This window comes from Cricetulus griseus, chromosome 6 (genome assembly GCF_003668045.3).
Source record: "Cricetulus griseus strain 17A/GY chromosome 6, alternate assembly CriGri-PICRH-1.0, whole genome shotgun sequence".
NCBI classification, from domain to species: domain Eukaryota; kingdom Metazoa; phylum Chordata; class Mammalia; order Rodentia; family Cricetidae; genus Cricetulus; species Cricetulus griseus.
Window position 1 is genome coordinate 23,841,665 of NC_048599.1, and position 69,341 is coordinate 23,911,005.

The 69,341-nt window shown below is 44.7% G+C and overlaps 2 protein-coding genes and 1 long non-coding RNA gene across 4 annotated transcripts; 2 read left to right on the forward strand and 1 right to left on the reverse strand.

Annotated features, from left to right (window-relative positions):
* Positions 1-16,222: 16,222 nt before the first annotated feature.
* Positions 16,223-20,677, reverse strand: Procr (protein C receptor). Of its 2 annotated transcripts, XM_027421368.2 has the most exons (5): positions 20,549-20,677; positions 20,293-20,424; positions 18,138-18,395; positions 17,125-17,415; positions 16,223-16,896 (listed from the first exon to the last, which is right to left on the reverse strand). In XM_027421368.2, exons 2-5 carry the CDS (start codon positions 20,366-20,368, stop codon positions 16,781-16,783), a joined length of 741 nt encoding a protein of 246 aa, XP_027277169.1. In that variant the 5' UTR covers positions 20,369-20,424; positions 20,549-20,677; the 3' UTR covers positions 16,223-16,780. The 2 variants fall into 2 exon arrangements, with proteins under 2 accessions (XP_027277169.1, XP_027277168.1); XM_027421367.2 differs by lacking the exon at positions 20,549-20,677 and having other exon boundaries at positions 20,293-20,542.
* LOC118239102 lies at positions 19,571-21,564 on the forward strand. The gene is made up of 2 exons (XR_004770620.1): positions 19,571-19,701; positions 20,078-21,564. It is a non-coding gene; the product is annotated as an uncharacterized LOC118239102 (long non-coding RNA).
* A 16,866-nt stretch (positions 21,565-38,430) lies between these two features.
* LOC100753801 (ER degradation-enhancing alpha-mannosidase-like protein 2) lies at positions 38,431-69,117 on the forward strand. The gene is made up of 11 exons (XM_027421369.2): positions 38,431-38,627; positions 38,856-38,966; positions 41,343-41,382; positions 45,562-45,667; positions 51,195-51,320; positions 53,751-53,962; positions 57,606-57,747; positions 59,740-59,864; positions 62,193-62,337; positions 65,210-65,331; positions 68,527-69,117. The coding sequence occupies exons 1-11, from the start codon at positions 38,521-38,523 to the stop codon at positions 69,025-69,027; spliced, it is 1,737 nt and encodes a 578-aa protein (XP_027277170.1). The 5' UTR covers positions 38,431-38,520; the 3' UTR covers positions 69,028-69,117.
* The last annotated feature ends 224 nt before the right edge of the window (positions 69,118-69,341 follow it).

Here is a 69,341-nt window from a genome sequence, read left to right on the forward strand (position 1 = left end):
ACACACATATTGTGACACATGCAAGCTCCCCCTAAAGATGTAATAAAAATAAAAAACAAACAAAAAACCTTCAGTTTTCATAGAACTTAGAATATGGGTGACAAACAACAACAAAAAAATCATTAAAGTAAGTATATAGCAGTAATTGTTGAGAAAAACAGGGGGTTAGGACCTGAAATTAGAGGGGTGTGTGCCGTGCCTTTTGTGGAATTGTGGTAGGGTGTCTAGAGGGACTTTTGTAAGAAACAATGAAGGTTTTGTGTGCGCATATGCACGTGCATGCGTGTGTGTGTGTGTGTGTGTGTGTGTGTGTGTGTGTGTGTGTGTGTGTGTGTAGTTCTGAAAGAACAAAGGATGAGACATGGAGAAATGATTCTGGAAGAGGGGACAGTAAGTGTAAATGTTCTAAGGTGAGAAACTGCCAGGCAAGTTTAAGGGACAATGTAGAGGCCAGAGGTAGGGGGGTGGAAGGGTGGGGCTCCTAGGACTGCTCTCCTGGGAGTTTCTGAGAACTGAAGAGACAACTTACTGCTTAGGTCTCAACAGAACCACTGGTTTTACTGGGCAGAGAATAGCTGGGAAGCCAGAAGCAGGAAGGCAGGGAGCTGGCTATCGCTGTAGGGCAGGCACAAGATGTCAAGGTCTTGGATCAGGATCCTTGTGGACACAGTGAGATGTAGCCGGGTTCTTTAAGGATTTTGAAAGTGGAGTTGACAAAGCTTTGGATAGGAAGTAGGAAAGAAGAGTCACATTACAGAGAACTGACCCAAGCAACTGGAATGCAGCTGCCATTATTTGATACAAAGAAGATTTCTTGAACAGCTTGAATGGAAATATCAAGAGCCCTGTCTGGGGTGTGTGGAGAGGGAGACAGCTATTACATTATCGAATGGATGTGGCAACAGCCTTCTACACAGGTATCAGTTCAGGGAGAAGTCGAGTGGAGTGTGGACTTGGAGCGTCCAAAATAAAAATATTTGAAGCCAAGGGGCTAGAAGAAATGTTTTAGGGAATAAGCACATTCAGAGAGGGGAAAGTTTCTAGTGAATGAGTTCTAAAACAACTGTTATTAAAAATTAAGAAAACAGAGAGGAGCCAGCTAAAGATATTAAGAAGGTGCAGCCAAAATGAGAAAACAGAGACGGACGAGGGAGGAGGGTGGAAGGAAGGGAAGTGGCAAGAGAAATAATTGAGGTATTTTATTGTAAAAGGTTTATTGATTTTATTTTATATGTATGAGTGTTTTGCCCACATGTATGTATATGCACCATGTACATTCCCAATGCCCATGGAGGCCAGAGGAGGTCATTAGTGTCTCTGGAACTGGAGTTGCAGATGGTTGTGAGCCACCTGATGTGGGTGCTGGGAACTGAACCCGGATCCTCTGCCAGAGCAGCCAGTGCTCCTAACTGCTGAGCCGTCTCTGCAGCCACAAAAGAGAAGTTCTTACTAGGAATCTGGAAGGAAACAGAGGTTAGTCGGACGCTAGTCTAGTTCTGGAGAGGGAGGGGGAAGAGGGGAGAGAGAGAGAGAGAGAGAGAGAGAGAGAGAGAGAGAGAGAGAGAGAGAGAGAGAGACTGAATGTGGTCACTGTGAAGAGGGGCATAGAGCCCTTGCAGCCACTCGAGTCTTCCCAAGGTAACTGTGTTGAACACTGTTCCAGTGCTACTTTTTTCTGCTTTCCACTATTAATTTGGCTTTTTAAATTGGCTTATTGAGGACAGGTAGCCAAATCTAGCTTGATGGGGCACAGGCTGTGACCCCTAAGGCAGGTACACTGGTGCTCATTGGAAGGAAGCAGGGCGAGTGGGACCATCTTCAGATGAAAGGGCTGAGAACAAGCACCCTTAAGACAGGACAAATAATCACAACTCAGGACATCGCCCTCCAGAACATCCGGGGCCGCTGACGTTATTCTGGCTGAGGAAATCTAGGAGTTTCAAAGAAACGTGCCAAAAGGAGGTGGCCTTTGAGATGAGGATGTACAAACATAATATCTTAAAAACAAATTGCCATGTAATACACATCGTCAATCATGACCATGTGTCTAAAAGTTTTGAGCAATGAATGACTGAAATTTTAATTGACAAACCATGGAGGACAAAGGCATGGGGGGGTCTAGAAGAGCCCCCTCGCCCCACTTCAGCCTGCCACCTCTGTTTGCAGATCTAGCCCCAACTGGTTTGGAGGTAATTCCTGCTGATGTTTTCCCCTGAAAACCACAAACAAGGCAGGGCACATGCAGTGGGCACTGTGCGCCCGTTTTTTTGTTTTGTTTTGTTGCTTTTTGTTTTGTTTTGGTTTTTTTTTGAGAAAGTTCTTTGTTAATTAGGAAATTATTTTTTTAATGTAGCATTAGTATTTTTTAAGCAAGGTCTTACTATGCAGCCTATTGGTCAGTTTTTGTCAACTGGACACAAGCTGAAGTTCTCTGGGAAATAGAAACCTAAGTTGAGGAAACATCTCCAGTCTACAATCGTACCACCTTGAACGGTTGTGTGATCTTAGAAGCTAAGCAAGACAGGACCTGGCTAACTCCTGGGTGAGAGAAAACATCTCCATCAGATTGGCCTGTAGGGCATTTTCATGACTGAAGTGGGAGGGCTGGGGGCAGTACCACCTCTGGGCTGGTGGGCCTGGGTGGTACAGTAAAGCAAGACTGAGCAAGCCGTGAGGGGCGAGCCAGTCAGCAGCACCTCTCCGTGACCTCCTTATCAGTTCCTGCCTCCAGGTTCCTGCCTTGAGTTCCTGCCCTGACCTCCCCTTCATGATTGATGGTAATCAGAATTGTAAGCCAAATAAACTCTTTCCTTCTTCCCAAGTTGCTTTAAGTCATGGTATTCTGTCACAGGAATAGAAAGCAAACTCTAACAGCTGCTCAGGGTGGACTAGAATGTTTTGTCCTCCTGCCTCGGCCTCCTGGGTGCAGGCAGTATAGCCACAACTGCTACTTATGGCTCCTGAAGTGTAATACTGAGTGGAAGAAAAGTCAAGTGCAGAATCCTAGGTGTAGCACACCTCAGTGTGCACCATTGGGAAGACACAGTAGTCTCTGTGCCTGTCAGTACAGAAAACATCGAAAGGTGCTCCTGGATGGAAAGGTGACTGCAATGGCTTCAGTCAGGGACCCATACAGCCAGAGGACAGGGTGGCAGGGAGAACTTTCACTGTCAACCTCGATTTGTTTTTATTTTATGTGCCTCCATTTTATGAATATGCACCACACGTGTGCAGTCCCTGAGGGGGCCAAAAGAAGGCATCAAATCCTCTGGAAGTAGGGTGAAAGATGGCTGTGAGCCACCAGGTAGGTACTGGGACTCGAAGTCTAGTCGTCTGGAAAAGCTGCCAGTGCTCTTAACCACTGAGCCGTCTCTCCAGCTCCACTGCCAACCGTTGTGTGTTTAGTTCATGAATTCCTTCCTCCCTCCCTTCCTTCTTTTTGAAATAGGGTCTCAATTATCCCAGGCTAGTCATTGGCTAGCTCACTTAGACATATATTCTCAATTAATGAAAAAAATACAAATAGAACATGTTTTGTTTTTGAGACAGAATCTCAAACTTGCAATTCTCCATTACAGACAAGTGCCATCATGCCTGGGTCTCTGCCTTGCATTTGCCTCTTTTCAGGGCCTACTTCATGATTTATTAGCCCCAATGCAAAAGGAGAACTCAGAGCCACTTGTTAAAACATACCCCTGACCAAGGCAGCACACACCTTTAATCCCAGCACTTGAGAGGCAGAGGCAGAGGCAGGTGGATCTCCGTGAGTTTGAGGGCAGCCTGGTCTACAAAGCAAACAATGCAAGTTTCAGGACAGCCATGGCGGTTACACAGAGAAACCCTGTCTTGAAAAAGCTAAAAACTAAAAAAGCAAAGCAAAACAAAGCATACCCCTGTGATGTAGTCCCAGCATCTGGGAGGGGGAGGCAGGAAGGTCAAAAGGGTGGTCATTGTTGGCTGCAAAATGAGTTCAAATGCTAAGAATTTCAAGATGATCGAAACAGACCATTTAAACAGCAGGGGGCCCAGGCGAGCGCAGGGCCCACAAGCTCATGATGCTGGCCAGACCCTTAAGTGCCACTTCAAAAGCATCATCTTTCTCCACAGGGCGTACTATATGCCTGTGAAGAAAGAACTCCATTGTGACTTGCTGCCCTCGAACTTCTTCACCCAAGTTGGCTCTTCTACACTTCAAAACATCTAATTATTTAATCATGCATGGGAACATACCATGGCATGAGTTGGAGATCAGAGGACACCCGTGGAAGTCAGTTCTCTCCTTCAACCACGTGGTTGAACCTCAGGTCCTCAGGTTTTGCAGCAAGCACCTTCAGCTGGTGAGCCATCCTGCCAGCCCCAACTGTTTTATTAAGCTGTTGACCCATGCTCCACCTTATCCCTCTGGGACCTCCCTTGGCTCTCCACCACTGGTTCTGTCTCTTCAATGTAAATGCAGAGGTTTCTTGGCCTGCTTTAGAAGCCCCCTTCCAAGATTTCCAGATTGTTTACAAGGATGACAGGAACTGACAATCCAGGCAATGATGGAGAGGATAACCTAAATGCCCTTCCCCTATAATGAGACTGATGACTACTTTTTATGCCATCCTAGAGCCCTCATCCAGTGGCTGATGGAAGCAGAGGCAGACACCCACAGATACACACTGAACTGAACTCTGGAACCTAGATGCAGAGTGGGAGAAATGAAGATTAAAGGGGTCGGTACCAGGCTGGTGAAACCCACAGAAACAGCTGGCCTGAACAAGGGAGAGCACATGGACCCCAGACTGCTGTCTGGGAGGATAGCACAGGACTGATCCAGACCCCTGAACATGGATGTCAATTAGGTGGCCTCCACACTCCAGGGGGCCCCTGGTAGTGGATTAGTATTTTTCCCTGGTGTAAGAAGGAACTTTAAGAGCCCATCCCACGTGAAGGGATGCACTCTTGGCCTGGACACATGGGGGAGGGCCTAGGCCTGGTCCAGGATCATGTGGTGGACTTTGGGGAGCCACCGTCAAGGGCCCTACCCTGCCTGGGGAGTGGACGGTGGATGAGGCTGGGGGGGAGGCAGGTGGGGGGTTGGAGGAGGGTTGGGGGAGGGGAGGAAGAGGGAGAAGGGATTGACATGTGAAGCAAGCTTGTTCCTAATTTGGACTAATAAAAAAAAGAAATAAAAAGAAGCCCCCTTCCTATTCTGTGCGTTCATCCACTGCCACAGTTTCAAATACTATCTGCATTCTCTCTGCACACCCAACAGCACCCAAGTTTTGTTCCCACTGGTTTGAGTGTAGACCTCAGTTCACAGCAGTGATCACTCAGCCCAGATTCTCATTCACTGCTATGCTTTCCTTTCCTCATTGGTATTTCCAAACTGCCACAAAACCAAACTACTGTTCTTTGTAAGTATCATCTCCTTTCCTCCCTCCCCCAACAAGACAGGGTTTCTTGTGTGGCCCTGGCTGCCCTGGAACTAGCTCTGCAGACCAGGCTGGCCTTGAACTCACAGAGATCTGCCTGCCTCTGCCTCCCAAGGGCTGGGATTAAAGGCGTGCGCCGCCGCCGCCGCCGCCGCCACCACCACCCAGCTGTCTCATCTCCTTTTAAGTACTCTCAACTTAGTGGCAGTATCCCACCTTCCCTGTTCATCCCTGAGCCCTGTGAAGCACCCTTGATAACTCCTTAGTCCCCTCTCCCAGTTGCCAGCCAATAATGTATTCCTATGGATTCTACTTCATCCACGATTCCCTGAATTTCTTTACTGTAAGGCTACACACCCTATTCTATGCCCTATACTTTGTATTTCACAGAGCTCATCTAACTGTAACTGGTCAGTCAAATGACTGGGTCCATATTTTCCATGGGCGCAGCCCACTTCTGAATTGTTTCTAGCACATAGTAGGTTAATCAATGAATGCTTGGTACGCGAATAAATAGAAGCCCACTGTAGAAGTGTGTTGTTTGTAGTTTGGTGTATCTGCGATCATTCCAGTAGGGGGCAGCATAGCATAAGCAATGGAAGGTGTCTGGGCCACAGTTTTCAAAGGGTGACTTTAGACAAATCATTTAAGCTTCCTGGGCCTCTTCACTCCTCTGGAAAGGAAGGATAATTCTCCTTCCCTTGGATCAGACGAGTTACGCAGCTATAAAGTGGATGCCGAGCTGCGTGAGAAGGAGACGGTGTCAGCAGCGTCAGTTCGGAGAGGATGTGAGCTAGAGGGCTATGAGCAGGACTGGACAGATGAGCAAGATCGGAAAATGAAGCTCGGAAGGAGAGTGGCCTACACCCAGAGCCAGCCAGGAGCCAAGCTGTGAGGTCACTCCAGTGTGTTTTTGTCGCAGTCCCTCCCTGTTGAACATTGCCCACTTCTGTGACAGCCTCCCGTGGCCTTTCCTGGCCTGTGCTTTACTCTGTAGGTCTGCCTTTCCCTTTCTTCCCATCACACGTCCCCTGTGCTGGGTCTTGGCCCCTCAGAGGTCTGCGCACCACCACCCTGCGATTACCAGTTAGCCTGACTTCCTGAGTTTTCCCATCATTCCCAATGGAGCAAGAGCTGGACCGTCCCCAGAGAGAAGGGGTAACCAGAGCAGACGGAAAAATGCCAACGGATGAGATTTCAGGTCCTGTGGGAGGCGAGGACAGAACTAGCTAACAGTGATGAAGGCAGTCCTAAAATTATACTAAAAAATAATTCTCCACCCGCAGCACCCGGGAGAGGTTGCTTTCTTATGATTCGAGGGGACAGCTTGTTAATTTATATTACGTGGAAGTCTCTGTTTGGGGATTACAGTGCAATACTGACAAAAGTGTTAGGACCATGTGGCCACCACAGTAAAAATGTAGAAAAAAATCACTCTCCAAAACATCCCCTAGCATTTGAGCCCAAGCTTCCCTCTGCCTTGGCCACACCCTGGCCTTCCCAGCTTCTACTTTCCCCAGCATGTCATGGAATGATGCAATGTGGAACTTGGGGACTTGGCTTCTTTCACTTGACATAATGGCCCTAAAAAAAAAAAAACAAAAAACACAAAAAAAAAAAAAAAAAAAAAAAACTTTTAAAGTTGGCACACAAAGCGATGGGCCTGACTATGACATTTTCCATACTCTGTGTCATTATACTTGGTTCTGATGCTCTCCCCTTCCCCAGTGCCTCCCTTGTCCCTCTTGCTGCTCTCCTTCCTCCTCCTAGTTGTCCTTCCCTTCTGCTTCCAAGACACATGTATCCCATTACCTTCTCATTCCCCTCCCTCTTTTAGAAACATTGATTTCTTTATTTTATGTGCATGGGTGTTTTGCCTGAATGTACATTGTGTACAGTGTGTGTGTGCAGAGCCAGTGGAGGCCAGAAGAGGGCTGTGATCCCCTAGAACTGTCCTCTAGACAGTTGTCAGACAAGGTGTGTGTGCTGGGAACCAACCCAGGCTGTCTGCCAGAAAGAACACATGCTCTTAACCACTGAGCCATTTCTTCAGCCTCCCCATTCGCTCATTGTCCCCTTTTTAGTTCTACACACACACACACACACACACACACACACACACACACACACACGCACGCACTGATGCTCGTACACACAAATCTAGGTTCTGCATATGGGAGAACCAGGAAGCGTTTGTATTTTTGAATCTGATTTGTTTCACTTAACATAATGATTTGCATTTCCCTGCAAATGTCCTGATTTCATTTTTCTTTACTTGATTAATTCTATGATTGTTCTTTTATTTAATAATTTCCCCATAATCTTTATTATTGCTTGCCATCTACTGCTCTTGGTTTTGACTTGTTCTCATTTTTCCGAGACCTTTAGGATCATCACATAATTCCCTTGAGAGCTCTTCAGTGGTTTGATGCGAGCAGTAACTCTCAGCTTTGGATGCTCCTCTTAGAGCCACCTTAGCTGCACCCAAAGGTTCTGCTAAGCGGTTCTTTCATTTTCGTTTGACTCTAGGGATTTTTTAATTCCCTCCTTGATTTTTCATTTTTGTTCTTTAAAAGAACAGCTGGGTGGTGGTATACCCATTTAATCCCAGCACTCAGGAGGCAGGGACAGGCTGATCTCTGTGAGTTCAAGGCCAGCCTGTTCTACAGAGTAAGTTCCAGGGCTCCAAAGCTTACACAGAGAAACCCTGTCTCAAAAAAAAAATATTGATGATTAATAGAGAAAAATATGCCTTTGAAAAAGACACACTTATCTTTTTTTCCTTCAGAATCAAAAGATACCAAGTAAATTATCACATGCTTGAAATGAAAAGGATATTTCCTTTTTTTTCCTTTTTTTGAGACAGGGTCTTATTGTATAGCCCTGCTGGTATGGAAGTTGCTATGTAAACCAAGCTGGCCTTGAACTCACAGAAATCTTCAAGCCTTTGCCTTCTTCGTGAGTGCTGGGATTAAAGGTGTGTATCACCTACTTGGCTTCCGTAAATAGTTTCTAATAATAAAGCGATGAATTTTGGAGGTTACTGAAATGCCACAGCCAGTGAAGAGCCCTTGAAGGGCTGAAAGATGTTAAGTCTGCAGCAGATTTGTAAGCCAGATGATTGTCTCTATGAATATGTGGGGATGCATTTCCAGAGGTCAGAACTTGAAGTGTTTGCCTACATTTAATCATGTGAAGCAGCCAGCTGCATTACTGAATTGCTCTGTCAGAAAATGACATTAGATTAACTTTTAATTTTTTTCTTCCCAAGCCCCACTGCCTGGTCTGTGGAGTGCTACAGGCTGTGTGAAATCCTCAAACTGACTCACTTGCAAGTGCATAAAATAAGACACTAAGAGGCAGATTTTAGGAAATTAAGAAACAAAAAAAATGTAGAACTTTTGTTTTTCAGAGAGGAACATACATATTGAAACATGAGAGATGAGGAAATAAAGAAAGGGCTTTGTATTTCTGGGAAAAGGTTGCAAAGCAGTGACAGGGCCGGGCGTTGGTGGCGCACGCCTTTAATCCCAGCACTCGGGAGGCAGAGGCAGGTGAATCTTTGTGAGTTCAAGTGTGAGTCCAGCCAGGTCTACATATCAAGTTCCAGGCTAGCCCAGGTTACAAAGTGAGACCTTGTCAAAACAAAACAAAACAAAATCCAAAAGTGTTTAGACATTTGCTAAGAATTTGTGCCACACCATGGGATGTGAGGACCCTCTTCCCAGGTTTCCCGTGAGGTAAAATGGCCCCCATCCATAAATTTCATCTATTTGGGGGACATGTAGAAATCCTGAGTACAGCGAGGGGAGAGGAGAGTGAAGCTACTCCAGGGAGGCCTGGCTTCGGCACAGAGATGCACAACAGCGTGCCAGCCATGCAAGAAGAGACTAAAGGAAACGGAGTTTTGATCCTTGACACTGGCTATGAGAACCTGACAGTGACTTCAGGAAATGAGGATAAGACCTGTCCTTCAGTCCTCACAAACTTGTTGGGTATATCAATAAAATGTTAAATGAGATACTGAAAGAAAAGTATTTCTGTGACTATAAAATTATATATACAAGTGAGGAATTAGCTGGGTATGGTGGTGCACACCCTGAATCCCAGCACTCAGGAGGCAGAGACAGGTGGATCTCTATGAGTTTGAGGCCAGCCTGGGCTACATAGCAATTTTCAGTACAGCAAGGGATTCATAGTGAGATGCTCTCTCAAATAAAATAAAATAAGGGAGGAATAATATTGATCGAGAGGAATAATTTCTTTCTCAAAAGTTTTCACCTCATTTGCTTATCTGTCGTTTATTGTCTAAATCTCTGGCTGTCTCCAGGCACTATGGCTACAAAGATGAATAAAGATATTGTTGTCTAGAGGAAGAAGTCATTAACATTAACTATCACCTGTGGGATTTAGTGAAGCCCCACAGCATTCTTTCTTTTTTTTTTTTTTTTTTTTTTTTTTTTTCCGAGACAGGTTTTCTCTGTGTAGCTTTGGAGCCTATCCTGGCACTCGCTCTGGAGACCAGGCTGGCTTCAAACTCACAGAGATCCGCCTGCCTCTGCCTCCCGAGTGCTGGGATTAAAGCCCCACAGCATTCTTAAATCTCATTTTACTTCCCACTCCACTCTGAAGCACAATCTGTAGTCAATGAAGCCACACTAGACCTTACCACTGTATCGAGAACAATCCTTCCTCCTCCCCCTCCTCCCCTCCTTCCTCTCCCTCCTCCTCCCCCACCTCCTATGTGTATGATGTGTGTATATCTGTGAATATTGGTGTGTGTGCTGTGCTGCCACAGTGGATGTCAGAGAACTATCCCTGGTATTCTTGTCTTCCACCATATGTGAGACACTGTCTGGTTTTTGTTTGTTTGTTTGTTTTGTTGTTGTTACTTTTGCTGCCGTGTACACCAGGCTAGCTGGCCCACATGTTTCTTTAGATTCTCCTTTCTCTGCACACACCCCATCTCCCTGTAGGGGCACTGGAATTCCAGACGCATGCTATTATGCCTAGCTTTAATGTGGGTCCTGAGGATACGAACTCAGGCCCTTACACTTGCATAACAGGTGTATACTCACCGAGCCATTTCCCTAACCCTCTTGTACTCTCTTCCTGGGTGCTGTTATATCAGTTCAGAATCTACTCATTATTCATTCATTGACAAATGTGTTCTGAACTCCTTTCTTGTGCTAGACAGAGATGAACAGAGATCTTGGCCTAAGAGCAGAGCAATGGCTTCCCCTTCTTTCCCTGTGGAAATTGTTTTTCTTCAAGCCCTGATGAGGCCTTTGGCCTGTGTGCTTTCCTGGGATTCTTTCTCCTGGGAAGGCAGCTAAACTCATTTTGCATCTTTGTTGTTGTTTTGTGTACTTCTCCCTCTAGATTAGGAGTGGCTCCACAGAGACTCCGTCTTACCCATTTCTCCTCTCCCCACTAGCAGTTACCAGGATGTTTAGCATAAAATAGATCCCACCAATAGTGCAATGAACTGGAAACATGGGCTATTGTTGGTTGTGGTGGCACACCTTTAATCCCAGCACTCAGGATCCAAAGGCAAATGGATCTCTGAGTTTGAGGTCAGCATAGTCTACAAAGCAAGTGACAGGCCAGTCAGAACTACATAGTGAAACACTGTTGTGGCAGTTTGAATGTAATTGGCCTCCATAAGCTCATAGGGAATGGCACTATTGGGAAGTGTGGCTTTGTTGGAGTAGGTGTGGCTTTGTTAGAGAAAGTATACCACCTAAGAGGCAGGCTTTGAGGTCTCATATGTTCAAGCCACACCCAGTGCCCCAGACCACTTCCTGTTGCCTGTGAATCAAGATGTAGGACTCTCGGCTCCTTCTCCAGCACCATGTCTGCCTGCATGCCACCATGTTGTAGCATGGTGACAATGGACTAAACCTCTGAAACTGTAAGCCACCCCAATTAAATGTTTTTCTTTTATAAGAGTTGAGGTGGTCATGGTGTCTCTTCACAGCAATTGAAACCCTAACTAAGACACATGTCTTTTTTTGTTGTTGTTTTTTTCAAGACAGGGTTTCTTTGTGTAACAGCCCTGGCTGTCCTGGAACTAGCTCTGTAGACCAGGCTGGCCTTTAACTCACAGAGATCCACCTGCCTCTGTCTCCCCAGTGCTGGGATTAAAGGTGTGTGCCATCACCATCAGCAGCATGTCTTTTTTTTTTTTTTTTAAGTATAAAGAAAAAAAGAAGGGGCTACAGATGCCTAGAGGTAGGCTACCTGGCAGAATGCAAACAATGAAGACACTCAAGTTTGATGTTAAATGGGGACTACAGGCCACCCAGAAGAAGGGTTTTAGAATGCTCTTGGGAGTCACTTGTTTAAATATGTTCCAGATTTGTTTATTTCTCATGTAAACTCCTATTGGGCTTTCAGTAGTTTGGCTGCCAAGGCTCAGACTTAAGGCAAACATCCTGAGGTCATTCTCTGAAGATGGAGGAACATCAAGGACCCTTAAGAATCTGCCCAGAGGTCAGCTGCCTGGAGTTAGGAGCTAGAACCCTGACTGTCAGAACTGGCCTATATCTTTGAAATCACAGCTGCTTCCCACAGAGCAGTAGTGACTGCACCAGGGACACACAGCCATGAAAGCTGCTCGGGTGTCAGCTGAATTTCCAGTCACCCTTCTCTTGAGGAAGTGAGGGACCAAGGTGACTCATCCAGGGTCCTGATCCTTTACCTCCTGTTTCTGGATGTGGACACAAAAGCTCTGAGAACCCTTTCGAAATCATTTGAAGATACTCATGTTAAACTTAGTTTCTACCTCCATGATATTCAAAGAGCCTTTAATAGGTGGGGCTGTGGTGGGAGATGACCCAGCTATGGTGTCAATGGGAAGGGATTCATGCCAGTCTCATGGAGTGGGTTAGACTGTACAGGAGTGGTTTAGTTCCTGTGAGAGCAGCAGTTATGAAAGTGAGTCCTTTCCCATCTCTCTCTGTCTCTTTCTCTGGGAGATCTCTTTGGTACACACTCATGCCATGTAATGCCATCTATCATGACATGACACAGTCAGAAGGGCCTTCCTTTCCTGAGAATGCACACATGGAGTTGAGACTTCTAACCCCCAGAACTGTGAACTAAGTAAACCTCCTTTCCTTCGAAATTACCCAGCCTCAGATTTTTGTTATAGCATCAGAAAATGAATCAAGACACACTCAAAATAATCCTATTACATCTACAACCTATGATTCTTGGCACATCCCATAGCAAGATAAAGCAGCAGTAGTCTGCATTGTTTTTATCTTACAGATAAAACAATGCTGCTATGATATTTGTTTATAATTATTCATGTAGACACATTTTTTCAATTCTTCGGGGTAAATACAAAGAGTGAAGTTGATGAGTTATATAATAAGTTATATAATAAGTTTTTTTCTGAGACAGGATCTTACTATGTTGCCTGGCCATATACCTTTTAAAGGTGAGCGTGTTCATTTCCAGCAAAGCCCTTTGTCCACTCTTCTTTTTAAGGATTTATTTTAAATTCTCTCTGTCTATGTGTGTGTGTGTGTGTGTGTGTGTGTGTGTGTGTGTGTGTGTGTGTGTTGTGGATATGTATGCACTTCCCTAGAAATTGCTCTGATTTCCTCAGTTCTAGATGAAAGAAAGCACAAATGTCAGAACACAAGGGCATGGTTTTAAACCCTGTTCTGCCACTCTATTTATTGTTGGTAGCATGTTTCCTAAGAAGGATACTATGCATTTTTCTTGAAATTTAAAAAATTCATTATTATTGTGTATGGAAAATGTATGTGTGAGAGTGTGGGTGGGCCATGGAGCATGTGCAGAAAGCCAAAGGACAACTTGGTAGAGTAGGTTCTCTCCTTCCTCCTACTAAGTGGGTTTCAAAACGGATTTTAACAAGCAGCTTTACTTGTTGAGCCCTTTACCTAAGATACGATAAGAATTCGTATCTTAGGAGACTTCACTGAATTTAAAGTGACAAATCATATTAAAGAACTATAAAAATTATGAACAATGTATAAGCGATAGCTAAAACTGTAAATAACAATAGCATTTGCATTTGTACGTGGCTTCCTCTAACCTACGTTCCCTGAGAACATCTGCCTTGTGTGGGACTTAATCCTATGTCATTTCTTCCTTGAGAAGGACCATGCCTTAATCACTTTGTTTCTTCCAATGCACATAGCATCAAATCTGTGTATGGACATTTATTGGATGAATAAATAAACTGATAATGATGATAGTGAATCAAGCTCAGAAAACAGAACAAGAGACTACTAGCACAGCACAAAAGAGCGGTCTAGTTAAGGATGCCACAACTGGACCATCCTCACCAATGCCTGGTAGACAGTAGTGAGCACTTGGGCAGTGTGTGTGTATGTGTGTGTACACATGTGTGTGTATGTGTATGTGTATGTGTATGTATGTGTGTAGTGTGTGTGTGTCTGTGTATATGTGTGTGAGTGTGTGTGTCTGTGTGTGTAGTGTCTGTGTGTGTGTGTAGTGTGTGTATGTGTGTAGTGTTTATATCTGTGTATAGTGTGTGTATATGTATGTGTGTGTTTACTGTGTGTATGTGTGTATGTGTGTATGTGCGGTAGTGTGTGTGTATGTGCATGTGTGTGTGTATGTGTGTGTAGTATGTGCGTGTCTGTATATGTGTGTGTAAGTGTGTGTGTGTATCTGTGTGTGTATGTGCATGTGTGTGTAGTGTGTGTGTGTGTCCTATTCAAGAAGAATGGGAAATTAACAAAAAAGCAGAAATGACACAGACTTTTCAAAATTTGCCCCCTTTTTTATTGCCATGTATAAGATGAATTCGAACAAAGAAACAATTACAGACAAGGGAGCACTTAGGAGGAGCATTTAGCTATTGCATGGTCTAGTCAAAAAAGACCGGACATTTCTCAGTTTGGGCAGAGCAGGTGGTGTGGTGAGGAGACACAGAATAGGGGAGGGGCACACATACATGCCTGTCGAGTTTTGAGTTTTCTGGAAGCAGATGCTGAGAGAGAGGTGGAGATGCAGGATGTTTACTGGAAGAGGAAGCAGGATCAAGTTGAGGAAAAGTTAAACTGCTTTGTAGATCCCACACAGACCCAGCCAACCCGGCAGGGAACTCTGGAGTAATGGGGCACAGCTGGGTGTCCACACCTCTGCTGTGCCCAGTCACAGGGGAGGGCAGTCACAGGACAGGCATGCCCTTGTGCTGGACTGTTCTCTGTAGCTGAGGTGGTCACTGGGAACTGAAGTGGCTGAGGACCCCTGCTGGCTGTACTCCCTGAAGGTGGGCAGCACACCTCTGTGCCTCTCACAGAGAAAGAGGAAGGGCAGTACAGAGAGAATGGATCCTATGGATTTTGCACTTTATAGGTGGGGATAAAGAAAAGTAAGTAAATAGAGCTTACCACTGAGGTCTCTACACAGATACTATGTGAATGTATTTCTTTTACCTATTAACACATATTAAATAACAGGGAGAAAAGGGGAAAAGGTAATAACATTGATTCCTCATATGTTGACTTTGAATATCCTCAAGATATTAAGGTAGAGATCATGTTCAAAGGAAACCGAGCAGTAGGCATATTTATAATCCACAACGGGTGGGGGGGTTGAGAGAGGAGGATCACAGGTTCAAGGCCAGCCTGGCCTACATAGTGATACCCTGTCTAAAACAAAGCATAGAAGTCAGTGTAGGGGTGGAATTGCTGCTCACTGTCAGGAGCCTGCCTAATCTTTGTGAAGCCTTGGAGTTGGTCCTTTGGGAAAAAATTAGAGCAAATATGGGATTTGGAGAGGTAACCATTGCTGTATTCATGATGTATGTATTATCTTACTTGCATTAGTTTACCTGATACCCATAATGTGTGTTTGAGGTAGATATTTTGTTATATCCTTTTGTGTATTTTATTATCCCTTTAAGGAAGAAAGATTTGGAGAAGTTAAATGCCTGACTCCAAGATGTAAAGCTGAAATCTGATTTTAGAATGTTCTTAAAGCCGAGTGGTGATGGTTCATACCTTTAAAAAAAATTTTATTGATCTTTTTGTAACATAGCAATCCCAGTTCCCCCCTCCCCTCCTCCTTCTCCCCCTACATTCACACCCCCCCATCTCCCCATAGGCTTCTCATTGAGGGTAAGGAGTGGCACACACCTTTAATCCTAGCACTCTGTGGGGTGGGAGAGGCAGGTGGATCTCTGCAAGTTTGAGGCCAGCCTGGTCTACAGAGTATGTTCCAGGACAGCTGGGGCTACACAGAGAAACTCTGTCCCAAATAAATAAATAAATAAATAAATAAATAAATTCTTAAAAATTAAAAAAAAAACTCTGTGTGTGTGTGTGTGTGTGTGTGTGTGTGTGGCTAGTGCTCTAGGAGGCCAGAAGAAGCCACCAGACTCCCTGGCCCTGAAGTTACAGGCAGTTGTGAGTGCGCCTCCTGCCATCCTGGGTGCTGGTAACCCAACTCAGGTCTTCTGAAAGAGCTGAGTCATCTATCCAGCTCCAAACACATGCTTGTTGCTCCACAGAAACCACGAGAAATAGATATTTAAAGTCAGTGCATGGGAAAAAAAAGAAGAAAGACAGCATCTTCCAAGGTGAATGGAGGCAAAGAGGTTGAGAAGAATTCCAGAATAGTTTTATGAATTACAGTGTCTCAGAAGAGAGTTTCCAGCTCCCAGAGTCAATGACTCACACATTTTGGAGGATATGATGACAATAGAGGTTATGGCGATCTTTGACTACTTCATAGAAAGAGGACACCACTGGTTTCCGAGCAAACGACAGATGAAGAAATAGAACAAAGGGTATAGGTTATTTTTTTTCAGAAGTTTTAATAAAATGGAGGAAATAATTACACCTTTTACATAAATAAGATATTTAATATTTAATTAATTATTACTTGTTCTCCCATATAGCTTGATCTTACAATTGTGACATTTCTCTGGTTCTTTCAGACCAGTATCCCTTCTCAAGTTGTACGCACCTAGATAACATTAAATGTTGTTTATCTTGGTTACAGGCAACTCATTTTATTTAGTTAGATGTTGGGGTGCCTCCAGTGAATCTGCCTTTGCAGGGAGGTCACAGACACCCCAAGTCTATCGTCTGATTTCCGCAGATAAGCAAGCACCGCTTCTCAGACCAGTTAAACAAAGCATGCCTGTTGCTCTCAAGTGCTTTGTCTACATACCCTCTTTACACCCCTTCCTCAAACTGGTTGGCAGCTGCAGGAGAAAAAGTGAATTGTTGCTCTAAATCTCCTGAGATCCGGTGGCCCGCTGGGGGAGTCTGTTTGGCTTTCTATGAGCTGTGACCTTCCCTTACCACCCCCTTCAGTCCAGCCCTTTTTCCGAGGGGACTCGAGAGTAATTAGCAGCGCCGTCCACCCGTGCACAGGAAAATGCCCACGGCCACGCCAGCAATTATGAAAGTGCCCACCAGGATGCCCAGGACAAGCGAAGTGTAAGAGCGGCCTGTTTGGCTCCCTGCAGAACAGGCAGAGAGTGAGTTTAAGAGAATACTCCCAAGGAGTCCCAAGTTTGGCTCAAACCTCAAGGCATCTGTACTTCACCCAGAGACTTAAGTCATGCATATACCCTCGCACAGTCTCCAAACCCCTCCTTTTGTTACACAAGGGATACCTCATGTCTGTCCACTTGCCTGGAAGCTGCCCCCTCTCCCCACACACAGGCAGGGCCCAAACCTCCTCATACCTTTCGTGTTTTGTGTGATGATGTGGTTCTCCACATACTGCACACAGGTGTCCTGAAGGAATTCCTGCAGTTCATACCGAGTCCGATTGTAGGCGTTAAGCTGCTTCAGGGTGAAGGTGACAGCTTCGGAGGGCTCCTGGGTGCGCATCACCCACAGAGCGGTCTTTGGCTGGAAACTTACAAAGGAGCTCCCATTCACAGCCACATCGAAGAAGACGCGGGCTTCGGTGCTCTCAGTCTGCTCCTTGGACGGGAGCTCGCAGCCCAGGGAGCAAGTGATTGTGAGAGGAACTACGGGGGGGGGGAAAGGGGGGAGGCTCAGTTCTGTGCTTGCTTGAGAAGGTACCAGGAGTGGGGGATGTTCACCGGAGGCAAGGGGGGCATGAAAGGAAGAAGGAAGGGGTTCTGACTGGAAAGCTAGACTGTTGGAGCCTGTCTAAAAAGGACCCAGGAGCTATGAAGAGAGAGACCATGAGAGAAAGGAGCAGAGAAGTGATGTGGAAGGGAGCGGGTGGCTTCCCAGACAAGAAATCAATGGAGTACTTGAGAGGAGTCGGGGCTGTGAGGGAGCTGTGGGTGGGACCATCAACATGGATGAGAACAGGGCCGAGTATGAGGGAAAGGAGATGGCAGAGTAGTCACTGAAACTTTGGGGGTCAGAGAGGATCAGGGACAGGGTCCCCCAAGAAGGTCTGCTCTGAGAGGTCACTGGAGGAGAACCTGATAGACTCTCTCATGTATGTATGTATGCATGCATCTGTCTATCTATCTATCTATCTATCTATCTATCTATCTATCTATCTATCTATCTATCTAATAGAGGTTTCTTACTCTTAGGACCTCCAGGCCCCACAGAACAATCTCCAAGGGCCAGCCAGGGCTCTTCAGGGAAGCCCCACCCAGAGACCACGCCCACCTTCCCCTTGCACTTAGCACCCTAGCTCCGCCACAAGCCCCCCAACCCTCTCAATCTCCAGAGCTCCCACCAGCCCCGACCCAGCATCCCCACTCACAGACTACGCTGTTCTTGCGCTCGCGATACACCAGCTGCACCAAGCTGTGGAATTGGGCCAGGTAGAGCTGCAGGCCCTTCTCTGTGGTCTCCCAGCTCTCGGGATCCTGCCAGGGTTGCAGCTGGAGGATGGTGACATTGTTGGCGGGGCCTTCCAGTGTATGTGTCAGGATTTTCCCCATCGAGGCATTGCCCTGATGTCTCACGTGTTCGGGGTCTGGGAAGTAGGAGATCTGGAGCATATGCAGGCTTTGGGAGCCTGGGGGAAGAGTCAGTGCAGCGTCAGGACCTCCAGCCAGGGAAGGGGTGGCTGACAGCCAGAGATAATAACCCCTTACCCAGAGGCCTGCCGCCCGTTTCTCAATCCTATAAAGCACTCTCCTACCTGCCCTCCTATTTGATGCTCACAACAACCAAGCCAGGAGAGGACGGGGATTATTATCTTCGCTTTACAGACGAGGAAACTAAGGCCTGCAGTTGGAAAAGGCATCCCTCTGTGTCTTTGCCTCCTCCCTCACATGTCCAGCCTATCACACTCCAGCCTATGATAAAATCCCAATTCCAGCCCCAGTTCCCTTTCTTCTGGGACACTGTCATCTGGGCTTGGGTGCCACAGAAACTTGTTTCTCAATTTCACCCTTTTGGATCTCCACCTGACCCAACTCCCTTAAAGCCCGCCAGTGACATACCCTACCCCTCCCAAATAATAATAGCTAATATCCATTAAGGGCTTGTCACGCCCTGGGCGCTGCTCTGCACACATTATTAACTTATGCATGCCTTCCTCCTAATGCCTTAACGCAGTAGCTACTGTTATTAACCCCATGTGTATGGGAATCTGAGGCTAACATGGTGAGGCAAGCCAAGTATTTGAACACTGGTAGCAGAAGCCTACCGGTCTTTGTCTGGAGTCATAGATTGCTTCCCCATAAAGCACCCATCCACGGGACAGATCTCGGAGTCTGTCCCAGTTTGGGATCCACAGCAAGTGATCTGGCTACAGCTGCATTTTCTGGCCAGTCTCGGCGTTCAGTTTCATCAAATGGCTTGGAGTTCCTCATGCTGACTTTTGGCCACTGTGTGCAGAGCTCATCAGGGTTGCTCTCCTGCCCTTGTTCTGCCTGGCAGATCTTTATCTGTGTTTCAAGACCCAGCTCCATGGCCTTCTCCTTGGAGCCCTTTTCCCGATGCTGCCATTTCCCCCCTCCTTTTCAAGTGGGTCTGAGCAAAGTGTGTTGCATCAACACAGATTTCGTGGGATTCCTAATGTTAGTGCCCAAACACACCGGACCCCTCCTAGCTGTTAAACTGGGTTTGGTCATCCCTGCCTTCAATACCCCGAAAAGTGCCTTGGCGGTATGTATTGGTATCAGGAGAATCGCTGGATGAGTATGTGTGACATCGTAAACCACCCCCACCCGGTGGTGCATTTGAGAAGTTGCTTTCTGTGTTTAGGGTGTGAGTAACCTTAGCGGCATTCATTCCTTATCTGTTCTGTGACCCAGCTTTCTCCTCCGTGAGATCAATGCGGTAACATAAACGAGTCGATGTGTGTATTAAATACAGTAAGCATTCTGAATACTGCTGGTTGGTAGCTTCTCTGAGGGGGAGACTGACCTAGAGGGACGGGGCGGCGGGGGGGGGGGCAGGGGACGGCGTAGTGGCTGGCCCTAACTCCCCTTTTCTGTTTAAGAGCTTCCAGCCGCGGAATCCTTCCGGCCCTGGGCTCTTCTCCCGCCCCCGTCCCACCTCACCAGCTACACCTCCAGCCTTTCTCCTCTTTCCCTACCTCTCCATCTCAATCCCCAAACTTGTCTCCGTTCTCCTGATGTTTTCCCATTCTCTCCATCTCAACTCCTCGCTGATTCTCTTCTATCTTCGCCAGACTGACACTCTGCTCTGTCTCCTCTCCTCATCCTCACACACTCTCTCTCTCTACAGGTCCCTTCCACCAGCCTCCTGAAAGTTACCTGAACTTCTTCGCCTTGTCTTTGGAACATAAACTGATGCCCAGGACCCAGCGTGCACCGTAGAGTGACCCTAGCAGCTGTAGACAGCCATGCGGCGGGCTTAGCTGCCCTACAATCGCGTCAAAGTTTCCAAATACACCAAGTCTCCAGAACACCCCCCAGGCAGGAGCCGCGTCCCTAACTCACCATCTGAGTCTTCTTGGTTACAAAAGGCGCAGCCAGGCAGCAGCAGCAGCAGCAGCGACAGCAACTTCGTCAACATCCTGGAGCAGAAGTTCTGGGTCCCACCTGGGCCGGGGCAGGCTCGGGCTCTGCAGGCTGCAGATTAGAAACGAGAAGGGAAGCTGTCCGGGAGGGCCGGGAGCTGAGCCGAGGGTGGGAAGAGACCAGGAATGCCTGGAGGAAGAGGGAGTCAAGCTTTTAAAGTGTTACTTCTATCTACCTCATTTCCTACTAGGGGGCCGGCTCGCCTCGGCCCCTCCCAGCCTTGGGCCCTCCTGCCTAGACCTGCCTGTTCCCTTCTCCCGCTGCTTGCTTCCGAGGCTTGAGGAAGAGCGGAAAAGGGGGAGAAGGGCTTGGTGAGAAGTCCGCTGAGTCAGGGGGTGGGGCGTCTGCTTTCGTTGTTGCGACTCCAAGAATGTAGAGATCATAAGGTTACTGATGGGGAAACTGAGGTCCGAAGAGATGGTGGGACTTGCCCAGAGTTTGTACGTCGTGATGACGGCAGATCCAGGATTGGAATTTAGCTTTCCAGAATAACTGTCTATATTTTATCAGAAGTTTAAGTGTAGGAATTACACAATCAGGGGCTTGGCTCTCAGAAATAGTCACAGAACCCAGTGAGTATATAGGAGCTCATTATTTGTAACAGAGATTGACGAACAATCCAGATAAATCTCAGCATCAAGCAGGTCATAGTCATTTAGTGGACAATGACATCACAGTTAACGTGGTTTTTTAAATTTTTTTTATGAAGTAGAACAGAATAAGAAATTTGGTGCATCATTCTTAGTAAGCAATATTTCCTGAAATATGTGTTCACTTATATAAGGGCGTTTTGGGTTTGTGTATTTTCTTCTTTTTTTAAAAAAACAAAACAGAATCTCACTATCTATATCAGGCTGATTTTGAACTCACAGAGATCCAGCTGCCCCTACCTCTTGGGAACTAGGATTTAAAGACATGAACCTCTGTGCCTGGCCTTTTAAGCATTTTTTAAGTTAGCATGCACAGCAATGGGTTTCATTATGGCATTTTCACGCACGCGCACACACACACACACACACACACACACACACACACACACACACACACTCTACATATGAGAGAAAACATACAGTACTTGTCTTTCCAAATCTTGTTATTTCACTTAACAAGATGACCTGAAGTTCCATTTGTTTTCTTGTAAATATTACAATGTAATTTCCCCTTTGGCTAAATAGAATTCTATTTTGCTTATAAGCCACAGTTTTTATTCATTCATGTGTTGATTGATGTGTGGATATGTTTCAATGATGGGTTTGGATGGCAGTATGAAATGCAGATATTATTTTGGGAAGCAAGTAGATTCATTTAAAGTCAGTCCCCCAAATTAGGAAAGTCCCTATGGTGAAATACTACTCATAAGCAAAAACAAAAATAAAAACTTCCCTTCAAAACCCCCACTTAATTTTCATATTTCTTAGGATCACTGAAAGTTGTATTACTTATTTATATATTTGTCTGTATCCCCACCAAAATGCAAGCAGCATGGGAATAGAGGCTGCCCAATCTTGCTCCATGCTGATCCAATGACGCACGTCACACATAACCATCAGCTAGACGAATGACAGGGTGAGCTTGTCATGATTTGTACACATTTCTAGGAGTAAATTATAGACCACTATATGCATATTAGAACCATTTGTTCATCTGTCAGCCACACAATAACCAAGCACACCTGTTTCTGTATGGAAGCAAACAAATCTGGAAAGATATGTATTAGAGCAGTTTATTTCCAGGGAGGGGAGGCGATGGGAGGAGAGGAGAGGAGAGAAGAGGGGAGGAGAGGAGAGGGGAAAAGGAAGGGGGAGGAGAAAGGTGGGAGAGAAAGACACAGAGAGACTGAGATAGGAGTGGGGAATCTTGTGAAAAAAATTACCACTATTTTGCAAAGGGTTTTTCCCATTATAAATATAATTGCTTTAAATGGCTGATTTTATGTCTAGAATATGATCATATATTTCTTGTTTAATTAAAAACAGGAATTTGAATACTAGGTTAAGGTACATCCCTACGTTAAGATAATCCGTGGTGTGGGAAAGGACGGCAGACAGGGTGACACTGATGGTGCCATAGGGATTGTGGACCAAATACAGATAGCAGCATTTCCCACGTTGTACTTATTTTAAAATGCACTGCTGCCCAAGAAATGGATTTATAATCCCACCCATGTTTCCTAACCATCTGTCTGTCTGTCTGTCTGTCTGTCTGTCTGTTGGAATGCACAGGAGAATGTCTGGAGGTTGACAGGGCTCAAGGTTGCCCCTGCAGAACAAAGGCCAATAGAGGAACTATAACTTTTTATTTGGTATCCTTCTTGCTGTCATAGTGGAATCTGGGACAAGCCATGGTTATGTGTGGGCTCCCGTTCTCTGTTTCTTTAGGCACTCCCATGCTCACCTCTCTGTCGTTGCAGATTTTATAGCTCATCATCTTGCTCTGGATTGAAGACCGGAGGGGGGTGGGCTTCAAAGAGGAGTGATTTAAATCATGACTAATCACATTGTCTTGAATTCAAAAATGATTGTGAACTGCCTTGCATTGGAAGAATTATTGCTTCGTGTTCATAGAATTGCATTCTAAATACATCTGTCCCCTCCACCGAGAAGAGATACAGCATTACCGATAACTCAAATGGCATTCACTCATAGCTCTCTTCCCCATATTGGCCCCTGAATTAATTACATCAAATGAAAATGAAAATTGACTATTTTTTCATTTCTTTGCATTTCTGTATACTTATGCCGTATATCCATGCACCTTAAATGATATGGTGGCTTCTTCTACTTTGTGGAAATAACACTAGCATACATTAGTCCTCTTCAATCTGCTTCTCTCACTTGGGTATATGTACAGTCATTGTCACAGCTTTAACACATTCCATTTTAAGGGCACTGCCATTGGGGGCTGGAAAGCTGGCTTGGCAGGTAAGAGTACTGTCTGCTCTTCCAGGTGACCCAGGGTTGATTCCCAGCACCCACATAGCAGCTCACGGATTTAACTATGCTCACAGTCTGTAACTCCAGGAAATTTAACACCCTCTTCTGACCTCTGAAGGTACTAGGCCTGCACAAGATACAAAGACACACATGCAGGCAAACATTCACACACATAAAGTCAAACAAACCTGAAAAGAATATATCACTATTTATTCACCATCTGATATTGGACATTACTTTTTGTGTTTGTTCATGTATGTATGTGTATATGTACAAGTACATATGCGTGTCTTCCTTAATTGCTCTCTATCTCATTCTTTTTCCTTCTTTTCATGTGTTGTATGTGTGCATGTGTACATTCAGTTCACATGTATGTAGGCACATATGAATGTGAAAGGGAGCATGTATGTACATATGTGTGCAGAAACCCAAGGCTGACATCAGTGATCTTCTTTGGTCATGCTTCCATTGTCACTCAGTCGCCTAGAGACTGAGGTCAGTGAGCTGGCTCAGCAGGTTAACACACTTGACAGAGTTTGCTCCCCAGAACCCAGAGGTAGAAGGAGAGAACTGACTCTGGTATACATGAGGCTTCTCTCCATTGAATTTAATTAGTCTCCCCCCCCCCAAGCTTGAATAAAGCTAGTCTCACTAGCCAGCTTGCTCTGGGGAGTCCTGTCTCTGTCTTCAGAGCCCAGAATTATAGGTGGGCCACCATGCCCACCTTCATTTGCCTGAGCTCTGGGGTTCTGCATTTTAACCACTGAGTCATTTCCCTAGCCTTTCATCTCATTTTTTGAGACAGGGTCTCTCACTGAACCTGGAGCTTACTGACTGGCTGACCAGCAAGCCCATGATGCCTCCTGTCTTCGTGTCTCCAATGGTGGGGTTGCAGGTGCACCATGCCAGGCTGGGCTTTTTATATGGGTGCTGAAGACCCGAACTCAGGTCCCCCTGCTTGAAAGGCAAGCAGGTTTTTGACTGAGCCATCTCCCCATGCTGACATGTATGTTTATTTGTTTATTGCATGCTATGAGCAGTGCTGACATGTGCATTCATGTTCGTGATTCCTCATGTCTAGATGAGTTTGTGTAGCTGCACTCCTGGGCGTGGACTTGCTGAGTCACAGGGTAGATGGTTTTCAATTTGGGTAGATTTGCCAAAATCTTTTACAAAGATGTGTGCTAATTTGCATTCCCAGCAGTGTGCAGTTCCCAGCTTCACATCCTTGCCAGCCCTTGGTAGCACCAGGTGGGTGGTGTAACACGGCACTTGAATTTGGCTTGACTTTTGCTGATTCCTAATGAGCTCCTGTGTCTCTTCGCTTTGACTTTTCGTCCTTTGCGTCCTGGAAAAGTGTTTCGGAATTGAAGGAAACGAATCTCACACTTCAACCATTATTCACATGCAATCTGGGATGGAGGGCTGGTGTCAGTGGTGAGGGGGTGGAGGCCCAGATCCACACTGTCACCCTCGGCAGCCTGGGTTTCCCTAGATATTTAGAAATCTTGACTTGGGCTAAACCGGGCTTCATGGCTTTGGCACTGAAAAGAATTTCAGGACAGGCAGGCATGTGATGAAACGGAGATTTTACGCAAGCAATCTTAAGGTAGGCTTAAGTGCGAGATTAGGAAAAGGAGAAGAAGAAAGGAAGACATAGCTCAGAGCACAGGCATGGGCTTCTCCAAGAGGGAGCAGCAGAAAGGAAAATAGACAGAGTGGCTCTGGGCTCCGCAAAGGACACTCACAATCAGACTACCTTAGTGGTAACTGTATATACACCATTTTAATGGCTCTCCAGTTACATCTCAAAAGGTTGATAAGTGAGCGGCTCAGCTGCTATTGTTCCTTACACACACACACAGATACACACACCCCAAATAAATAAATAAAGTTGCTGAAGGCTCTTCCCTCCTTTTCTCTCTCTTGCTTTTAAACATTCTATTTATTATTTTATGCATATGAACATTTGCCTGTGTGTATGTATATACACTGTGTGGTTATATACACAGAAGCCAAAAGAGGGCACTGAATCCCCTGGAACTGAAGTTAAGAAAGGTTGTAAGCCTTCTGGGAATCAACCCAGGTCCTAACTGCAGAGCCATCTCTCCAGTCCTCCCAGGTGAGATTATACTGGCTTTGGAGGTCTTCTGACAAATTAGACTCTGATAAGGTAAAGCCAGGAGCCAAGAGTGTTGCACAAGGGGTTTAGTCCATGTCCCTTCCTGTAAGTGGAGTTTCTGGTGACATTCCTAGAAAATTGCAGGTTGATAGCTAGGAAGGGAGAAAGGCCTTGAGCATCTGTTAACTGCACTGCAGCTCTTCCTTGCTGTTGGTAAGATGCTTTAACCAGTGACAGGATGGGGGGTTCCTCTCCCCTCCCGTGTCCCGTGCCTTTGATTTAAGCATCTGGAAGCAGTGTCCAGTCTTTCATAAATAATTCTATCCCAAATGACAGTTCTATGATGTGGGTTTTATCAACACTAGCATTTTACTAAGAGAATCTGGTTCAGAGAAGTTAAATGACTTACCTCAGGTTACACAGCAAAAGTTGTCATTGGGATTTTTTTTTTTACGATGCCAAAGTTTATTAATTTAATCTTCATACTGTAATATGAAAAGTTTTTAATGCATCTGTATGTGTGTGTATGCAGGGGTTTGTGTACTTGTGTGTATGTGTGTGAGTACACATGTGTGTATATGTGCATGAATGTAAAAGGACAACCTCAGGGGTCATCCTCAGGAATACTACCTACCTCTGTCGTGGTTGGGAAAAAAATGGTCCCCAAAAGGAGTGGCGCTACTAGGAGGTGTGGCTTTGTTTGAATGGAGGTAACCTTGTTGGAGGAAGTCTGTCACTGCAGGGGCAGGCTCTGAGGTCTCCTGTGCACAAGCTATGCCCAGTGGGGAAAACAGACTACTTCTGCTGCCTTTGGATCAAGATGTAGAACCCTCAGCCTCTTCTCCAGCACGATGTCTATTTGCATGCCACCTGCCATGACAATAATGGACTAAACTTCTGAAACTGTAAGTCAAAACCCCCATTAAATGTTTCCTTTATAAGAGTTGAAGTCATCATGATGTCTCTTCACAGCAATAGAAACCCTAAGATAACCTCCTTTATCTTTTCTTTTGAAGATCATTTATTTTTAGTGTGTCTGTGGTGTGTGTGTGTCTGGGTCTGTGTCTGTGTGTCTGTGTGTCTGTGTGTCTGTGTGTGGTGTGTATGCATGTGTAGGCACATGCGTGTGCTAGTCAGAGGACAACTTTTAAAGTTGGTTCTGTATCTCCACTGTAGCATATGGTAATCAAATTCAGGCCCTCAGCTTTGCCTGGCAAATACTTTGGCCTGTTGAGCCACCTCTTGCTCATCAGTCCTTCCTTTGAGACAAGGCCTCTCATTGGCTTGGAGGAACCCTCCTGCTTCTGCTCCTGTGCCATGACGTTTTTATATGAATGCTGGGATTGGACTCAGTATCTCATGCTTGAAAGGCAAACACTTCCCCAGGTCTCTCTCTTCCCCCTTTCTGTCTCTCTCGCTCTATCTCTCCCTCTCTCTGTGTCTCTCTTTCTCTGCTTCTGTCTCTCCTTCTCTCTCTCTCTCTCTCTCTCTCTCTCTCTCTCTCTCTCTCTCTCTCTCACACACACACACACACACACACACACAGACCTCAACATACATTTCTGAGTGCATGACTCTGACATTCTTGACTGTTTAATGTATGCTCATTTCTAACGTAGCCCTGTGCTCACTTCCTCTGGGGAAGCCGAGGTCATTATCCTCACTTTACAGACAGGACAAGTGAGGGAACACACAGGTCACACTACTTGGGAACTAAAAGCAGAATTGGAACTCAAAGAGGATGAGGCCATGGGGCTGAGGAGGGAGAGAGTAGAAGAGTAGGGGTAAATAAGCTGGGAGCTGAGAGGAGCCGATTGAGAAGTTTTCCATCTAAACCCAGAAATGCTGCCGTTGGAGCCGAGGGGCTGAAAAATCACACACTGTAGTGGGCTCTGGGCCAGCAGCCAGATTTGACTAGAATCTGAAAAATAAGGGTCTTATTGAGCAAACGGAAGTGAAGGAAGCAAATGGCAGTGTTTCTGACCCCGGAGAGCACATGTTGGGGAAAGATAAGGGAAACAGGAAACAGGCTGGGGCCAGTGCTGGTGCAGCCCCGGTGGGTGAGGAGTGCCCCTGCCAAGGCTGGGCTGTGTGCCCAGCTGCACTTCAGAGGATCCACTCCCCCTTCCCTGTGTCCTGAAGACAGACCTGACCCTACCTGGCTCAACTCCACAACAAGAGTGTGCCCACCCCACTCCCCCAGAACCAGGGACCACCACCAACAGGAAGTTTACAATGTCCAGAGACTGTTGAGTGAGGGGAGCCCTTGTGCTTGGTTCTCAACACACACATATACACACACACACACACACACACACACACACACACACACACACACACACACACACACAGAGCCAGGGAACTCCCATTTACAGGTGAGGACACAGCCGTGCTAAGATACCCAGATGGTCAGAGGTGGGGCTGTGTAACACCCAGCATGCTTTCTTCCTTAGCATCGTATGGATCATGCGTGTCCACACACTGTGGGAACTGAGTAGGTGGGGGGTGTGAGAAAGGAGCTAGGCTTTATAGACAGCCAGTGGAACTGTGGCTTGGGAAGAGTGGAAGTTAGATGTGAATAAAGTGTGATTTCCTTAAGGGAAGAAGGAGAAATAGAAAGCTGGAAGTCTTAGGATGTTCTGCGCAGGCACAGTTCCCAGCACACTTCAGCACGGGGCATATGGGTCGCGCGTCAACAGAGGCAGGAGGTCAGGGTAACTGTCTCTGCCAGCCCCAGCGATTGACAGGTACCTGGTGGTGTTGGGTGACTCCCACCATCCTCTCCAGTCTTATCTTTCCCTGGATTCCTGTTGGCCAAACTCACTCCCCCTGGTTTCCTGAATACAGAATGCATGCATGCTATCCTTTCACTCTCTTTAATCATATTTTTAGATAGCTTGGAAGTCCTTAACTTTATATCCCTGACTAGCTCATTTCACATAGAGTCATGCAGCTACACATACATACCTAACTTTTAAGATAAGTATAAGTTCAATAAATAATTAAATACAATAAAGATATGAGCTATCTAAGGAAAAACTCTAACAAAGCATGGGTAAGGTGCTTAGAAATGAAATTATAGAACTCTAAGAGATGTCAAAGAAATTGTAACAGAGAGAGAGAGAGAGAGAGAGAGAGAGAGAGAGAGAGAGAGAGAGAGACCTTATCCTGTGATTGGATGATTGAATACTGTGAAAATATCTGTTCTCTCCAAAGCCATTTGACATACTACATGCAATGCCTTTAATCCCAACACTTGGGAGTCAGTGGCTGGTAGATCTCTGAGTTCAAGGCCAGCCTGGTATACAGATCAAATTCCAGGACAGGCAAAGCTACACAGAGAAACCATGTCTCAGAAAAACATCAACAGTAAAAGGAATTATATTTATTATTTTTAATTTATGTGTATGGCTGTCTGTGTTTGGGTATGTGTGTGTAACTAAAGTTACAGAAGGTTGTGAGCTGCCATGTGGGGGCTGGGAGCTGAACATAGGTCCTCCACCAGAGACTAAGTGCTCTTAGCCACAGAGCCAACTCTCCAGATCATGTCATTTACGTATTTTTCTGTATAGAGTCTTGCTATGTTGCCCAGGCTGGTCTCAAACTCCTGGACTCAAGTGAGCCTCCTGTGTCAGCCCTGTGAGAAATCAGTGTTACTGAAAGGAGTATTTGAGAAAATCTCATATTCTGACTGCTTATTTCTCACAGAGATGCTGACAATTTTATTGTGTTAATTTTGCATCTAGTAACTTCAATGAACTTGTATTTAATCTAACACTTGACTGATATTTATGGACTTTATGGATAGACACAGCACCTACAGATGACGATAGTGGATTTCCTCCTTTTTAAGTTTTATGCTACTAATTAACTCGTTACTCAGATGCACTCCCCCATGGTGGTATGTGTGGAGGACAGAGATCAACACTGGGTCTTTTTTCCCCCTCTGTCACTTTCTACCCTAGTTTTGAGACAGGGTTTTTGAGACAGGGTCTCTTCCTGACCCCAGAGTTCACCAATCTGTTGGCCTGACTACGCAGCAAGCCCTTGGATCTGCTTGTCTCTGCTCCCCCACCCCAGTGCCGAGATTCCAGACTCCACATCTGGCTTTTACCTGGGTGTTGGGAACTGAACTCAGGTCTTCACACTTGTGTGGCAAGCGCATTGCCCCCTGAACTCCCTCCCCTTCTGATACTGGGTTCCAAGCTGGCCTCTAACTCTTGGGAGTCTCTTGCCTCAGCCTCCCAAGTGCATGTCACTCTGCCTGGCTTAATTTTTATTTGTTTTTTCGTGTTATTTTTTAAAGATTTATTTACGTATAGGTGTTTCTCTCTGTATGTATGCCACGTGTATGCAGGTGCCCTCAGAGGGTTTCAGGTACCCTGAACCTAAAATTATATGAGTCTGTGAGTTGCCTGATGTGGGTGCTGGAAACTGAACTCTCATCCTCTGGAAGAACAGTAGATGCTCTTAACTACTGAGACATCTTTCTAGTTATCTTTTTTTTTTTTTTTTTTAAAGACTGTCTCACTGTGTAGCTCAAGCTGGCCTTGAACTTTAACTCCTGTCTCTGCCTCTCTAAGTGCTGGGATTCCCTGAGTGTGCCAGCTATCTCCCACACCACTCCCCTTCAAAAAGACAGACCTTCATGTAGCCCAGCCTAGTGAGCTATCTCTGCCCCTTTCTCTGTGTCTCCTGTCTCTGTCTGTCTGTCTGTCTCCCCTTCCCCATGTTTATGTGTGTATTCATACCAGTACCATGGAAGGAGGCCAGAAGACAACCTCAGGCATTGTTCTTCAGGAATGCCATCTACATTTTTTTTGAAGACAGGGTTGTTGTGAAATGATCTTTTTTGTACATTGTGAAGAAGTGTTACTCAGATTGGTTTAATAAAAAGCTAAATGGCCAATAGGTAGGCAGGATTTTTGGGCAGGGGGAATGCTGGGAAGAAGAAATCAGACACACCGTGAGATGTAGAGCGAGCAGGATGGGCAGTACATGGATGAGGTAAACGAGTCTCAGTGCAACAGATAGGTTAATAAAAATAGGTTAGGTTGTAAGAGCTAGTTAGTAACAAGCCTAAGCTATCAGATGAGCTTTCATAATTAATAGGAAGTTTCGGTGTGGTTATTTGGGAGCTGCAGGTGGGATAGACTCTGCCTACACAGGATTTCTTATTGGCTTGGAGCTTGGCACAGGCAATTGGCCAGAGAGGCCCAGGAATTCCCCTGCATCTGTCTCCCTGCATCTGTCACTTCTGAGCTAGAATTACAGGCACTTGCCACCATACCCAACATCTTAAAAAGGAATTGGATTATAACGTTTATATCTACGGTGTGTGCACACACATGCACACAAAATACGTGTGGAGGACAACTTTGGGAGCCAGTTCTCTCCTACCACCGCATGAGGCTGGGAAAAGCTGTCGGGCTTGGCAGCGGGCACTTTTGTCTGCTGAGCCTGCTCACTAACCTCGAGTATTTTTCTGTGGATTCTGGGAACTGCAAGACAAACACTTTACTGAGCATTTAACCGGAACTCCTGACCCTCCTGCCTTGATCTTTCACCTGCAGGGATTACAGCCCTGTACCACCTTGGTGACTTCCTAGCCTCCTACCCCTCCCGGCTTTTTGTTTTGTTTTGTTTTGTTTTTTTCTGTTTTCTCCTCTGCCCCTTGAAAATCCATTGATAACACTTAGGACAAAGTCCAAGTTCCCTGCTGTTTTTTACAAAGGGTTGTGTCATCTAGTGCCCACCCACCCTTGCCACCATTGTTTCTCATTGCTTTACAGCATTGCCCACTCTCTTCCAGCTAGGTGACCATGCTTTCCTTGTAAGTGGATTACACTTACTGCTGCAATGGGGCCACGCACCAGTTCGTACTGAAGCTTGAAAAGCCCTTCCTGATCACAGGTCATTTCTGTTAATCAGTTGCTTCCTTCTCAGAAACCTACCCCCCCCCTTTTTTTTTCTTAACCCTCCTACATGACATTTTCTTTTTTTGAATGCTTTTGTCTTCCATACCAAAGAGGGCAGCAGCCTTGTCTGTATCACCAGACTGGCAGAGTACCAGCTTCATGGTAAAGTGCTCAAGAGATGCTTCCTAAGTCAATGAGCAAATACGATTTCTAGGGAAGAATTAGAAAAATGTGATTAGTCAACCTCTTGGTACTAAAAGCACACTTTTATTTTTCTGAGATTCTGGCTTCTTATCTGGAAAGTGAGGATTAAACAGAAACTCTCTCAGGACCGGAGAGATGGCTTGGTGGTTAAGAGCACTGAGGATTCTCCAGAGAACCTGGGCTCTACTCCCAGCCCTCACTCGGCAGCTCACAACCATTTGTAACTAGACCCCAGGGAATCTGATGCCTTCTTCTGGCCACCAAAGGTGCTGCACACACTTGATGCCCAGACAAACATGCAGACAAAACACCCACACACATAAAAATAAAATAAAATAGAAACTGTCTCAAAGGGGTAACATGGGTCTGTACATTATTCATCACAGGGTCTGGTACTTTGTGCCAAGGATAGTCTTCAGCATGTTAACAACGACGTTTTATTTTATTTTTTAATAGAGCTATACATTTTCCTTCTCTCCTCCCCTTTCTTCTTCCATCTCCCTCGTGCCCCCCATGCTCCCAATTTACTCAGAAGATCTTGTCTTCTTACCTTTCCTAGGCAGATCCATGTATGTCTCTCTTGGGGTCCTCTTTGTTACCTAGGTTCTCTGGGAACAACGACATTTTTATAAAAATAGAAAGTAAGCATGAGTCACAAGTTCATTTAACTCATCAATGAAGAGAACAGGAAGATGACAAATCCAACTTAAAACAGAACTTAAAAAACGGAGTTTTCATAATCAATATAAGAGAAAAATATTGACTTAAGAGTGCTAAGTAAAATGCAAGATGGTTAAATGACCCCCAGCACAATAAAACACAACCTTTGGAGTTCTCTTCTGTGCTATCAGTTTCTGGAATTGTCCACTATCTAGGCTTTCCTTGATGATAAAAAAAGAAATTCTTTTCAGAGATAGATACCTGTTTTGTTAGACTTTTTTTTTTTTTTAAAGATTTATTTATTCTGCATACAATGTTCTGTCTCCATGTTTTGCCTATACACCAGAAGAGGGCATCAGGTCTCATTACAGATGGCTGTGAGCCTCCATGTGGTTGCTGAGAATTGAACTCAGGTCCTCTGGAAGAGCAGTCAATGCTCTTAACCTCTGAGCCATTTCTCCAGCCTCTTGTTGGTCTTTTTGTTGTTGTTTTTGAACAGGGTCTCAGTAGGTATCCCAGGCTGGCCTTATGCTCTCAGCTCTCTTGCCTCAGCCTCCTGAGTGCTGGGATTTTGAGCATATGTTACCATACCTGGTTTCAGAGACTCTTACATAGATTTGCTGTTCAATGATTTATCATGACATCACAATGTCACATGGGGCTGGAGAGACGGCCCAGAGGTTAAGAGCACTGGTTGCTCTTCGAGAGGTCCCAGGTTAGATTCCAACACCCACCTGGCAGCTCACAACCATCTACAACTCTAATTCCAGGGGATCGGTTGCTCTTTCTGCCTCCGTGAACACTATACATGTGGTACACAGACATATATGCAGACAAAACACCCACACGCATAAAATAAAAATAAAGAAAAAGGTAAACGTGTATACCACTATGCCCAGATCTCCCCGCCCCGCAAATGTCTGACAATCATGTTCTTGCCTTAGGAACAGTTTTGTATCATTGTTCTTTTTAACACTACTTATTTTAACTCACAAGACACCTAGAAGCTGTGATTACAAGGCCTTGCAGAATATTAATTTCAGGTACGTTAATTTTGTTTATGTACTGGAACATTTGTTTAAAGACGCAAAGATGTGTTTGATTAAATAAAATTCACCTGCGGTCAGGAGGCTGGGTCAGCAACTAGCTGACAGGAAGCTGTAAGGAGCCAGGTGGAGAAGGGATTATAAGGAGGAGTGAAAAAAAGCATGAGAACTTCTTGGGAGACGCGAGGTGAGCTGCTTGCTATTCAGGCTCTCTGGGAATCAGGATTCTACCTTAAGCTTTGAATCTTGAGTCCTTTAGTGGGACAGAGATTTAAATAAATTTCCTTAGTAGCTTTGAAAGAGTCGGGTGCCTGAGGGAACAGAATTTCCTCAGGCTCCAGCTCTTGCAGCCCAGCAGCTGCTGGTAGCATCCAAGTTGCAGTTACTGAATAGGATAGCTGTAGCTTAAAAGGCAGCAACCATTAAAAAAGAAAACAACAAGGCTCAAGCTTTTGTTGAAAGAATTAGAATTTTATTAGAGTCTTTTTTTTTTTCCTCTACAAAAATTTCTTCTGTTCTTGCACAAACGAGAAGTGGCAGAATTTGGAGCCACAAAACAGAAGGCTAAAGGGGAAAAGTATTACCTCCCCTCCTCAGCTTGATGTGATATGGGGCTTGGTGCATTTGTCAAACCAACCGAGAAAGCCTCTGCTTCAGACATTGCCAAAATATCTTCTCGGCATCCCCACTTTCTGCTCAATAAAAATAGGGTTTTTTTGTTTGTTTTTTTTTGTTTGTTTGTTTTTAAGAATTGAATCTTCCTACAATGGCAGTAATGCCATGGAATGTCCTGTAATTTTATTCAGTCTTTGTGTGTGTGTGTGTGTTTTCATGACAGGGTTTCTCTGTGTAACAGTCTTGGCTGTCCTGAAACTCACTTTGTAGACCAGGCTGGCTTAGAACTCACAGAGATCCACCTGCCTCTGTCTCTTAAGCACTGGAATTAAAGGTGTGTTCCACCACTACCACCCGGCTATTCAGTCATTTTACACTTATTTACCCCTTTAAAAAATTTTTTTCTTTAATATTGTGGGAAAGGAAGCAGCTCAAAGCAGAGTGCTTGCCTAGTATTCTCAAGACCCTAGGTTCAATGCCCAGTACCAAAAAGCTGATAAAATGTGTATAACAGATTATATCATTTTAACTGTTTTTTTAAGACTGCATCTCAGTTATAGATTCTGTAATAAGGCTGAGTTCACATGAAACATGAGTGTGTTAGGAAAACATGTCTAGGACTCTGGCCAGGAAGTCACCATTCCAACATTTGGACATGCTGGGCACAGGGGAAATGCAAGAATTTCTACAAGACAACAGATGGAGAGCTTCCCAGGAACAAACTAGTTAATTCTTGGCAGTCGGAAAGTATGTAGTGGACAAATTCTGTGCTGAGAGCTGAGAAAAAACACTTGAACCTTCTGAACTTTAGATCCCGGAAAAGGGATTTCCAGCTAGTTCTCAACTGAAAAAGTTCAGTGTATGGGCCAAAGGCGTCTAACTTCCAACCTTAGGGACTGCACTTCATTTTTTCTGGCTTTCCAACAAAAGTGTAGGGAATGTTGACCCTGGAACAACATCAAATGCTGTAGAAGTTGACCAGACTGACACTTTTAAATTCTGAACTGGCCTTTCGTTATTCTCATCAGAATGGTAGAATATGGACTGCCTGGCTCCAAATCTTAGCTCTAAAGCTTATTAGGTCTGATACAAGGCTGTTTACTTAATCCTCTCTTTGACTTTTAAAATTTGTGCTTTGAGGAGCTGAAGACATGACTTAGTGGTTAAGGAGACATTCTGTACTTGCAGAGGACTTGGGTTTGGTTTGTGAGTGCCTATAATTCCATCTGTACCGGCTATGATACCCTCTTCTTGCCTCTGTGGGCATATGCACTTACATGTGTACACACACACACACACTCACACACACACACACACACACACACACACACACACACACACACACACACATGAAATAAAACTTTTAAAAGTTGTGCTTCTATTTAAAGAAATCTCTAAAGTGGTGATAATACTGCTGGGCTAGGGTTAATGGCATTGATGTCATACAAAGTACTGAGAAAGGTACATCTGCAAGACATAAATCACTATATAAAGACTTCTGCAACACATTTAGCCATGTCTTCCTCCTCCTTTACCTCTCCCGACTCCTCCTGCTCAACCTCATCCTACTTCTCTTCCTCCATTTGGCAAACAGTTCATTCTGTTTGGAATATTGTCCCAGTTGTGTTTTGCTTCATGAGTGTTTCTGAGGGGATTTCTGAGGTTGATGACTGTTGATTTCTGAATTTTTTTTCTTGCAATAACTCTGAGTGTATTTGCTAACTTTTTAAAATATATATATATTGAGAGGTAGTCTCATTCGTTTGCATTCCACATATGGAAACTAAGTCCCTAAAAGGGAAAGTGACTCACCCAGAATCACACAAAGACAATGGCTAAACTAGAAATAGAACCAAGACCTACTAATTATTAATATGAGGCTTACTCTATTCAATACACCGTCCAAGGTCAATGCTTTTGGCTACTGGTATGATCCAAGTGCCTTCCAAACTCTCTTTTCCCACAGGAAGACATGACTGTGGCAGGCTTTCTTGGACTGCCAACCCCTAAATCATGACACAGAGACTGACCATTAATATACTTGGCTTTAGCTTAGTCTTGTTTCTAGCTAGCTTCTTTTAAAAAAAAAAAAAACTTAAATTAACTCATTATTATTGGTTAGAAGGCTACTTTTTATCTTATATTTGCACAAAGTATTTTTCAGGCGTAGGCCTTTATTATGAAAGTCAGCTTAGCCAAGTGCCTTTCCCCATGTTACAAGCCCTGTAGCTTAGCCTTTTGTCTCCTATTCAGAACTCTAGTGTAGATGAAGTATTTGCAGGGAGGGTGGGACAAGGCTGCCTGGATTTGGAAATATGTGTCTCCGAACAAAACAGAAATGGTTGAGGTTCTTATTTTCTTTTCCTATTTTAATAAATACATAGCTTTTCAATATTCACTGAATGAACAAACCAATTTTTACATTTTCATGATTCTTCTGTGACTGATTTCACAGTTCTCTGATGAGACAAAAAATTCTTTTTTACTCCTGAAAAGAATTAGAATTCTTCTGTTCTGGCTTCACCCCTCACTGCGTTTATGATATTGTGATCTAGGTTGGGAGGTTGTTGAAGCTTCCCTCAGTGTGAGAGTTGATGTCCTATTGCCTGCCAATCAAGAGGTTGTCTCTTCACAGCAATAAAAGCCCAAACTAAGACAAGATGGGAGAATAAATTTCTTTTGTTTTAAGCTACCAAGTTGATAATAATTTGTTACCATATCTTGGGAAACACATACAGTGTCCCTGTCTTGTTTTTCAGGTCTCAGTTTCCTGTGGTCTTCTTTCTATCTGGCCCTTCCATGACACTTTCCAATAATATTCTCCTAGTTATTCAATGTTTTCTATAGCGGTGTTATAGGCATTTTACATGGTTTACTGAACCCCCCCCCAATCCTATTAAACAGGTATTAATATTTTTCCTATTTACACACACACACACACACACACACACACACACACACACACACACACACACACACACAGAGAGAGAGAGAGAGAGAGAGAGAGAGAGAGAGAGAGAGAGAGAGAGAGAGAGAGAACCTCAGTGTCTCTAGGTTAGATACAGAGTTTAATTTGCTTATCAACTAATGGCACTTTGGGACACTTACTGAGGGATATTTTCAAGAATGCTGGATTGGGGCTGGCGAGATGGATCAATGGTTAAGAACAGTGGCTGCTCTTCTAGAGGACCTAGGTTTAATTCCCAGTACCCACAAGAAGGCTCACAATGTCTGTAATTCCAGTCCCAGAGGATCCCACACCCTTTTCTGGCCTCAGAGGGGACCTGGCATGCATTTGATGCATAGACATGCATGTGGACAAAACCCTCATATCCACAACTTAATAAAGTCACAAAATTATGCTGAACTCTAAACTTACCCATAACTCCTCACCTGTGCTCACACGAGCAGCCCCAACTAAACTTTATTGTGTTACAAACAACAACACAAAAAATATAGAAGTAGGAGGGGCTTGCTGAGGAGAAGAGATTCAGCCAGAGCAGAGGAGGATGGAGGGCAATGGGGAGGGCCAGTGACCAGAACACATTGTATACATGTATGAAATTGTCAAAAACAATAATCTTAAAAAGAATGTTGGGCCAAAGGAGGCCAAGCCTGCCTGCACTGCACTCAATAAACTGAACAGCCATTTCCCTCTGACTTTTTCAGCAAAGAAGAGGTGGGCAACCCTAGGATTAAAAGTCTAAATTAAAGGCATCTCAAAGATCTGTTTAATCAAATCCTTCCTTTTATAAGCATGGTTGCTGGGCCCAGAGGAGGGGAAAGACTCCTTTTGGGTTATGTAGATAGGTTGTGTGTGAACGGTACAGTAGTAATAAAGCCGGATGTAACTTCAAATAGGGTTGTCTATATAGCTCACCCACACTGCCAAGATGGGTGTTGCTGTGGCTAACGTGCTGACAAATTCTAGGACCTAGAAAGAAAGGAATGTTCTCAAAGCAATAGTGCCAGGGTTTTCATTTTCACTCGGGACAGAGGGCTATAGCCACTGAGATGGTCCGGGGTACTGGGACTGGCAAAATGCTTAGAGACTTCAGTTTAGAGACTGAAGGGACCATGATGTCATAAATTCCTAGAACAAAAGGGATTTCTGCAAACCTTAAGAGTGATGCCTTTGGGAGAATAATTCTAGAGTTTATTTACACGATCGGAGAAGTGGTTTGGGACACCCTGTGCCTAATAATGGTTAAAGCTGATCATTTTTCATCCATCTTTATATAGACATCTTCTCTAATTCTGAGTTCCTGCTGGCCCCTTCTTAAAAAGGTATTTGGGGAAAAAAACAAAAATAAACTAGACAGCACCTGTAAAGTGCTCCTTGACGCTTTACTACGCAGTAAGGGCTCAACAAACGGAAATTGGGACTAAGAAAAACATCACCACCAGCAGCCACAGCAGCCACTGTCCTTAAGACACGTTGAACTCTTCTCTGTAGAGCAGATATCCCGAGATGCTCTTTTGCCTGGGTTCCATTGCATCCTGGGTCTTGTAGTCAGGAAGTGAGTGGCTTATTGCCCTACGCGCAGGCGTCGTGGTGCGTATCCCCGGAAGAACCAGCAGCGGCTCGGAGGATGAGCGGGTGGCGGTGGCTGCAGCTGCTGCGGCGGCACTGACAGGACACGAGCTCTATGCCTTTCCGGCTACTCATTCCGCTCGGCCTCGTGTGCGTGTTCCTGCCCCTGCACCATGGTGCGCCAGGCCCCGACGGCACCGCGCCCGACCCCGCCCACTACAGGTGAAGGGGGCCAGGCTCCTGCTCTCCACGGCTGGGGAATGGCAAGCGCCCACCGGGCCCCTTCCCTTCCCTCCGCCCCAGGACCCCACCCTGACGTGCTCGGGTCCCGCTGCTGGGCACTCAGCGGAAATCACATGGTGGTTCCCACTCTCCGTCCTGTGTCTGGTCCTTTCTCCCGCCTGCTTTTGGGTTCTGGCCCCCTACCTTATTTCTCATCCCTCGCACCAGGGAGCGAGTCAAGGCCATGTTCTACCACGCCTACGACAGTTACCTGGAAAATGCCTTTCCCTACGATGAGCTGAGACCTCTCACCTGTGACGGTCACGACACCTGGGGCAGGTAGAGCGAGCTTGAGGGCCAAGGGGGTTGGCTGGGGGCCTAGGAGGGCTGGTGGCTTCAATGTCTCACTGATTCTGGAAAGTTTCCGGCCTGGGCTGATGCAACCCCTTCCCCTCAATCCAAACCAGCACTGTCAGAGTCTATACAGTTTTCACAGTACAAAAAAGTCTTGGATTAATCTGGCAGGCTAGACCTCTGGGCTCACCCTCTGCAGGAACAGGCACCACATACGAAGACTTAGGGACATTTCTGGAGTCACAGAATATTTTGAAAGATCTCCCAAGAGTCAGAAAACTCAACTCCCTTCATTTTATAGGTGGACACCCAGGTCCAGGAGGGGATGTTACTCTCCCCAAACGTAAGGTCCTTTGTAGTTGGTGTTCTCCGTATGACTGAAAAATATTTCCCCTCCATCTTCGTACCACTGTTTCATGTGACCATCTCTCTATCACCTCCCCAGATTCAGCTCCTACCACCATGCAAACAAGTCACCTGATTCGTTTCTTTTAGTAATTCTTGTATTGTCACATTTTTCATTTTCACTAGAATAAAAACCCAGCTGAGTGAAGAATCCTTGCATTCACAGAAACTGAACACTGTGCCACATGTTTTTCAGAGTCGCCCCATTTAATTCTCTTACCACTCCTGGGAATTAGGGCTGGGGTGTGTGTGTGTGTATGTGTGTGTGTCTGTCTGTGTCTGTGTCTGTGTCTGTGTCTGTGTCTGTCTGTGTCTGTGTCTGTGTGTGTGTGTGTCCCACGTAGCCCAGGCCGACCTCAAACTCAACTGCATAGCTGAGGATGACCTCAAACTCCTGGTGCTTCTGCCTCCACCTCCCAAGTGCTGAGATCACAGGTGTTCACCATCACTTCTGGGTTGTTATTCTTGTTTAACAAATATTTATAAATGATAGCATGCTCTCTGATGCCAAGGACTAGACAAGTAAGCTAAGAACTTGTGCCATTTTTTATTTTTAGTTGGAACAAAAAGTAAATACAAGCAAATGGCTATTGAAGTAGTACAGAGTCATGCTTGGTGTCTCTCATTCCTTAGAACGCTGGCACCGCAACCTGTCCTGTATGGCATTCTCGAGTATTCTCATTTATACTGTTAGACACATGTGCATAGATGTATTATTTGTTTATTGAGACAGGATCTTGCTATGTAGCACAGTCTGTGTCCTGTGTCAGCCATATTACCAGTGCTGGGACTGCAGGCATATACCAGACCTGGCTATCTTTGTAAAAAAATTAACTTATTAAAGCCTAACTTTGTTTTAAAAAAAAAGTAGCTTATTATATACTCCATATAAAAAATAACCTATTTTAAATGTATAGTAACCACTACCACAACTAGCATATAGAATACTTTTTTTTTTGAAATTTTAATGTGCATTGGTGATTTGCCTGTATATGTGTCTGTGTGAGAGAGCCAGATCCCTGTAAGTGGGGTTTCAGACAGTTGTGAGCTGCCATGTTGGATGCTGGGAATTGAACCCAGGTTCTCTGGAAGAGCTGCCAGTGCCCTTAACCTCTGAGCTTTCCCTCCAGCCCTAGAATACTTCTTTACCCTAAAAAATTCCCAAGCACACCTTATAAATTATTTCTCTACTAATACTGGCCCTAACAGCAGCACATCTGCTTTCTGTCAGTAGGACTCTTTTAAATCTTATTAATGGTATGTGTGTTTGTTTTGCATGAATTTAGGTGCACCATATGTGAGCAGGAGCCTGTGAAGGCTCCTGACTAGAGTCCCTGGAACTGCAGTTGCCAGCAGTTGTGAGCCCCCATGTTGCTGTGGGAATCAAATGCAGGTTCTCTGCAAGAGCAATAAATGCTCTTAACCACTGAGCCACCTGTCCAGCCACTAATGTGGCTTTTCTTTTTTTGAAGTGCAGATGAAAACATATTATGTGGCTTACTTAATATATGGTGTTTTTCATTGAACAGCATGATCTTCTCATTAGTATGCAGAATTCCGGTAACCATGTCTTAATAATGTCATAGATTTGTATTTGTTTGTATCATAGTTTGTTCAGCACTCTTCAACTTGTGAACAGCCAGTAATTTCTAGCTTTTTGATGTTAAGTAACACAGCCTTGAGCATTCTCTAACTTTTAATATGTTACGATCTTGTACTGCCCCTCCATGGTAAAGAAGAATGCCAGGAAACATAGGTAAATGTTAATTACAGTTGAGCTCCATCAGGTAGTCAAAGGGCTCTGATTTTTCCCCCTGGTTTCCCTATTGTAACTATACATGGGATAGATAGGGACATCACTGGGCCTCTTTGAGTTTTGGGTGAATCTGATCTGGGAAGTTATGAATCTGGTGTTTGATGTTCTTATGAAGCAGTTGGGACTTTGTCTTTTTACAGCTTCTCTCTGACGCTAATTGATGCCCTGGACACCTTGCTGGTAAGTATCCTATCCTATTTCTTTCCCTCTCTATCATTGCCCAACCAACATCCTTCCTCTTTTGGTAGCTTGTCTGTGGGTAAGAAGTAAATTCCTCCCCTAGGTCTTTATCTCATGATTCTGAGCCACCAGGCTCTGGTTACCCAATTGCATAGGAGAGAATGCCAAGTTCCAAGAGAAAACCAACTTACACAGGTTCAGTCATTGAGCAAATATTTATAGAGGACCTGTGATAGACTTGCACAGCTCAGTGAGGGACACAAAGACTTTGACATCCGCCATGTGCAATGATGATAACAGCACTAGTTACTGTGTCATGTGTATGGCTTGTGCTAAGGCCTTTAAAGGTTGTACTAGTTGGTGTTTAACATTGCTATGGCCACACAAGAGAACAAAAGGAGGAAGGGTTTACCTAGGCTCACGGTTTCAGAGGTTTCAGTACATGGCTGCTTAGCCCCATGTGCTTGGGCAATAATGTAGCAGACATGCTTCTTTGTCTCATGGTGGATAGGAAACAGAGATCAGGAGACAGGAGGGTCAGGGACAAAGCACCCCCCCCCTCCCGGACCCTTTCCCATTTACTTCCTTTAGCTAGGTCCACTTAATAAGGTTTCGATAACCTCTCAAAATAGTGCTACCTGCTGGGAACCTAGGCTTCTACACAGTTTGTCACAATTAATTCTTACTCAAATTACAATGCATGCATTATCACATTTAATCCTTCCAGTAATTCTTATGGTCTTATTATTTCCTATAGCTGGGAAATGTGATGCTTAGAAAGCTAAAAGTGGAACTCAGACTTAAACTTAATTTTGTGTGACTCCAATCCTTGATTGTCTTCTGTTCTGTGCACCACACACAGGTTTGTTGTTTAGCCAGGCAGACCTCAAACTTGGCAGTCCTCTTGTCTCAGCCTCCCACGTGCTGAGATTTACCACCATGCCTGGCCACTTCTCATCTTTATACATCTATAATATTTATGTGACTCTGAACACTACATAGATATGGTTTGTCTTATAATTTTTGTTTACTGGTAATTTGTATGTTCTTAACTATTCATCAAACAGTTATTGAGGGAAACTATGCACCAAGCATGGTGCTAAACTTTGGAGTCAAAATGATGAGTTTAAACAGAAATGACCTCTGCTTGAGATGTTAGCACCGGAAACACACTGAGAATCAAATGATAGCCATAAAAGATGATAATTACACACTCAGGCCAGAGCTTTGTATTGGAAAGACCCTAACAAAAAATGATCTGGCCAGGCATAGTGGTGCACCCGTTAGTCCCAGCACTTGGAAGGAAGAGGCAGAGGCATGCTGATCTCTGAGTTCAAGGCTAGCCTAGTTTATGGAGTGAGTTCCAGGACAGTCAGAGCTATACAGAAGAAACGCTGTCTCAAAATAAACCCCCCCCCCAAAAAAAAAAGATCTGACCTAGACTGAGGAGGCTGGGAGAAGTTCTCTGAAGCAGTGATATGAAACTGGAGTTGGAATTTGAAGAAGCTGGTGGTAGCTGGGAAAGTGCTGGAAGAAGTTGTTCCAGGCCAGCTAGTGCAAAGGCTTTGTGGCAGCAGAGATTGAAGCATTGATTGGAAATGGGGAGAGAGGAGGGAACAAGTGACACTGGGGGTTATGTGGGATCTGGAGACTGTAAGCTCTTCTTCAGTGTGTATGATCTTTCATTTGAAAGTATAGAAGAGCCACTGGCATTTCTTAAGTATAAGGAAGTGATGACATTTCTGCTTTGACATTTCACTGACGCAATGTGAAGAAAGATTTGTGGCCTCATCCAACAAACATTTGTCAAGTAATTTTTTCCTGTGTCTGCACTTTGGGGAAATACAAAAATGAATGAGGCCTCTGCCATTTCAAAGGTCTCTTTGTTTTGTTTTAATGTAGAAAGAAAGAGAGACCCTAACAGTAGTATGGATGGAGTTCATAGGGTTCTTAAGGGAAAAAGAAAGAAAAGAGGCATTGTAGAGCAGGTGACAGTCGCCAGTGATGAGTTGGGTTTATAAATGGAAGACTATGAGTACTTGACTTCTTATGGAGAAAACAGTAGAAAATTGGAGAAAAATGGGCACAGTTTTACTGCAGATGAAGGTGAACAGTGAGAGAGAGAGGCCAGAAGGTAGGTTGGTTCCCAGTCCTAGAGGAGCTCTAGTGTTGAAATAGTCAGAAATTGTTTGGGTTGCAGAGGCTCAATTCAACTGACTTAGGCAAGAAGACAAACTTAGTGAGTCAGATAACTAAAAAGTCTAGATGAAGGCTGGCCTTCGACCTGATCCAGACAGACAATGACGCTAGTAGGAGTCTCCTTTCACCTTTTATCTCTGTCTTTTATCTTGGCTGCTGTGTTCTCAGTCTTCATAAGCCATAGGTCAGCCTATTGTCTTTCCAATTACTTCCTAGTTTAAGAAACAGTTACGTTCAAAGAATCACCCTTTCCATTCATCCAAGGAGTAAGTCTTCATTGATCAGATTTGGATCACATATGTATTTCCAAACAGTCTCACTGGGGAAGGGATGTGGTACCTTGGCTGGTCCCACTGAAGTACCCACTCCACAGCTGGGGACATGGGATCCCCCTCTCCTGAATTATTGGGATCACTATGGGAGGAAGAGTATTCAAGGGGAATTTGAGGTGATATTAGCAGAAAAAAAAATCACTATTATATATCAAGCTAGTCATGGTGTCACAACCCCAGGAACATCAGAAGTTCAAGGCCATTGTTGCCTTATGTAGTGAGTTTGAGGCTAGCCTGGGCTGTATGAGAGGCTAGCATGGACTGTATGAGAACATTTCAAACAAGCTTGTTCTCTTCCCCCCCACCCTGCCGCCTCTCTCTCCACCCCCCTCTCTCTTCCCTACACGCTCTCTCCTTCCGTGTATGTATCTATATACACCATATATGTGTATGTAGACACACTTATCTATAGCATTTGGCTGGTGGTTTAAACAGAGATTTCTTTTCCTGGGTAAAAGAAAGGAGAGGATATGGCTTAGTTGATAGAATACTTGCCTCATGCATGAGGCCATGGGTTCAATCCCCACCAACCTCAAATGGAGAAGAACCACAAAGCTGAATGAAAATGCGACCCTTCCTTTAAGCCTAACGTTTGGGGGCTGGAGAGATGGCTCAGTGGTTAAGAGCCCTGGGTTTGGGTCCCAGCATCCACATGGTGCCTCACAACTCCAGTGCTAGGAGATCCAACTCCCCACTTCTTCTTTTTTTTTTTTTTTTTTTTTTTTAAAGATTTTATTTATTTATTATGTATACAACATTCTGCTTCCATGTATATCTGCACATCAGAAGAGGGCACCAGATCTCATAACGGATGGTTGTGAGCCACCATGTGGTTGCTGGGAATTGAACTCAGGACCTCTGGAAGAGCAGTTGGTGCTCTTAACCTCTGAGCCCTCTCTCCAGCCCCCAACTCCCCGCTTCTGACCTCCAAAGGCACGAAGTGTGAATGTGGCACACTTGTGTGGAGACAAAACACTCAAACCCACAAAATAAAATAAAGTTTTCAAAAAGAGAAAGAAAGGAAAAAGGAAGCCAAGAGGTAATTTTTTTTTTTCCTAGTAATGAGCCAGCTACTCAGCTATGTCACCAGAGACTTGGGCTCTTTGTAGCTTCCTCCTCTCGTCATTAGGGTTTTATTCTCACGCTTTGTACCCCAGGGTGAAACATAGCTGTCACCCTACAGAAATCATGTCTGCTTTCAAGTCAGAAAAGTAGGGCCAGGTAAAAACCGTGCTGGCCGTGTCTGTTACTAGGAAAAGATTTGTTCCCAGAGGTATATGTTACAAGGATCACAGTATGGTAACACGGTGACCTCTTGAAGTAAAGGAACCCAAGGGTGCTTGGGCTCTGTGGCAGGAGGCTTTGGGGTAAAGAAGATTGGGAAGCAACTGATACTGTTTTGCATAAGGTGGAAAGGACAAGTGAGCTACAAACAGCTGGTGTCTACTACTGATCCCTGCTTTATTTTTATGGGATCCATTTAAATGGACCAGGAAATTGCTCAGCTAGGGGTTTCTGTATGAATGCTGGCATAATGTAACTGAACTCAGGACAGAGAGGTTCTGACTGAAAAGTGAAGACCACACCAGCATCTGAACTGCTTCCATGCTTAGGGGAGCTGTGTGGTCAGGGTACTCTTTCATTCCAGATTTTGGGGAATACCTCTGAATTCCAAAGAGTGGTGGAGGTTCTCCAGGACAACGTGGACTTTGATATCGACGTGAACGCCTCTGTGTTCGAAACCAACATCCGAGGTGAGGGCCACCTTCTAGGGCTTGCATGAAAGGACATTGGAGTTGTCTCTGACAACTAGAATGGTAAATGAGGTCTTCAGGAGTCACCTTTCCAGGACACTGGTCCAGACTAGTGACAGACAGCGCTGCCCCCTTCCCAGAGTAAATAGCATTTATTTGGTGTTGGAACAAGAAAGGTGTAACTGCTTCCGTGGAGGTTGTGTTATCTTTGTGGATGGAAATGGTTTTTTGGTTTGGTTTATTTTCTTTCATTATTTTTTACTTTTTGAGATTTAGCTTCACAATGTAACTCTGGCTGTCCAGAAACTGGCTGCATAGACCAGGCTGACTTTAAACTTAAGTATCCGCCTGCCTCTGCCTCCCTAGTGCTGGGTTTAAAGACATGCACCACTACACCATGATAGTTCGGGTGTTTTGTTGTTGTTGTTTTGTTTTGTGTTTTGTTTTGTTTTGTTTTGAGACATGGTCTCACCCCGTTGCCAAAGCCGTATTACAATTCACTACATAGTACAAACTGGCCTTAAAGTCAAAGCCATTCTCTAGCTGACAACACAGATATGAGCCACCACACCCAGTTTTCATTTTCCTCTTATTAATGTTGAAATTGTGCATGGTATCTTCTAGTGTCTCAGCAAATAGAACAAATAACTTATCAAAGTTTAGAAGTAGTGAAAAATCTCTATTCTCTTCCTAAATGATAGACATAGACATGTTCCATATTTTAGTACTTTATAGTTTTAGTTTGCACATATTTAACACCCCACCCCACCCACTGTGTGTGTGTGTGTGTGTGTGTGTGTTTGTGCAAGTGTGCATGCACGTGTATAGCCAGAGGTCAGATCCTGGTATTATTTATCAGGTATTATTATTCCATGTTCGGTCTCTCATTAGGACCTGGGGCTTGCTGACTATGCTAGGCTGGCGGGCCTATTAGCCCCAGCAATCTCCTGTCGGCTTCCTCGGCACTGGGATTACAAGTGTGTGATTACAAGTGTGTACCATCACATTCACTTTTTTACATGAGTATTAGGATAGGATTCAGATCCTCATACTTACAGGGCAAACTCTTTACAAACTTTGGCATCTCCCCAGCCCTGTTACCACCTTTCTGACAGTCTTAGCTTCAGTGACTCAGGCCTTATTATGTGCAATCCATCTTTTCTCTAAAGAACCTTAGAATTTCCCTGTGTGTGGATATGCTCTTGGCAAACTTTCTCAGGCTTTGTTTACACGAAAATGTCTTTGTCTCGCTTCCTTTCGGTCTTTGGGAGAGTTTTTTCTGCATGTATGGCCACTGTTAATGATTATTTTCTCTTGCTTAGTCTATCAAAGAAATTTTCCACTATTTCCTGCTTTTACTTTGTTAAGAAATAATCCATCAATCTCATGGTCATTTCTTTGTAGATAAATAACTATGCTTTTGTTTTTTATTTTTACTGTATCTGTCCTTTTTAAAATTATTTTTATTCTGGACAATTTTAAGTAATTTTACCCATGACCCTGAGAAGCTAGTCCAGCAGCCATCACCCATTGTCACCCAGACTATAGCTGCTTTTAAAATGTTTTATTTAGGGTAACAAAGTGAGAAAAAAGGATCTTATCTCTTTTTGACGTTTTGCAATATATACATTAACAATGTGTTTATTAATGTATATCAATGTGGGTTTCTTTTTATCTTGCTTGGGATTCTTGGGTCTATTTTACCTATTTTGGTTTCAACTAGATTCTCACCTTGTCCCCTAAATTGCTCTTGTATCTAAGAACCATTTTGTATCTTCATATTGCACTTTGGATAACTTTAACCTTGGCTGTCTGCTAGTCTGCTAGGTCTTTCATCAGGTATGGTTTATGTACTAGTAAATCATGTGATTTTCACTTATAATTATTGTGTTTTTATCTTTAGAAGTTCTGTATGGTATTTTTGTAAATATGACTGGTCAATCTTTTTTACTATTTTTTTTTTTTTTGCTTCGTCTTTCTATACCCACTTTTTTTCATTTCTCTAAGTATATTTCTCATGAGGATTTTCCATTCTCTGAGTGAAAACACCAGCATCTGAAGTGGTGGTGCACCCTTCTCTGTTGTTATTCATGAGCTTTGTTTCCACATGCTTTTGTGATTTAAAAGTCTTATTTGTATTATTTACTATAGGCTCATTTCCTAGACTTCACCAATTGGCTTCTTAGAGGCCTGGATGGAATGAGCTTTTTTTTTTTTTTTTTTTTTTTTTTTTTTTTTTTCCAGATACATTTTGTTGATTTCTGCCATGTGACTTGAGGTACTACCTACAAAGCCCCTCTTTATGCTGGGGGTTTGATCTCTGCTACTACAAAACCCCAAACTTTCCAGGCTCCTACAGTGCCAACTCTTATGCTAACTTTTGAGGTTTTCTAGACCATTGAGTTCATGTGAATTCAGACTGTAAAATTTGTGGATAATCACTACCTCTTTGGGGATTTTTTTTCCTAACTCTTAAACCTGAGAATTGAGAAAGACCAATTGTACAATTTTTGAGTGAAATTTGAAGTGAGCTTTAATTAAATACTGGCCAGGGTGATGAACTCTGGTCAGGACTGGTCCAGGAGTCCCAGAAAATGGCAACTTGAGTCACATTTTGCTAAGGTTTATAAAGACAAACCCATAAGGCCACCACCATACTTCCATGAAGTTCAATCAGGTGCAAGCATATATCCTGATGTACTTCCTGCCTGTTTACCTCCCACCTATATCCAGTCAGGGGCAAGCATATACTCTGACATATTTCCTGCCTTTGTACCTCCTACCTATGTGTGATCACGTGCATCTGGTGCAGTGGAGTCAAATGAACTTGTTTAGGGGTGCAAAAGGAAGTGGCTTATTATCTCCCATTAATAACAACCTCCAGCATTTCAGGAAGTAAAGCTGTCCTTGGGCAAGGGGCTTGCAGATCAGTGACATTTTTGTTTCATGGCTCTCTTAGGCACGGATCTCTTAATTAAAACTTAAAACATAACTTTGGCTCTCACATAACCCCCTTACTTTGACTTGGTTCCAGTGTTTGAGGCCTGTAATTTTCCTAATGTCCACTCATGGATGTATGCAAGGTCCATTCTTAATTCATTCTTACATAGAATGTATAATTCTTTGAGGGCCCGCTTCATGCAGAGACCTCTTATCAGAGGACTTGTTTGGCCCAGTCCTGCCTTTTCCTCAGTTCTTCTTAGCCAGGAGAAAGGGAAAACTAAAGCTCAGGGTCTCAGGTTATTTTTTGTCAGAGGACACTTCCTCACTTCCTGGTATCTGGTCAGCCTTATTTCCAGTCACAGGATCTCTGTCTTGTTGTACATCCTGAATATCATGTGATGTAATGGCAGCTGTCTTCTCACCCCCTGACGGGCAACAGGTGGCAGAAGAGCGACACACTGAAGTGAGGCAGATGTCCTACCACCTGTCACATAGGGGTAATGATAGCTGTCTTCTCACCCCCTGACGGGCAACAGGTGACAGAAGAGTGACACACTGCAGTGAGACAGATGTCCACCACCTGTCGCATAGGGGTAATGACAGCTGTCTTCTCACCCCCTGACGGGCAACAGGTGACAGAAGAGTGACACACTGAAGTGAGACAGATGTCTACCACCTGTCACATAGGTGACCCAGGGCAAGCCACTTGCTTCTCAGAACCTTAAAATTTGTATCTGCAGAGGGGGGATGTAGTACCTGAATTTTGGTCTGTACTGGGGACTTCAAAGAGTGGCCATTGTTTTTATCACCCACAAAGGGAAAAAATTGGTGGGATTAAGGAATGATCTTTGTTTGTTTTAGAACAGTGGTTCTCATCTCTTTCTTTTTAAAAAAGAGATTTATTTATTATGTATACAGTATTTTGCCTGCATGTGTTCCCGCAGGCCAGATGAGGTCACCAGATCTCATTACAGGTGGTTGTGAGCCACCACGTGATTGCTGGGAATTGATCTCAGGACCTTTGGAAGAGGAGCCCCCACTCTTAACCTTTGAGCCATCTCTCCAGCCCTAGAACAGTGGTTCTCGATCTCTGGGTTGCAACCCCTCTGGGGGTGTCACCCTAACCCTGCATATCAGATATTCACAATACAACTCATAACAGTAACAAAATTTCAGTTATAAAGTAACAGCGAAAGTAATTTTATGGTTGGGGTCACCACATCATGAAGGACTATATAAGGGTTGCAGCATTAGGAAGGTTAAGAATCACTGTTTTAGAGTATTTTATTTTTTAAAGTTGTAGTACATTTATTTATTTATTTATTGTATGGATGTGTGTGAATGCACAATGACGTAGCATGTGTGTGATCAGAGAACAACTTGGGGGAATTAATTTTCTCTTTCCACTACTGGGTCCTGGGGATGGAACCCACATTGTCATACTTGGCAGCACATACCGTACGTAACTCACTTTTAAAATGAATTCTTTGATAATTTCATAGATGTATACAATGTACCTTGGTCATATGCAACTGGAATCCCTCTTCTCACTGGATCCAGAACCACCCCCAGTACTTCCTCTTCCAGCCTTCATATCTAGTAAATGCTGCCTGCACATGAGTGTGGTCACCCACTGGAGCATGGGCAACCTACCAGTGGCCAAACCCCTCGCAGCCACCAGTTACCAGTGGTTCATCCGCTAGGGATGGAGGCTCACGAGCACCTGTCCCCTTCAGGCTGGGATGCTTACCAGCCTGATCTTGTACAGATAACCATAGCTGCTGTGAGTTCACGAGTGCAGTGACCATGCCATATTCACAGCACTGCTCTCCATCCTTTGCCTCTTACATTCATTCCAGTCCCTTTTCTGACATTTCCTGGCCTTGAGGGAGTTCAATATAGACATTCTGTTGATGGCTGGGCACTCACGCAGTAGTCACTTACTCTCAGGACTTTGGCCAGTTATGATTCTCTGCATTGAGAATAAGTGGAACATTATCATACTGATAACTTTCAGAGAAGCTCCTTTTTGCAGCACTAATGTATGGGTACACAAATAACTATTTAGAAGGCAGTTTGACATGTCCATTCATTCATCAACCCAACAGTATGAGGTTCCCCACTAGGAGCCTTTGACCTTCCCAACCGTGGGCTTTTGATCAAGTGTACAATACCAGACATAAATTCCTTCCTTTGGAGCACACCTCAGATCCAGTCACAAAGTGGCTGGTTGCTCCACAGCAGTCATGCTGCTATTACCCCTGTGGACTTATCTTGGCGGACAGGTAAGAGTCGTAGCATTCAGGGTCCTCTGCTGGGTAAATCTATTTTCTCTGGCTTGTATATCACCTTTTGGCACTATGGAAACCAATAGAATTGTTTGTTTTTCAAGGTAGGATCTCACTATGTAGTCCAGGATGGCATCCAGCTCTGCCTCTACTCCTCTACACCTCTACTGGGATTAGGGGTGTGTGTCACTTTGCCTGGGGAGAGGTGACTCTTTTACTAGCTTCTTCCTAGTGAGGCACTCCAGAGTGGCTAGTTCTAGTTTGTATGAGACCCTTGTGTTTTGTGCCATCTGTAGTGGTAGGAGGGCTCCTCTCTGCTCATCTGCTGTCAAAGAAGGCTGGTGTGGAAGTAGAAGCTGGATGGCCCTGTTCTGGACCCCTCCTCAGGATGGCTGAGGAAGCAGCCCGAAAACTCCTCCCAGGTAAGAGCCAGGCAGAGATGGGGCAGAGGTGAGGGGTAGGAGCGTGGGATGGAATGGGTGGGGGCACTGGAAGATGACAGTTTTCTTTTAGCCCCTCCCCCTTTCTTCTCTTCCTTCGAGATAGGGTATCAGTATGTAGCTCTTGCTGGCCCGTAACTTACTGGGTAGTCAAGGCTCAACCCTGAGCTTTTTATAGTCCTGCCTCTGCTTCCAAGTGCTGAGTTAACAGGTGTGTACCACACTTCTGCTCTAATCCTACTTTGCTTGCTGGAGATAAGGATAGCAATGTTGAGATTTTCCCCTGATTTTTGATTTTTTAAAAACCTCCAATCTGTATTTCTGCCCCTATAGAAGCCATCCACTATAGAAATCAGGAGAGTTCTCACTATTAAAGTCAGAGGAGTTCTAAGCATTTTAAGGGCTTGCTGGGGGTGTTGGCCCAGGATGGCTACGCTGATGCTACTACTGTTTGCTGGTATAGGCCAAAAGCGAGTCTCACAGGTTCCATGGCCCTTGCATTTATTTTGAGTGAGCCCGCTTGCCCCCCCCCCAGGCCACATGCTACCAGAATAAGAGGGCCCCAGGGACTAGCTATGGTCTGAGCATTAGGGCTCCAGGTTCTAGGCTTTCCTCTGCCACCCAGCATCTAGGCCATGTCACTCTCCTTCCCGTGGGTCAGTTTCTCTGTCAACTGTAATTCGTACCTGCTAGATGTATCTTTTGGAAGGCTAAGCTGAGTTTAGACAGCAGATGCTTAGCAAGCTTCAGATGGCAGGAATTGGTTTTGGTGGTTAAGCCATGTTCAGAACTATGAGCCAAGCCTCCGTGTTTGTATCCAGTGGGGTCATCAACGTTGGGCTCAGCAGAATCAGCTGGACACTGTGTTCCCTATTGGGTGTGGTAGAAGTCTAGGGCTCTTCACACCCAAACACATGACTGCTGTTGTGTGCCTTCTACTGGCTCCTTGGCCATCTCACTTATTTGTCTGTCAACCCTGGGGAGGGCCGGGCAAAGAGGGTGAGCTGGGCTCAGGTCTTATAGCCCATGGCTCACGGCCACGTGTCTCCTCACAAACATCATGTCCTGTGTGATTCATCCCTGGAGAAAACTGCCTTATTGCGCCTTCTGTTTTGTTCTCATTTAAAAATTATTTTTACTGAGTAATACACGCATTCTAAAGTTCATATTGAGTAATTATTAAGCCTGCAGCGATGTATCTCCTCTGTAGGTCAAGAAAGAGGATTCTCACACCCTTCCTTTAACTTCCTGCCTGGCCCTAAAATACTCCGGAGCCCTTCTTGCTTATGACTCCTCCTGGCTTGCTGTGTGTCAGAGAGCAGGTTTCATTCCTCCTGCAGACAAAGTGTCTGGACCTTGTAACGCTTAGAAGTTTTGACAGATTAGTTTGCAATTTGGTGACGTGCAGACTGCTCTGCTGTCTCTTGCCTTGTGGCTGGAAAGGAAATTTCTATGTTAGGCTCATTGTTGAGTTCTTCCCTGGACTCAGAAGGCATGGGGTAAGATAGGCAAAGCACTGGGCTGGATTTGAAAGGGTGGGGTCAGGACAGTCATTTCCAACTCCCTCAGTGTGACTCTCCTATGTGACCTTTAGCTGAGTCACTTGTTACAGGCATGATTTTCCCCTACCTGAAAGTAGGGGGTTGTATAGTATCAGTGGTTTGGTTTGTATCCTATTTTTAGATTTTATTTTAAAAATAACTTTGTCAGTCAGGCGGTGGTGGCGCACACCTTTAGTCCCAGTACTTGGGAGGTAGAGGCAGGTGGATCCCAGTGAGTTAGAGGCCAGCCTGCTCAACCGATCAAGTTCCAGGACAGCCAGGACTGTTACACAGAGAAACCCTATCTTGAAAACTCAAAATAATAATAATAATAATAATAATAATAATAATAATAATAATAATAACAACAACAACAACAACAACAACAACAACAATAATATTTTGTCCCTGAACTTTTTATTTAAATCAGGGATCTAAAATTGACCCCTCTACTGATCTGTTTTGTTTGGTGAGAGTCTACGAGTAATTACCAGTGGGGCCTCAGTACTGCATAAAACATAAGCCTTGCCTACTTCACACTCCATTATCTAACTGGCTATGGAAGGCATAGTGTGAAGATAAAGTAGTAAAATAAATAAAAAGTTGTGTGCGGTGTGGAGTGTGGCAGCTGGGAGCTCAGCTCTCTGCAGGTCACCTCATCACAGTGGGAGCCAAAGGTTGCATAGCACAGTGTTTGTCTGCATCTGGGTTAAGGATCCTACAGCGAGACACATCTTTCTCTGACTCTGACACAAGCAATTACTTAGGAAAAAAGTAAGAAGGCTGATTGAAGCCTGAAGCTTTGGGTCTATCATCAACCCACCCATCTCACTCTCCTTTGACCTAAAATCATAAGTTTCTGATGGTTTAGCATTTCAGACCCCCACGGGCATGCCCTATGGAACTGTGAACCTGCTTCATGGTGTGAACCCAGGAGAGACCCCTGTTACCTGTACAGCAGGCATTGGGACCTTCATTGTGGAATTTGCCACCCTGAGCAGCCTCACTGGTGACCCTGTGTTTGAAGATGTGGCCAGATTGGCCCTGATGCGCCTCTGGGAGAGCCGGTCAGATATTGGGCTGGTAAGTCAGCAGTTGCCTTTCTTGTGTCAGCTAAGGCTTCTGTGTTGCCCCCCACCCCCCTTATGAGACCCAGAGGTCTAAGGAATGAGTTAGATGTCAGCCAAAGGAATCTTAACTGTGTTTGTAGGAGTGGTCCAGGATACCAAAAATAGACTGAGCCATTTACATTTTGCCACAGAGATGTCTTAGGATTTCTGTTGCAGTGATAAAACACCATGACCAGAAGCAGCTGGGGAAGAAAGCGTTTATTACATCTTGTAGCCCATCATCCCTGGAAGTCAGGGCAGGAATTCAAGGCAGGAACCTGGAGGCAGGAACTGATGGAGGGGCCATGGAGGAGTGCTGCTGACTGACTTACTCCCCATGGCTTGCTCAGCTGGCTTTCTTAGAGCACCCAGGACCACCAGCCCTGGGGTTATGTTGCCCACAGTGAGCTGGGCCCTTCTGCATCAATCTTCCGTCAAGATGCCCACAGTGGGAACATTTTCTCACTGAGGTCCTCTCTTCCAAAATGACTCTAGCTGTGTCAAGTTGACATAAAACTGGCTAGCACAAGAGGGAAGAGAGCCAGATTGCTCATCCTTGGAACAGGGCTATGTTGTACTTTGAGCCTTTCTTTCTTCTAGGCAGGAGTCATATACTTCACACCCCTGACTCACTGGCCAGGGATTACCAGTTCACCTGGCCTCCAATGACTATTGGCATTGCAAAACTGTGTTTTCTAGAACACCAGCACTGAGAGATGTTGAGTTCTATGAAAAAAAAAAAATTCTTGAACAGTTAAATTAGGGAATTCTTGCATATGGTACCAGGTTTTTTGTTTTTGCTTTCCTTTAGAGTCACAAAGAACTTGGACAGAATAAAAGTTATTAAATGCAATGGTAAAGGAGTCTCTAGCTTTGCTTAATATTTCCCAAGCATATTTGACCCCAGATCATCATTTTCCCTTCAGTTCCTATTAACAAATGGATATTTAACATTCTGGACCAGCTAATCCCCAAATCTAATTTCACATCCCACAAGGGATAAGCCAGTGACACTAATAGTCATTGATCCAGAGTAGTCAGGACAGTAACTCTGGGTTCAGTTCAGCCTAGATGCAAGTCCTGGCCCTGCTTCAAGATCGTTCAGCCTCCAGTTCTCAGATATCCCAGCAGTGATGTAAGTGTGTTAAAAGCTATGCTGCTGGAAGTCTAGGATGAAGACTTATTTATTAAGGGATGAAATGGAAATAACACACTCACCAATACAGGATGAAGTGCCACCGCTGCCTCTTTGTCCACTAGGAAAGGATGGGGAAAGGTCTGGACCAGGTCACTGAGCTGTAGCGTCAGGAAGCCTTCCACGCCAAGAGACCCACTCAACCCTCCTCTCACGCTTCTTAGGGGGTCACTCTCAGAGACCTAGGGGGGCGACTCTCTCCATGCCATTGGTCATTAGACTGAATGGTCAAATTCCCACAACAGATCTCTATGAGTTTGAGGCCATCTTGGTATACAGAGCAAGTTCCAGGACAGCCAGGACTGTTACACATAGAAACTCACAAAAACCACAAACAAGGCACACTATGCTGAGACACTACAGCTCCTTGTGTTTTTGAAAGTGATTTTATGTAAAGTTTGGTGTGAAGTCAGCTTAGAGAGTGAAGCTTGTCTGAGGATTCAGAAAAATCCCTTCAGATGCCATCCTAGAGGCCCATGGTAGCATCTTTAGTCCAATGCAGGCAGATTTAGCTCCAGCCTTGGAACTGTGGTGGACTTGGTTAGTACCCTGTCTGTACCCCTCTCTCCTGTACCATTCCTGTGCACCCTGGCCTGTCAACATTCACGTGTGACACACATGCACACAGACAGACATATATAGAATGAAAATAGTAATACTCAATTTAAAAAATAATAAAAATCACCAGGCTTTGATGGTGCATGACTTTAATCCCAACACTTAGGTGGTAGAGGCTTTCTGTGAGATCGAGGCCAGCCTGGGTTACAGAGCAAGTGCCAGGATAGGCTTCAGAGCTACACAGAGAAGCCCTGTCTTGAGAAACCAATAATAATAATAATAATAATAATAATAATAATAATAATAAATCTGTTAGCTGGGGCTAGAGAGATGGCTCAGAGGTTAAGAGCACTGACTGCTCTTCCAGAGGTCCTGAGTTCAATTCCCAGCAACCACATGGTGGCTCACAACCATCTGTTATGAGATCTGGTGCCCTCTTCTGGGGTGCAGATATACATGGAAGCAGAATGGTGTATACATAATAAATAAATAAAATATTTTTTAAAAAATCTGTTAGCTATAGTGAGATGTGGACTGTGGCTGGGAACTGAGCGTGTGTGCGTGTGTTGTGTGTGTGTGTGTGTTGTGTGTGTGTGTGTGTGTGTGTGTGAGCTGATGTGCTTTTGACTTTTTGACACTAGGGATTGAACCCAGGGCCTTGCAAATGCTAAGCAGATACCCTTCTGCTATGCTTCATGTTCCGCTGTGTTGGATTTTTAGACACTGGAGTCACAAACTGGTGTCTTGAGTCTGAGACAGATTCCAGAATCAAGTTCTCATCTCTCCTCTACACTCACGCTAAGCACGGCGTGAATACTTCAGATCATTCTCTCTTCCTTTTTGTCTAGTATGCTAAGTCAGTCCTTTCAAAGGTACACGAGCTGTCTCTCCACAGTAGAGATGTGCAGAAGGGATAGCTGTGGTCCAGCCTCATGGCCATGCCTCACAATATATAAGAGGATAGTGCCCCATGATTGTCTTAGCATCTCTTTCTGTTTCTGGAACAAAATACTGTGACAAAAATGTGCAAGAGGACACAAAATCCTAGGCTAGGGTTTAATGTGTGGAAGTTAGTGCAGTAGGAACTTGGAAGTGGCTTTGAAATATTTTTAAATACTTAAATATTGTATCCCCAGACAAGGGTAGAGAGCAATGAATTAATGGGTGCATGTTTACTGTGCTCAGCTTGCTTACTGTTCTCTCATACAGACCAGGGTCCTCTTCTTAGACAGAAGTCCTACCTACAGGAGGCAGGTCTTCTGTCTCAATTAACAGTGATCTAGAGAACACCCCACAGACATCCTCACAGGCTAGTGCAGCCTAGACGATCCTTCAATGAAAGTCCCTTCCCATGTGGTTGTACAGTATCCAGTATCACAATTCAATCCTTGTCAACTTGACACACAGACATCACTCTTAGGACTTCCCCTAAAGTTCCATACTTTGCTCACAATCTAAAATATAGTCTAACTTTAAAATTCCCCATAGTCTTTGAAGATTCCAACACCTCTGAAGTCTCTTAACTGTAAGCTGCTATAAAATAAAAAGTTACATATATACAATATATAGTGGCATAGAATAAGCATTCCAGTTTCAAAATGGCACTGTTTAGGTACAAGGAATGATCAAACTAATCACCAGACTCAAGCAGCAAAAACAAATCCGGGGGCTTTGTTTCCCTGGTTGGAAGTTATGATGAAAAAATCTGCTAGTGTCCAAAGGATGAAGTGTCACTTCCCCTCCAGCTTTTCTATCTACTGGACACTTGCATGTCTTAAAGAGACACTGAGGTGCCCGCCTGGCATCTCACTGGGCAGTCAGAGCGCTAGGTAGAGCATTCTTTGGCCTTGTGTTTCTCTTTTAGGTTGGCAATCACATAGACGTGCTCACTGGCAAATGGGTGGCCCAGGACGCAGGCATTGGGGCCGGTGTGGACTCCTACTTTGAGTACCTGGTAAAAGGAGCCATTCTTCTTCAGGATAAGAAGCTCATGGCGATGTTTCTAGGTAAAAGGGGCAGGGTAAGGGGGTTTTTCTATGGCTCTGCTGTTGATTGTGCTTTATTGTGTATGTCACGTTACTGCCAAGTGCCTATAGAATTCGTCCATTCCTCATTCAGAGTCACTGGAGGCTGCTGATGTCCACTGTACCTCTTCAAACTTTCTTTTTCTGTTTTATGGTTTTGTTTGTTTTAGGGTTTTTTGTTTGTTTGTTTTTGTTATTTATTTTGGTTTTGAAACAGGGTCTCATGTGTAGCCTAAGGCTTGTCTGAAATTCTCTGTAGCCAAGGAGAACCTTAAACCCTTTATCTTCCCACCTTTACTTTTGTTGTGTGACACTGTTCCTGAGGAGACATGAATAAACACCTTTTCACCCCAGATAGGGATCCAGTGACTAAAGTATGGACACCACCAAGATCCAGTTCTGTGAACCAGAGGGTTTTACTGGGGTTACTTACAGAAATGATGAGTCAGTGAGAGGTGCTCACAGGAACAAAAATGACTCAGAGACAGCTCTATCACTGAATGAACCAGTATGGGCAACAGTATGGGAAACCTGGAGCATACCACATAACTTGCAAGCAGCTCAACAGGTCGAAGAGTCTCTTGCAGGCAGCTTGTGTGGTCTGGGCCTCTCCAGGCGGCTTGACTGACCTCGCTTCTATTAGGCAGTGCTCTGCTTCTCCCAGGTGGCTTGGCACCACTCTCAGCCTCTTCCAGGCAACTCAGCTTGTCAGAGAAAATCTCCAAGCAGCCCTTGCAGCTTATATATTCTTGCTGACGGAGGGGCCCAGTGCATCTGGTTGAGTTCAGGGACTTCCTGAAGCCTGGGTTGCTCACTTCCTGAGCCTTCTGAGTTTCTCCATTGTTTCACCTCCCCTTAGAACGTCCCTGTTGCCTCACCTGTTTTCTAACATTCTGTGTCTTAATGGGCTTCTCTCCAATGTGGAAGGTTTTAATCTTGGAGTAAACTGCTACACAACAACCCCTAGGAGCTGCCTGTATACAACATCCTGTAGGAGCCACCTGAGACACTGCTTTCTCTAACTGTGGTCTGGATTCCTTACCTCTTGACCACTTCACATGCTCTTTGCTTCTCCTTTATTTCCTGTCTTCATGTGTTCACCTTCTGTCCTCCTTTAAAGCCTGGTTTCATGTCCTGCCTAGGAAGCAGCGTGCTCCTCCTCAGAGCACGCTGAGTCTTTCTGCATGTGCTCTCTGCCTTACTCATTATCCGGTTTCTCCTAGTCCTTCATATGCAGTAGGTCACATTTATCTGGTTGGTAAAAATTGACCTTTCAGACCACTGAACACTAGTAATAATTTCCATGCAAGCTTGTCGAGCTCACAGTAATAGTTATTACAGCCACTTTTGATTTATTCAGCATGTGTTATTGGGTAACATTGACATACAAACCACTGGGCCCAGCTCTGAGCATGTGTTGTCTCATTCTTATTACTTTTTTTTGCCATAGCTTATGAATTTGTGTCTGCATTTGGTTCTTTGTTCATCCAGATAATATTTGTTACACATATTTATTCTGCACTGTGCTGGTGTTGGGGACTCTGCAGTGAACGCAAAACTGAAGTCCTTGGACGCACATCCTAGGGGAGAAATGTCACCTCAACTCAGCTCCATGTGGGGGAGGCTTTGTCTTGTTGGTAACTGAATACCTAGTTAGGTACTTACTTGATGAATGAATAAATGACTGAATAATCCCACAAGGTATATTACATTACTTCCCTAATTTAATATATAATAAACCTGAAGCTAAAGAGGGCAGAGTTTGCCCAGGTCATAGCTAGCACGTGGAAAAGAATTTGAGCATGGAGTTTTGAACCCATGTTTCTTTCTAGTGTGCTTACCTCAATGTATCCTAGTCTGCTTCAAAGCTAGGCCATCATGCAACATTTAAGAGTATAATGGCACACTTCTGTTGTCAAGGTTTGTCTGTCTCTTCAATCACCTGTGTCCATTTTCTGATCTCCCATGATGCAGAGTACAACAGAGCCATTCGGAATTACACCCACTTCGATGACTGGTACCTCTGGGTGCAGATGTACAAGGGCACCGTATCCATGCCAGTCTTCCAGTCCTTGGAGGCCTACTGGCCTGGTCTTCAGGTAGGACTTGTCAAAGCAAGTGATCATTTTTCTGTGGTATGGTGATGTAAGCAAGCTTATTCTAATGTATCAAATAAGGAACTTTAGTTGTTTGAGTGCTCTGGGGCAGTGTGTGGAAGAAAGAACTAAAGTGAGTTAGACAGATGCATGAATCTACCTTACCATGGTTCCCAAGGGAGCATTAAGGAGCTGAGCTCCCAGTGGCTGTGGGTGTAGTGCCATCTGTAGCAATGTGCAGTGTTGCTCCAGGCCCCAGGTAGGAACAGCCACTGGCAAGAGCTGTTTTTCCACTGGGCATTTCTTTCATGTTCCCTCCTTGACACAGTGACTGCTCTGCCCACTGTCCTGATTTTTTTCCCTGATCCACTCTGATAGAGTTATAATTAAAAGGGGCCTTGGAGCCCATCTAACCTTCCCTGCCTGTACCACAATATTTCATGTACCAAAATAGTTTGTAATCTAAATGATGCCATGCCTTCAGTTTGCCTTTGTTTTATAACAGGACCTCATATCTTCCAGGCTGGCCTTGAGTTCACTATGTAATGGGGGATGACCTTGAACTTCTGATTTCCCCTGCCTCTGCCTCCCAAGTGTTGAGAGAAAGACACTTAAGAGGCTATGAGAACAGACAGTCTACCTTTGTGTTATAAACATAAAGCCTGTGTTCAGGAAACAGTGTTATATAGTTGGACTTTATTTTGGTCTGCCAGCTCCTAAATAATAGCATGGAAACTTCTTATTAATTATGAATGCTTAGCCTTAGCTTAGACTTGTCTGGATAACTCTTATAACTTAAATTAATCCATTTTTGTTAATCTACATCCTGCCATGTAGCTAGTTATCTGTCCTCCATAATGTACGTCTGACTTCCTCCGTGTCTTGCTGGCATCTCCTACATGCCTAGATTCATCCCCGAGTTCCTCTCTCTGCCCAGAAGTCCTGCCTAACCTCTCCTGCTTAGCCATTGGCCATTCAGCTTTTTATTAAACCAATCACAGTGACATATCTTTACACAGTATGATAAAATATCCCACAACACTGTTGAGGAAGTTGAGTTTTGGTACTGTGTTTCTGTTGTGGTTGTTGTTTTGTTTTGTTATTTGAGAGAGCCTCACTATATAGTCCTGTCTGGCCTGGAACTTACTAAACTTAACCTACTTGGTAAGAGCTCCAGGCCAGTGAGGGACCTGCCACAAAAAACAAGGGGACATCTTCTAAGGATCAACACTTGAGGCTGTCTATTGGTTTCCACATACATATACACACACAGGCACAGGAACACACACACATGCACACATGCACATATAAAGAGTCAAGGAAACACAAAGAAATCAAGATTGCTGTTGCACTATAATAAACCAGTAGGAGTAATAATTAATTTTTTTAAGTTCTTAAGTAGAATTTTAAAATATAGGTAAGTGACCTGGCCATGGTGGCACATACCTTTAATTCCAACACTTGAGAGGCAGAAGTAAATGGATCTCTATGAGTTTGAGATCAACCTACACTATATAGCAAGTTCCAGTACAGACAGAGTCATGTGGTAAGTCCCTGTCTTGAAAAGAAAAGAAAAGGAGACGAGAAGAGAAGAGGAAAGAAAGTAAAGGATTCTTTAAATAGACTTACTAGTAACAGATATCCTCTGACCCACAAATCCTGTTTCTGGAGATTTGTCTTACAGATAGATACATTTTCATGTGCTTGAAGTGATGTATAGGCAGTATTCATTGCAGCATTAATTGTTTTAGCAAATAGCAAAAGACTGGAACCAAACCAAATGTCTAGTTATAGAACAGGGTAAACTTTGGCCTGGGTGACTGACCCCTGTGCAGCTGCATGAACAGGAAGGTGGGTACTCGGTGTGTGTGGGAGGAAACCAGGAGAGATGACTGAAGGGCTGTGTAAGAAAACAACACACTCATTTTCTTAGGTCTGCATAAAGAAACTTGGAAACATTCTAAAGGAAATTAGTGGACAAGGCTGTCTGTTGGAGGTGTGGGAGCCTCATGAGTCTTAGCACAGTCAGCCTTACCCTATGCTTAGAAATTTGGATCAGCTCACCAAAGTAGCAGACACTGGTCAAGAAGGTCCAGAGACTTAATCTCGGGTCCTCAGCAAGGTATGAATAGGTGTTGAGTTTTATGTCTTACAAGACATTCACTTTGTGGCTCAGGGCTGCATAGAGTCAGTGATCAACTTTAGGACTGGTCAATAGCACTTTTAGCTTCCAAGGCTTGCTTTGTCTTTCCCTTGAGGTTGATGGTGATGTTTTACCCATGGACTCGGTGCCTGAGTCTGCTGACCTTGGTGACCACTGCTTTTCCACAGAGCCTTATTGGGGATATTGACAATGCCATGAGGACCTTTCTCAACTACTACACTGTATGGAAGCAGTTTGGGGGGCTGCCAGAGTTCTACAACATTGCTCAGGGATACACAGTGGAGAAGCGAGAAGGCTATCCACTTCGACCAGGTAAGCAGTGTGTTTGGTCCGTGGCCAACCTGCAGGCACTGCTTCTTCACACCCTCACCCTTCACAGGTGCTCCCCAGGCAGCTTTTCTCTCCTCTAACCACTCTCGGTGGTTTTCCTGCTAGGTATGGGAACTGAGCTCTGGCTGGTTGAAGTGGCTTAGCCAAGGCAGGAGCGGGGACCAGAACCCAGGTTTCCTGTCTAAATCCTATGCTCTTTGAAACTTGGAGAAATGAGCAAAAGAGAGATGCCAGCGAGGCTGAGTCTTGGGTGCTTCTGCCACCAGGACGTCATAAACTGTAGGCCACTTCTGTGAGTGCTTTGTGTAAAGAACACTTCCACAGTATGGAGTGGTGGAACCTGGGACCTTGGGCAATCAAGTTTCATCCCCTCACCCTGCCCACCCCCACCTTGCTACCTGAATTCCCTTTGAGCCACAAGACTGGCCTTCCTAGTGCCTTTCCCTGTTCTGTGTTCTCTGCCCATTCCCTGCTGCTTCTAACCCCAGTGAGTGTAGCACCCTGGGAGGGAGAGAAGAGTAAAATGACACTAGTAGAGGGATCAGGAATGACATACAGGGACTTCTAGGGCTGCTCTTGATATTTCTCTGACATTTGTTCTCATGGCTTTTTTTTTGTTTTGTTTTGTTTTTTTTTTTTTGTTTTTGTTTTTGTTTTTCGAGGCAGGGTTTCTCTGTGGCTTTGGAGGCAGTCCTGGAACTAGCTCTTGTCAGTCTGGAACTCACAGAGATCCACCTGTCTCTGCCTTCCGAGTTCTGGGATTAAAGGCATGCACCACCAATGCCCAGCTTCTCATGGCTTTTTTTTTTTTATTTATTTTAAGAAAACTCCTGGGAAGTATCAGTGATGTTTTTTGTTACCAGGAGATAAAATAAAACTCAGAGTTTGTGACTACATTGTCAAATATTTAGATGCAGTTTCAGCACTGGGGCTTCAGAGAGGCCCTTCATACTGAACTCCTCCTACAGTTATTGGACCCAGTAGTTTTCAAGTCCTGCCCTAGTCACCACCAGAGACATCTCGCTGCTTATGGAGGCACCTGCTCTATTTGCAGGACTGGCTGGCAGGAAGGTTCCAGAGGGAAATACACATCACTGCCAGGAGTCCTAGGAGTTTCATAGTTGAGTCACTCTTCCTCACCCCCAACAATAGGGGGAGAGAAGATGCTCTTCTGTAGCTATGCTGGCTAGTGCTTGGTACCCTGGTATAAGACTTTGATGACAGTTACAGAACCTAGCCTGAAGTCCTCTACTGTAAGGGCCTTTAGCTCCTTGAGTTGAGGGTGGAAGGGCACATGGACATGACCACACAGCATACAGGCAAGCACTGACTCACACACTAGGCTCATGTGTGAGAAAGAGAGAAAGTTGGCCTTGACCCAGCCAGCTGCTGGCAGCAGAGGAAGGCCTCCCACGAGAGCACTGTCTTTTCTGTGTGTGGTGTCTGCCCTGGAATGCACCCTAGGATGTGAACAGTTGGATTAGCACTTGTTTAGAGGCCTGTGGGGGCAGAGGAGGGAGGGGAGAGAGATCTGAGGAGATAGGCAGAGACTAGTTCTTCAAAATAGAGTAGATGAGGCTGGACACTGCTCAGTGGTGGGGGTGTGCCTCGCATGTGCACAGCCCTGTCTCTGCTCCCAGCACTGCAGAAATGAGTAGATGGGTGAATAAGTGGGATCCCTTCCATCAGAAGGGAACCAGGAAAGAAGAAAGAAGATGGAGAGATGTTGGGGAAGGAAGAGAGAAATTCATTGATTTGAGAACCAGTTAGTGCCGAAGTAGAAAACATAATGAAGCCAGGTGTGGTGGCGCACGCCTTTAATCCCAGCATCGGAAGGCAGAGACAATGGGATCTCTGTGAGTTGGAGGTCAGCCTGGTCTATAGAACGAGTTCTAGGACAGGTTCCAAAGCTCTCGAAACCCGCCCTGCCCCCCCAAAAAGAAAAAAGAAAACACAATGAGTTCTCACTTCTGCCCACCAAGGCTGTCAACAGCAGAAAATCATTTTTTTTCCCATAAAAATTCTTCATGTATTTGAAAAAATGTATTTTCTTTTTAATGGTAAATAGTCTCACCTGGGCCCCTTCCCATTAGCCAATATCCAGCTTAGGAAAAGGCCCCTGGTCAAACATCATAATCTAGCTGTGGTGTAGAATAGGACTCTTAAAAATATCTAGAGCCCCTTACCATAGTCTCATGTAGCCCAGGCTAGCCCTGAACTCACTGTACTGGTGAGGGTGACTTAGAACTTCTGATGTTCTTGCCTTCATTTCTCAAGGACTGGGATTTTAAGTGTGTGCCACTATGCCAAGCTGACTTTTCTTAGTCAACCTTTTTTTCTTTTTCTGGATATCATAGCCAGAGCTTTCCATGTGTTGAACAAGTGCTTCTTCATGGCACCATGTTCTGTTCTTATCACATCTCAGCTGGGAGTAGTTGCTAGTCAGCCAGCCACATGAGCTGCTGACGGCAGGCAGGGAGCAGACATTGCGGAACAGGTCACAACCTCCTCTACCTTCTCTGTCCCAGAGCCAGGCCGCCTCTGTCTCTCCAGGGAATGGGAGTCTGCTGGGCTCAACGGAGCTTCAGGATGTGTGCATCTTGGCTCTGAAAACCCACCATGGACACCTTCAGTCTTTCCATAATTATATCAGAACTTATTTGATAATAAATTCATAAGCTACAGTGGTTTCATTGGTTGCAGTTTGCCAAGTAGTCCCAAAAGCTATGCCATGTTTCTCTCCAGTGGGGCACAATAGACCAGGTATGGAGGCGAGGCATGCTTTGTTGCCTTCGCTGTGTGGGCGCCATGCCATAACTGCTCAGCCACTGAGAAGGTTTGCTTGGCTTTTCAGAGCTCATCGAGAGCGCAATGTACCTCTACCGTGCCACAGGGGATCCCACTCTCTTAGAACTCGGGAGAGATGCTGTGGAGTCCATTGAGAAAATCAGCAAGGTGGAATGTGGATTTGCCACGGTAAGCGTTTAAGAGCTTCTTGCTGCTCAGAAGCCATGGTGGTGATTTGGTGGTGCTGGAGCATTAGCTCCTGAAGGGAGTGGTTGTAAACCATGAACAGAGAAGCTTGCTGAAGGTCACTGTCTAGTGGAAGTGTGAAAGGTTAGCAAGGCAGGAAGACAGGTAAGGGAAGAGTGAGTCAGACAGCACAGGCCTTTCTGGGGAAAGATGTCCAGAGAGGGATCTGTAAGAATCAGAGCCCATTGTCTTCTCACAAGCTGGTGTAGTTAATAGGACACAAGGGAGAGAGCATGGAAGATGATTGAAAAGGTTCATTTTGGTTTGTGGTTTGTCATTGCTAGGGGTAAGCAGTGAGTAGACAGTTGGAAATGTTAGGTGATAAACATCTTTCCTGGTGGCTACTACGTGGGGCCCCCAGGGCAGGGCGGTCAAACTTACAAAGCAACAAGTTAATCCACTTCCAGAAACCAAATTATTGTAGTTACTGGAATTGTCATAATTAACCATAGTGGAGTTTTACAAATGGCACAGGCCTAGTTACCGTGGTGGATTAGACCCTAAGCTCTTGGCTTACCTCTGCACCAGCAGTCCTTATCTGTCAGAATATGTGATTTACAAAGTAGTGTTTGTAGAAAGTTTTGTCCCAGGGCTTTTTAAATGATTTTTAAGAGACGAAATCTAAAGTCGAATAACCTGGTCTAAATAATAATAAATAAATAATCTAAAGTCGAATAATTCAAACATGGGCTCCTTAATAAACAGTTCTGCTGTTCCCACGGGTATTTACTGTAGGACTGTCATGTGCCAGGCATTGTTCTAGGCCATGGGTTAGAGACAGGCAGACCCAGACCCTTGCTCTCATGAGTTTACATTTTAGTTGGAAAAATAATGCAACTGTGTCTGGGAAACAGAAAGAAAGACAGAGGAGAGTGAGCAGGAGGAAGGATGGAGAGGAGGTCCCAGAAAGGGCAGAGGTAGATGACGCAGGCAGGGCCTTTGTAGGCACAGGAGGGAGTGGAATTTGGGGTAGGATCCATAACAGAGAGCAGTGCCATGACCTGATTTGTACTTTAGAAATAACACACTAGCTCCCCCTTGAGAGAGGTTGACACCCTTATAGGACCCAGCAGGGGAGGTACAGACAGCCCCTGTATACACATAAAACAGATGTCTAAGTAAATAAGCTGGCTGTTTCCTGACAGACTATAGAGTTTGTCTTGGGGTGTGGAATTCAAAACAAAACAGCAAAACTTTTGCAAAAATTTTTAATGTGTTGGTATTTTTTTAAGTATAGATAGGTCATTTTTCTTTTCATGGTCCTAAATTTGAACCTAGGGCTGGATGTATTCTGGGCACGAGCTCTACAGCTGAGCTCTGCTTCCTGCTAGACTCATTTTTTGATAGAGAAGACCGTAGTGAATGCAGTAGTGAAGCAGTGGTTTGTTTTGGCTCCCAGTGTGCTCAGTTCTCTGAAAACCCACAGTGATGAGTCCACTGGGAAAGCTAACCGCATTTCCATGAAAAGGGGGCCTCCAGGAGGTCTCCCAAGATGCATGATGGGAACAGCCCTTCAATCTTTGTCAAACTGGGAAGAAAATCCAACTTGGTCTTTGACTGAGTCCATACTTGAATCACAGTATTGCATAAGCTAAATGTCCACTGAGAATTAATTTTGTTTAAATGCACTGGTGAATCTAAGAAGCTGAAAGTAAGCATTTGTAGTAAATTATCCTATTCATCTGAAGGGACCAGCTTCCCATTTCGGCAGCCATAACAGCCTTGCAGTGCTTGCCTGACCTTGCCTTGGTCACTAAGAGGTCAGATGCCTGCCTCGTGGCAAGGAACCAATCAGAAGTTAGCTGGTGGTGCTATGCTTTATGGCTCTGGGTGTGCTTTATGGACAAGTGCACAGCAATGATGCACAGAGCATAGCAATCACCCTGGGAGGGCCTATGGGCCATAACAACCAGTTAACCAATCAACACAGGGCAAACCCTCCAAGCTTGGAGGCACACCAATCCTGGGCCTGTGAGTACCCCTAAACACTCCCCTTACGCTGCCCTATAATATCTCTATGCCGTGGCTTCGCAGTGTCTTTCCTAGCCATCCGCCATGGTGGATGGATGAAAGGCCTGAGCTAACATGGGGTTAGCTCGTTAATCAACTGCAATAAAGCCTCTTGCTGTTTGCATCAAGCTTTCACCTCCACCTGGTGATTGGGGTTGCCGTGGTCCTGGGCAGAGATCCTGGGGGCCTGAGCCTCCGGGGGTCTTTCACATCTCTGCTTGTGAACTTTTGAAATTTTCTATAGCCAACCCCTAGTTAGTTATTTACAATGGTAAAAACCTGATGCTCATAAGGAAGGGTCAGGTCAGGAATATGTGTCATTGTTTGTCATGAGCACTGTGTTGGAAACAGATGGACACATTGATATCTTTTCACAGTGTCGTTGGTTGCAGCTTTCCAAGTAGTCCCAATTTCCCTTGATAGCTATCCATTGGCAAACACATGTTCTTTTATTCCAATCTTTAATAATAATATTAATTCTTGGGTTACACACTGTACATCATGCAGGAGTTAGATCTATCTATATCGACCATCTGTGGGTCTGTATAAATGTGAATAGGTGATGGAATAGCTACAAAGGGCTAAAGAGACCACAGCAGAGTTCAAGAGTTCAAAAAGACCTTATTAGAAGCAGAGGGGCAGAGGAGCAGAGGAAGAGTCACTTCCTTTTTGTTCCCCCTATCAGCCTCATAGCTGGCTCCCTCACTTCTTAGATCTGTGTTTAAAAATACTCACAAAGACTCAGATGAGTGTGCTTTGTGGATGGAGCTGCAAGAAAAGGATCCAAGTAGGAAGAAATGAGGGAGAGAGGAAGCAGGGTCTAGGTCCTGAAGGAACCGCCAGACTCAGGTTTTCAGTCTGTGTGAAATGAGATGTCCCAGAGAGTTATGAGAAGGGTCAGGTAAGACCCGCAATCTAAGTGTACTATAGGGAAGGGCAGACGCAGAAGCCCAGTTTTTGTCATTACACAGGTGAGAGGTGATGGTGGCTTGGAAAGAGTGAAGCTCTGAGAAGTGATTCACCCAAAGGCCCTCAGCTATTTAGTAGAGCAGTTTATAAACTGGGCTGCCTGACCCTTACTCCCAAACCATGGTGCGTTCTGACTCTCTTCTTCCTCTCCTGTGGCAGATCAAGGACCTCCGGGACCACAAGCTGGACAATCGCATGGAGTCATTCTTCCTGGCTGAGACTGTGAAATACCTCTATCTTCTGTTTCACCCAAACAACTTCATCCACAACAACGGCTCCACCTTTGACTCTGTGATGACCCCCCATGGGGAATGCATCCTGGGAGCTGGCGGCTACATCTTCAACACAGAGGCTCATCCCATTGACCCTGCTGCCTTGCACTGTTGCCGGAGGCTGAAGGAGGAGCAGTGGGAAGTAGAGGACTTGATGAGGGAGCTCCACTCGCTCAAGCAGAGCAGGTCAAGAGCTCAGAGAAAGACGACGAGCTCAGGGCCCTGGGAGCCGCCAGCAGGGCCAGGCTCACCCTCCGCACCTGGAAAACAGGACCAGCCAAGGGAGAAGCAGCCTGCCAAGCAGAGAACCCCACTTCTCAGCTGCCCTAGCCAGCCCTTCACTTCCAAACTGGCATTGCTGGGCCAGGTTTTCCTAGATTCCTCATAACCACTGGATAATTTTTTTAATTTTTACTTTTTTTTGAGAGTAAGCTATAAAATAATAAATTTGCTTTTGGCTATCAGGTTTTACATACTGGATGGACTCTTGATGAGATTTCACTCAAAAAAAGGGTTTGTGCTAACAATCATGAATCTAGTTTATTTTTTGCAGCCAATTGGATATATGGCAAAACACCAAAGTAGCTCCACAGCCCCCAGGGCTAAAAGTTGAAAGTCGCTTCCTTTTCTGGCATCTTTGAGGAAGGTGATGTTGCCAGTATTTCTTTGTTGATTTTCTAACATGTGCCTTCACCTTTTAGC

Bases quoted from the DNA above. Each gene is read 5' to 3' on its own strand.
- Procr (XM_027421368.2), bottom strand. From the start codon at position 20,368: ATGTTGACGAAGTTGCTGTCGCTGCTGCTGCTGCTGCTGCCTGGCTGC. The intron at 18,396-20,292 runs GTGAGTTAGGGA...CTCTTCCCCCAG, and splicing joins TAACCAAGAAGACTCAGATG to GCTCCCAAAGCCTGCATATG. The intron at 17,416-18,137 runs GTGAGTGGGGAT...CCCCCCCCGTAG, and splicing joins GCGCAAGAACAGCGTAGTCT to TTCCTCTCACAATCACTTGC.
- LOC100753801 (XM_027421369.2), top strand. From the start codon at position 38,521: ATGCCTTTCCGGCTACTCATTCCGCTCGGCCTCGTGTGCGTGTTCCTG. The intron at 38,967-41,342 runs GTAGAGCGAGCT...GTCTTTTTACAG, and splicing joins GGTCACGACACCTGGGGCAG to CTTCTCTCTGACGCTAATTG. The intron at 41,383-45,561 runs GTAAGTATCCTA...CTTTCATTCCAG, and splicing joins ATGCCCTGGACACCTTGCTG to ATTTTGGGGAATACCTCTGA.